General features: G+C 39.3%; 2 protein-coding genes across 2 annotated transcripts; one reads left to right on the plus strand and one right to left on the minus strand.

The window, feature by feature from the left end:
- Positions 1 to 261: 261 nt before the first annotated feature.
- LOC117491764 (protein arginine N-methyltransferase 8-B) lies at positions 262 to 25,705 on the plus strand. Its single transcript, XM_034141855.1, has 10 exons — positions 262 to 632; positions 6,105 to 6,350; positions 7,852 to 8,007; positions 12,133 to 12,196; positions 13,668 to 13,810; positions 14,754 to 14,841; positions 16,077 to 16,192; positions 20,431 to 20,581; positions 24,274 to 24,395; positions 25,290 to 25,705. Exons 1-10 carry the CDS (start codon positions 564 to 566, stop codon positions 25,371 to 25,373), a joined length of 1,239 nt encoding a protein of 412 aa, XP_033997746.1. The 5' UTR covers positions 262 to 563; the 3' UTR covers positions 25,374 to 25,705.
- Positions 25,706 to 30,108: 4,403 nt separating this feature from the next.
- Positions 30,109 to 49,745, minus strand: cracr2aa (calcium release activated channel regulator 2Aa). Its single transcript, XM_034142000.1, has 18 exons — positions 49,629 to 49,745; positions 46,637 to 47,023; positions 44,641 to 44,752; positions 44,354 to 44,543; positions 40,506 to 40,652; positions 40,272 to 40,362; positions 40,076 to 40,171; positions 37,567 to 37,754; positions 36,505 to 36,576; positions 36,080 to 36,125; positions 35,822 to 35,904; positions 35,294 to 35,642; positions 35,001 to 35,133; positions 34,455 to 34,536; positions 33,140 to 33,254; positions 32,692 to 32,793; positions 32,254 to 32,330; positions 30,109 to 30,835 (listed from the first exon to the last, which is right to left on the minus strand). Exons 2-18 carry the CDS (start codon positions 46,826 to 46,828, stop codon positions 30,745 to 30,747), a joined length of 2,166 nt encoding a protein of 721 aa, XP_033997891.1. The 5' UTR covers positions 46,829 to 47,023; positions 49,629 to 49,745; the 3' UTR covers positions 30,109 to 30,744.
- Between the last annotated feature and the right edge of the window lie 22,344 nt (positions 49,746 to 72,089).

A 72,089-nucleotide genomic window follows, 5' to 3' on the forward strand; every position in this document is an offset into this window, starting at 1 on the left:
GCTGACCATTAAGGGTGGCATGTGGTAGCTGATAAGAAATTTGTGGGCACGTGTTAAGAGTCGCCAGATTTCTGTGCATGCACTCAGAGGCAAGCCGCTCTGTGAGGCAGCAGCGGACGGTGTACTATTTATAGAATCAATGTTGCGGAGGATAAATTAATCAAACTGGGGCTAAAACACTGTTTTCAAGACAATCTGCCGTTTGGTGCTGCATTCTGGGACTCCTGACAGCGCTCGTCGGGTCATGGAGAAAGGACATTCATACCAATCATTTTCCAGCTGATGCCAAGGATGCCTTTTCTCATGCTCTCCAGGAAAGCGCCCCAGTGGACTCCAAACTTTAGTGCGATGGAATCAATTCTTAATCGCAACAGTGGCTGCAATGCTCTTGGGACCTCGTTTAGTTTTGTGTCTTTTCCGAGTCTTAGAATTTCTAAAGAACACTGCAGTGTGGGATGTGAATGATAGTTATTATAAATTAATACAGAAGAGATTTGTTGAGGCGAACTCTCTCTGCTCATCCTCTTTACTTTTATCTTGTGAACATTTCTGTGCCGGCTCCTATGGGAATTAAGCACTCGTCCCGCTGCATGCTCCTCAGGAGAAAAATGGCGGAGTCTGAGAGCATTGAGGTAAGTGTGAGATACACCTTTGATTTTCAGAGGAAACACGTGAGTGCTCGTTCAGAGCCCTACACGTGTCATGCATTATATTAAGCCATTTAGTAGAAGTTGCACCACGGACAAAATGCAGATACTGACAGGGAGATAGCAGTCTGAGGGATGCGATAGGTTACACCACTGCATTAATTTAATATTCATTTTGTGCAGTGAGTGTTTCCAACATCGAGCACATTTGGTTTCACTTTAAATTATACAGTACAGCGATCAAATTGTTCCAAGGAAAATCTTATTTTACAACATTCACACTTGCCCAGTCAGATAGTGTTCAGCGTCGTAAAACATCTATATATTGTGTGATCTATTTGCGTAAAAACACCCCGTTTTAATAAGGAATATGCTGTGAGCATGGTGATGTTTAACGGGACAGAATGTGCTGCTGCTGCTTCAGACAACTTGCGCTGTCCAAGGTACTGCAGCACCTTGCAGAGGAAGAGGAGAGCGCCGATGTGAGGAGCAGTTTGTGGAGAAAAGTACGGTGAGCTAAAGACGTATTGGTTCAGCAGCCTACGAGTCCACATTATTGGTTCCACGTAACACTCCTAAAGGGATCCAAACGGGGATAGTTCGGTACATTTAGATAGAAATCGACGGATTCTAACTGGACGAATCGATAACTCAAAAACAAAACCATCCTAAAAATCACAAACGATGTCTCTTAACGACCGTTTAAAGTAGTAACACAACTAAACAGTTGTTATCAAAATAAGTCAATTTGCACCGTCCTCCGAGCTGTGCAACTTAAACCCCAACCTGCAGCCACAGGAGAGACGAGTGCGCAGGGACCGTCTACAAAGTGTAGGCTAAGTCTATCTCTCTCGCCACGGCCACTGAGACACAGTTCCTTCCAATTTTAAAATTAAAATGTCCCTCAATTGTGATGAAAGGCGGCTCTATATAAAAAAATGGGACCCAATGTGAAAGACATGCGTACATTTGTTGGAACGTTAATGTTGTTGTTTCCACGGAATACAAGTTTACCAAGATGTAAGATTCAAAGCTCCCTGAATGGGTCCTTTGATAAAAAATGGATGTGGGCTTCCCCTTTGTGAAATAACTTTGAAGCACTACACTGAATAATAGTAGAGGAGTGATTCTATAATTTAGGGTGCATTTCACATCAACAAAACAGTACAAAGAAAGTGTTCTTTCTCAATAGAACAATCAGTGGTTCAAGTTAGTATATTCTTCAGTGTAACATATCCACTAGTTGCAAAGCTTAAACATTTTTTTATTTTATTTTATTTTAAGGGAAAGGATGTTTTCACTACTCAGTTTGTCAACTATGTTACGGACAAACTTGATGTCATTACAATCATTTGATTAAGTCCTGCACTTCAAGTAAAATCACATTTGAAAGGCTCTTGAGTCTATTCTACCATATATCCAAAGATTTTTTAAAGTTTAAAAAATAATTGTATTAAAGTTTTGTTTTTTCATGTGATATGTTCAGCACTGTCATTAAGTTTAGGGATATTTTGTATTATAAAACTACCATACAGGTCATTTTGATAGTTTTAAGAGATGTCATGTAAAACTCCAACCTGTGTAGATATACATTATACTATAAAGGATATCAGAAGCACTATTTTAGATATTTTAAATTTGAAAAAATGAGGTGCAACATAGTTGACAATGAAAGTCAAACATTTGACGCAAATAAAATAGTTGACTGGACACATTATTAACCATCAGCACTATGTTAATTTCAAGGCAGAAGTGCAAAATTCCATTGATAATGATGTGTAATGACGTCTACATGTCCTACAAATTGTCAACTAGGTTACCTGTCAACTAAGTTACTACAGTTATTACAGTACTGGGTAACTCAGTTGACAGGTAACCTAGTTGACAATTTCCCTATTTTGACCCATCATTTCAATGGTAGGCCTTGCTTGGATGACCACATGTCATTTTCTTGAACAGGTTAACATCACATTTGAACATATAATTGAATTAAAATCATTAAACAATTGTAAACCATAACAATGTACGTAACATTGTTGATTGTCAATGAGTATATTAATTGACCATGTGCTATTATACATAAAATATTGTAAAAAATTAGAGGACAATCACCACAGTGTGTTCAAAATGTTTGCCAAAGAGGAACATGGCATCATGTGATGCTGGTGACATGGTATTGGGACAAACCATTTTTGAGTTAAAGGGGGGAGTTCTCTTAGTAACATAGTTGACAGAACTTTTGCGGACATTCATATATTAAGATATTTAAATTATTTAAAGGAGGAAATCAATTAAAAATATGTTATTATTCTTTAGTATTTAGACTTTTGAAATAAATGAATACTTTTTTTTATTTACTTTAATGGTTTTTATTCATTATTTTGAAACCAAGACACCCTCAACTGAAAAACGGACAGAGCAAAAATTGACAATTTAAGAACATCATGACACATTTCAAGCTAAATAAAGCATAGGATACACATAATGTTTGTGTGATATTATAACATGCTTTCCAATAATAGGCAAAATATGATATTTTTGAAGAAAATACTTAGAATAATTATAATTATCATCAATGGACATCAATGGACATGGAATGTACCCTAAATTGTAGAATCACTCAGAGGTATTAAATATGTTAGACAAGGAAAAATAAGCACAACATTTTTAAAGGCGCATTTCTTCCAAACAAGTGTTTCAATATAACCATATGAGGCCATTAATGTGTGAAGTTATTTTGGTATATGTATGACAGGGAAATGTTTGAAAACATGTTCTAATTTGTATTATTGCACTTTGTAGACAGTCCCGCGCACTTCTCTTTCCTCCTGCTGCAGGTTGATACCAATGCTTAGCGTGTATTGGCTTGTTTTGACAACAATTAGGTTGTAGCCCATTGTCTACATTACTACAATTGTTAAGAGACGTGGTATGTGTTTTAACAACCATTTGTTTATGAGATATTGATTTGTCAATTTCGAATCCGACAATTTCTAACCTCACCAATCTAACAGGGATTCCTTTGATGCAGGGAATAGTTAAAGTCTATCAATTGCCCCACCTTCCAAATGTACGTTATACACCTTTGATTGAAATAATAATCTACTGTGTTTTTTGTATTTATTTATTTTTTAATTCAGAGCAGCACAACATGAGCCCAATATCTTATTGAGTGCAGTGCCACATCGGTATTCACAATGTAACTAAGCAGTGCTGATAAGTCATGCATTAAAGATTCACCCTGAGAAGCCTCATGTTGCAACATAGCTCATAAAAAGGAAAAGTTACTTCAAAGCAAGTTTATTCCTAGTAGAAGCAATCGCAAAACTCTTATTTTATCGATGAAGGTAGCAGGAACTGCATTCATTTTGCTTGTTGTTTTGGAAAGTTAGATTGTTCAGACGCACCTAAGTGCCATAATGGCAGAAGACCAAAGTGATTCTCTTTCCTCATGATACTGATTTCCCTCAACCTTATGGCAGGAAAAAGCTTTTCCTGTATCTGATACCTTTTTCCGGATATGAATTCCATTGAATTCCATTGAGTTTTACTGCATTATCCTCCTACTGAGATTTTAACAGAGGTGTAACACAAATGTACAGAAGTGCCTGTGTGTCCCCACAGAAGTGCCAAGTCAGTCCTTCTCTTACAACAATCCTATCCTCCATGAAGGCCCAAGGATCAAGTCTGAAATACAACCCTAAATGTGTTTATCTGTCTGGGGGCGTGGGGTCGGAGTCAAGGTCGTATGGCACTCTCTCCTTCCTCTGTCAGGGGGCATCTCAGTTACACTCACTGCAGCTGCTCCATTCTGACCGCACTGCACCCCCTGTCAACTTTAATCTCTGCGCTAAATGACGATTCTCCTGATTTGCAACTTTGAAAGGGATCCCACAATTCTGTATTAAACTTGGCAGCTTTAATCGCCACCTCTGTGGCCCGCCTTGTAATTATTGATTCGTTGAGTGAGGGCTTGGAGCCAGCTGTTCATCAAATCCTTATTTTTTGCTTTCGCTAGTGTAATTTATTTGTAGAAGATGCCAAGATTTCATTTGCAGTGGAAGGCGTGAAAGAACTGAGCTTCAAGGTGAATTACTAGATAAAGTATAATATACGGTTGCCGACAGGTGCCAACACGTTACAACGGCCCAAAACATTTCCATTAGGAGAAGAACGCTGAAGTTACAAAAACGATGCAATAAAAACAACTGTGCAAAAACACATGCAAATGAACAAACATCTTCACTACCTTGAAAGCACATGCGCAGCATTTGGAAAACATTCACCAACTTGAAGAACCATGCGCGGCGTTAACGAAAAGTGGTGCATAAACACAACTCTACAAGAAGCTAAAAAACACAATGAAACGGGGACACTAAAAAGTGAAGTTGCAGTTAAGACTCATTGATTATTTAAATTATAACCACGTCTCAAGAATATTAGCCTCAGAAATAGTAGGTTAATATGCTGCGCAGCACTGAAGTGCACCCTCTTCAGATCAACATCATGGCTTTAAGGATTAGGAGAAGTTGGTATTTTCCTTTTTAATAAGGGAAATGCAAGAAGTTTTTTTAAATGTAAAGACACCTTAATGGTAATATCATTTGTATAACTTCAATACCTTTAAAGCCAAAGAGAAGGCAGCAGTGAAATTGTCATTACTTTAGGGATGGAGAGGGGAGTAATGGAAAATACTTTGTTCCTACAGTATATAAAATGTAAGCGAAATAACTATTTCATATGCAACTTTTTTGCTTTCCGGAGATTAAACATTAAATATGGTGTTGTATAACTAAAGCATCCTCCCATACACCTATTTTCATCCACGGTGCAATAATTTATCATTTATTATTAGAAGGCTGAAAGTTGGAACAAGAACAAACAAAACAATCGGCTTATTGGCACATAACAGAGAAACTGGGAGTCTGTTTCTCCACCTCCCTCGCATTGTGTCTTACTCCCAAACTAACTAACACACACACACACACACACACACACACACACACACACACACACACACACACACACACACACACACACACACACACACACACACACACACACACACACACACACCCTGTGGTTAGACCTTTCCAGCTGGCCTGAGACTTGATAATCAGCGCATTATGGGTGGATCGTCTGTGCAGAGCAGAGCTTTCTTGCCATCCCTCCTGCCTTCTGTTCACAGACTTCATGTCAGTATCAAAGTATTCTCCAGACTCAATGAACTCTCTGGACTCTGTGAAACCACCAGACGGATTCTTGCATCAGTAGACTGACAGTTGAGCTAAGCGGGAAATAGCATATGAAATGGATAGAGATTAGGGCATGAATGCAAATCGCACCGTGATGTTACATCCTCGTCTTGTGTCTGACTTGTAAAGTGATTTGAATAACAAGACCCTAGAGTTCTTGGCCTCAATGAACAATTGTTCCTCTCTTTCTCTCTGTTTCTAGCAGCCACAGCCGCAGCCACGGCCGATCCGCATAATTCAGTCCCAGTCGGCGCAGCCCACCTCATTGCCCAAGCCGGTGCCTTCCATCCAGCATGCCTCACGGCCTCCTCTGCCGCCACACACACCGCATGTGGCCAGCCTGGCCGCCCCTCCTGGGCGGGGGAAGATTTCCAAGTTCCTTAGCCCAGAGGAGATGACCTCACGAGACTACTACTTTGACTCTTACGCCCACTTTGGTATACATGAGGTATGTCATATTGCAGTGAGAATCACTCTTCTGTCTTGTTCCTGTCTGTTTCTTGTCAGGGTTTATTTTATACTTTGTAACATTTCATCAAATAGTGTCAGCAACTAAAGTCCAGAATTAACTGCACTTAAAATAATTGCTATGTGCACATAACTCTTTGGGTTTCCACAATAAAAATCGATAAAAAGAAAAAGAAAGACTACTTAAGACTGCTAAAGATAGTTTGTACTGGACCCTATGGAATATGCATTTGTATTCATCAGATAATAGTTATACCAGCAGCTCCACATATACTTACAACTGCAAACTTAGGGAATAGTCTTTCATTCTCACAGTGACGTAATATATCTTAATTCTGTCATTTTGCAAATTGTTCAACTTGCAGAAGACATTGTTGTTGCAGTATAGTAAATGTCAAATGTAATTCAGAGAACATAGTGAAGTAATTGCTCCATTATTTTAAACCTGAGTGTAAACATATTTAAGTTCGAAGATGCATTGGATAAAAATAGAACTAAGAAATATCCCTGCAAGATCTATTTAAATGGTTATGTTTGCTTTTTCCCTTCTCTAATTTTTGGCTAAGATAATATCATTTTACCTCAGACTTCTTGTTTGATGTGTTGTGTTTTTTTCTATTCACCTATTGCCTTTAGATCTCAGTAATGAATACAATGTCAACCATTAGGAATTGAGCCTAAATTGCAAATGAAACTCGTAATTTGTTCTAGTGTGCATTATTAATTCGGTTTGAAAATAGAACAACATTAGGCAAAAAGCTCAAATCTGTACAGCAACTTTAAAAGGCCAGACTAAAGCCTTGATCTAACTCCAGGGTAGATGACAAAAACTAGATCATGCAGACCCTCATGGCTATGCAGGAACCATGAATCGGTCTTTGATTCCCGCTGACGTTGGTCTCTGTGTTTTTATTTTTCTTCACTCCTTTTTTCTCTTTTAGACCTAATTATTTCAGACTCCTCTAGTATTAGTTGGAAATGCACCATAATGATGATCTTGTGTGACACTTTTTGTGAACTCCCAGCCTCCTCATGCTCTAGACTACACAAACAACCTATAATAGCTTAAATCTCTATGTCGTAGACAGTTAGAACCATGGGTGGGGTTATGGTCAACCAATCCTATCAAAGGACATGAGATCTAATATAATAACATAGACGTTCCTATATGACCTGTGAGATTAGTCTTTTATATTTCTGGGTCAGGGGTCATTTTATTTTTGTAGTTTCCTCACACTCACACATGCATGCATTCAGACAAAGAATGAATGCTCATGGGGTTTATTGGAAAACCAACCCTGGATTTGAATATAGAACCAGATTATGTGTGTTATTTGCCACCGCTCCTCGGCAGATATCCCGGCAAATCCAGCCCCCTGTTGTCCAGCCAATGTTGTTAATTCACAAAACAAATTGTCCCTCTCCTCAGGGGTTAGCTGTGTCAACATCTTCCTGAAATGATTTCTCGTATGCTAAACCAGGAGATGCTGAAGGACGAAGTGAGGACGCTCACCTACAGGAATGCCATGTACCACAACAAGCACGCCTTCAAGGACAAAATCGTTCTGGATGTTGGAAGCGGGACTGGGATCCTGTCCATGTTCGCGGCCAAAGCAGGGGCAAAGCACGTGTATGGGGTAAGATGTGTTTCCTTTCAGCAGAGCGTTATCATGCTGGGCCTGACAAGCTGCTCACACGGTGTGAACCTACTGTATCTGTATGACAGGCTCTCAGCACATACATGTTACCGCATTTTCGCCAGGCTCCCTTTTATCTTCGTGAGAGATTTCGTGTGACAGGCAGATGATAAAACTGTGTGGTCTCTCCGGCAGGCTGACAGGATGAGCTTTAGCGTTTTAAGAGCTCTTTCTGTTTATCGATTAATGGAGCAGAATGAATTGCTAGTCAGGGCATATCTGAGGAGGATACATGCTGGATACCCTCCACCGGTTTGGGATAACAATGTAGAACTTCATTTCTTTCTTCAGGACAACACTGTATTTACTCTCAGGGGAGGAATGGTTTACTTGGAAATGCCAAGAGATATAATGTGTTATGTGTGCCTTGGCCTCGCGTCCCAAATTTGGATTCCTTGCTTATTTGGCTGTTTTGTTCAGTTCTTCAGTGGTGTTCAACCTTGGGGAGAAATGTGGAATAGTTTATTTTCCCTTCTTAATTCACTGTAGAGGCGAGTCCAATGTGTGTAAGAGAGATATTAGAGACTATTTTGATAATAGGTTTCACTTGGCCAATGGTTATCTCCTCAACTGTAGTTGACAACTACAGATTTCTGTTATTAATCATACCAAATTATTCTCAGATGTAGGTCCCTGGAGCAAAATCTTTTCAAATGGGGGTCTGTGACCTAATGTGTATCAAATTAAGGATCCGTGAAACAAAAGATTTTGAGAAGCAGCCTGTCTTTGTAGTTAAACCTGAAATACCACTTCAGTTTGTGCTTAATCTCACATTTGCGATGCTTCTGTCCATCTGGAAAGGATATTTCTATATAAATGGGGCTAAGATATCTGGGATTTATTTGACCTTCGGCTTAGATGCTCTTAGTTTGAGGTCTGCACCGATGCCCGATACCTTTATCAGACCTAAAGCTCATAAAGCTCCATGTGAAAGATGGGCTTGTGAGGTGGAAGTACTGGGCTATGGGCCAATAATAACATCACTCTGCCATATGGGCCTTGTTACAATAAAAATGAAAAGTGATAACCTCTCTGGCTCCATATACTGTAAGACATAAAAGACTCTTTCATGCTGAGGACCATATGTATCATAGAGCCATATAGTCATAATACACTGGTTCCACATTCATTCAAATGTATTGTAATACACATCAAATAAACAGCCGTTGTTTGTTAATTTATTTTTGCTTGAATTTTTATCTCCCCGACAACATTTTTGAAAATACAAAAAGATGGCTCTCTCTGGCTCCATCTGCATTTCTATTTTATTCCGATGAAATGTAGGTCTTCAGGTGTTTTTTTAAGATCAACAACCATTTCCAGCCTAAAAAAGATTAATTGATTTTGAAGCAAGCCTGAGGGCTTTGAATAGATGAAGGAGTGTGAAACCTTTTCCCCTACTTTTATGTTTACTAACAACACTTCATTACAATCCTTGGTTAGCAATACTTTCGTAGTATTTTAAAACTTTAAAAAAAACATTAACTAGTTGTATACAATGGTGGCTCAACTAAATTCTGACTTAATGTGACTCACAACTCAGACACGTGCATGACACCTGAGCAGAATAAGAAACTTGTACCTGTTGTGTCTTCAGACAGAAGGACTAGCAGAAGTCCACCGTGACGAGATGAGTGACATTGACTCTTCATGACACTGGTTTGAGGTGCAAGAGGCCCTGCTTGAGTGTGTGTTGAATCTAAATGCGACCTCGAGGCTGCCACTGGAGCGTGATGGACAGAGGGCTAATGGCTGTCTGTTCTCGCAGAGTTCACTGAGAGAGATGAGGAATCATGGCCAATTAGACGGCTGACGCTTGTACGTCTGTGAGGGCTCAGGCTTACATAAACCTAGTGCAACATTAGGCATTGTTGACACAGCCTGGTGTTAATGGGCAGGTGACAGACAGAAGGCTGTGTGCGCCCCAAGCAGCCTCCTCACCGCTGCTCCACTAACAGGCAGCAGAGAATAGGGCTGCTCCAGGGAGGCAGTGCTAATGTCAAGTCCCTGCACCCTGTATGCACGCTCAGCAGGGAAGCTGACAACCTCAGCCAGGATGCAGATGCCAGAATGTCATGTCAGTGTGTATGGCAAACTGCATATGGAACTGTCATTATTGGGATATTCTTTGATATTACACTACATTTAGCTGACACTTTTATTCAAAGCAGCTTACATTTAGTGCAAAAAACCAAGAAGATACAAATTCAAGAAACAACCAGAAACTGAGACATATTAGCCAGACAAGCAGAGATGTGTGTGTATCAAACATCTCCGGTATCAGATTGGTGAAAAGACAGCAGATAGAATCAGTTGTGTACAATATGCATTACTGTGGTAGTAGAAGCCATGAGGCCAAATTACAGAGTGGAGTGAATTGGTTTACAGAGAAAAGAGGAGGATACCCAGGACGGACCCCTGTGGAACCCCAGTGATGAGTTGACAAGGGTTTGACACAGACTTTAAAGATTATAGAGCCCGGTTTCATATATACACAATTATTAACTTTTTTTATATAGTACGCTTGTTATTCACTAAAATAATTGATAAAAATATGTATTTTCAAACAAATGTTAGGGTAAGTGAATCAAGTATGTTTTGTGTCCATTTTAAGAGTTAATAGTGTACTTTAGTGATGATAATATCGAAAAGGGCAATTTTTGGGAAAGGCTAATCCTGACATCCTTAATGTTCAGTGTCCCAAGCCTAGTACCCCCTTGACCAAAAAGTACCATGAGAGTCCGAGGCAAAGACTGAGTGCTTCCATTATTTAGCGTTTCTCCACAAGTGTCCCATCGGGCTTTGCCTTTTTTCGTTTTTCAATCCACAGCACCTAGAGTTCATTCAAGAGTCCCTTGTTTGATTACCACCAGATGGATCTCTGGCAGCATGAATAAGTCGGCACACCTCTGACAAACCGAGTCCCAGGGCAGGTAGAACAGAGTACACACTGAGGGGAAAATCAATACTCTCAGACTCCCTGATGCTGTAAGAGGTCCGTATTGACAAATGCCTCCTCCTGAATTATGCTCTCATTTAGTTTCGGAGCTGCCTGCTAGAAGTGTCCCCGAGTTTATTCTGATGAATGAGGGAGCTTTATTGTGTTATAACTATGTTAATGCTGGCGCCTCAATAAATCAGCCATCAGTCCCGCAGAGGTGGGCAGAATAGGAAGTTATATGTCAAGCTTAGGACTTGCTAAAAGGAGGAAAGAAAAGTAAAAAGATGGGAGCCTGCCTGTAGGAAAATGGGACAGGGAACTGGGTATTTGAATCAATGGGTGTAAGAAAAAAATAGTAGGGTGAGGATAATTTTAAATAATTAAAAATGAAAATGAATCTAGAAGTCAAAGGTCCCATCGGAGCAAAATGGCTGGTTGCAGTAATGCGGTGACTAATCTTCCCTTTAATTACTTGTACTAAGATTCTCTGGCAGTGTTTCAGGGCCTGGCACAGAGGCTGGTCACCCTGTAAACGCTTCGTATTTATCTTTCAATATTTTCGTCATATCCTTCACACGCAAACTAAGTCAAAAGGCCACCTTAGTTACCTTAATATCCACGTCTACCCTACTTTAATCATTTTCGAATCCTAAATCTATCGATCATAAATCTATCGATTAGATTTATGATTAGAAAATTATAAAAGTAGGGTAGACGTGTGGAGATTATCCGACTGAACAAAACGTGACCCGTCTCTTAAATGTGTGTCAACCACAGACCTTATTTCGAGGTATTTTCCAAAATCCTATGGAGAAATTGCATTGCTTTTTTGTCGAGGGAACCGGAAGAAGCTTACTTACGGTTTTTAGGACACGTCACTGTGGCACTCTATATACACAAATTAGGTTCAGTAGGTATCTTATCCTCCTGCACCCCCCTTCAAATTAGGTTTATATATGGACAAATTATGCTGATAGAGCTTTTATCCAAGGTCAACATCCGTACAGCGGTAACATTTAAAGGGCATGTTATTGCAAGTGATGCCAGTCCATTAAAGATATTCTTCCTAAAGCAGTCCTCCATCCATGGTTATTTAATTAGTTCATTTTCTTTTTCCCTGCCAGATTGAATGTTCCAGCATATCAGAGTACTCAGAGAGGATCATCAAGTCCAACCACCTCGACAGCGGTAAGATCTGTAGCTATTCACCCTCTCTATGATCTGATGAGACTGCACTTTGCATGCAGTGAAGGGAGCAACAAACTAGCTTTCAGTCGTGAAATACATAGTGAATGAGGAAGAGGAAGAAGAAGAAGAAGTAGAAGAAGTAGAAGAAGTATTGGGTATCCTAAAGATCAAGATTTTGAAGGATAGTGTCTCTGATCCTGTGTTGATCATTCCATACTGCATTGGACCATCTCATCTGTATTCATTTGCACATTGAAACTTCAAAGCATATGTTTAAATCATAACACCTTGGTAACTTTGAAAAACTGATTTACTCCCAAGCTTCTGACTGTGTATCAAATGATAGCTCCATAAACCACTCTGTCAGCCAAAGTCTATGAACCTATGAATATCAAGTATGCACTAGTAATTGGAAGGGGATTTAACACTATGTAGCAATCACTAGTTGAAGTATAAGGGTTATCTTGTCATTCTGACGGACACTTTGTATCACCGGATAAACTTATCTTCAAGGCTGAACAAACAAACTGTTGTGTCTCGTCAAATGTGTTAGTTATGTTTATGTATTATGTCTTGTGTTTTATTTTGTACTTTCCTCTTGTCTTTCATTTCAGGCCCTATTTCTTCCTCCCCTTGTGTGTTTTTCCCGCCATCATCAATGGCCGTTTCTCAATGTCGAGTAAAGCTGCTGCAGAGCCACTATTTCAAGTATACTACGTCATCGAGTGGCGCCGAATGCTGGGCATTTAAACAGTCCTTCGGCGCCACTCGATGACGTAGTATACTTGAAATAGTGGCTCTGCAGCAGCTTTACTCGACATTGAGAAACGGCCAGTGTCTGCCCCGCCCCTGATTGTTTCCACCTGTTCCCACTCACCTCATGTTTAAATAGTCCTGTCTTCCCCTGTCCTGTGTCAGTTCGTCTTGTTTGTTTCCCCGAATGGTCATACCAAGCCTCAACTCCGAAAGGATTGCTTTCTCTCATGTCAGGTTATGTTATTTTGTTGATTTATGTAGACTTAAGTTTTTTCTTAAGTTCTCCTTTTGTTATGATTAGTTTTTTCCTCCTTGTGAGCGCTTTTTGTTTATTCCAGTTCCTACTCTGTTAAGAGGGATTACCTGATCATTGGAATTAATAAATACATTGTTATTACATTCAAGACTTTGTCTCTGGGTCGTGCATTTGGGTTCATCAGTTTGTGTCGAGGTCCTGACACAAAGCTGATCTCAGGAAGGGAGATCCCACCTCCATATACGTAAAGCCCAACGGAGTTATTTCCATAAAAACACTATGGCTGCCATGAAAGCACATACTGTATGAAGTGATGTTTCTTACTTTGAGACTTAAATCTGCTTTCTATGTGTCCTGTGAACTTATTTATACTCTTTCAGGCATTATCATAACTTCATTCAATTTTTTATTTTGTACGCCAAAATAAGAGCATTCAAAACAATGTGTTGTGTGTTGCAGTGATCACCATCTTCAAAGGCAAGGTGGAGGAGGTGGAGCTTCCCGTTGAGAAAGTTGACATCATAATATCTGAGTGGATGGGCTACAGCCTCTTCTATGAGTCCATGCTCAACACCGTCATATTTGCCAGGGACAAGTGGCTGGTAGGATGGGTGGAGTGTGCGTGAGTGTGTGTATAGATATGCTAGTTTATCCTTAAAATAAAATATAAGGAAAAAGGGGATTTTTTTTTGGTATGATTGAGATTCCATTCCATTTATCTGGTAACCCCTTAACACAATCTTAATATAAGAAGTATTAGAATTGACTATGATAAAACAGCTCAAATCAAATATAAGTTAACTTTACTGTTAATACAATATGCTCTTTAATGCAATAACATTAACAGGAACAAATCATTGTAGGAAAGCATTAAAATAAGAATTCTATATTGTTAGCAGGCATGTTACATTATTAACCAGTTTGCATTGCTTTTCTCCCTCTGCCAAGGGTTTCATTATTTTTGGTTTGATCTTTTTGTATCTTTCTGCTCGGATTTTCATCAAACCTTGTAGAAGGGTGTAGCATGGGCCAATGAAAACCCATTACATTTTAGAGGGGATCCGAATAACAGGGCAGATACCAGCATTACTTTTTACTTGAGGAAACGACCTTGGCGGAGGTCTGCGCCCTTTCAAGTTCCCTTCTGTATGATCTTGTTATTGGAAAACAATTGTTAAAGTTTTATAATTGTACATCACGAACAGCTCTGCGCACAGTGAATAACATCTTAATCATTTAAAGTTGTACATTACATGCCATTTGTTAGATGCTTTTATCCAAAGCGACTTACATACATTCAGTACTGTGGACAATCCCCACAGGAGCAATTTGGGGGGAAGTGTCTTGCCCAGGGACACAATGACATGCTGACTGCAGTGGGACTTGAACCTGCTATCCCCTGATTTGAAGTCCAGCACACTATCCACTGAGCCACAGCCTTGTACTTGGATGAGGAATACAATATCACCTATGTTGTAATGTAGCCCTTTTATAATCTGTTCTGGACTAATTGCGAGTTATTTCCTTGTCTCGTTTGTCAAACAGAAACCCGGTGGATTAATGTTTCCTGACCGTGCCTCTCTGTACGTGGTGGCCATAGAGGACAGGCAGTACAAAGATTTCAAAATACATTGTAAGTTCATTATGTACAATATGTGGGGCTGATAATGTGTGTTATCTGAAGCAGTACTGTGGAATGACACATGCATCTACTATACTTCATATACTCTGCATAAATCGTTGGCGGCTGTAACCAGGATTATTTCTCTACATTGTCAGTGAACCATGGTTGTAGAACACTCCACACCTCTGCATTGTACTCACACAAGGCTGGCATGCTAATACAAACCCTTTGCATCGCTGCAAATGATTTTAAACTTTACCTCAGGCATAACACAAGCATTGGTAATTGACATTATAAGTCAACAAGCCTCTCCATCTCTATATCATCCTACTCTAAAGCTACCAGGAGGACCGTGGGCGATGTTCTGCTGCGTAGAGTCAGTGTTAAGCCAGTGCACAACCTAGCTGACAACAGGCATGCAAACAGAACAATAGCCAATAGGCCTCTTACTCACACTCCCCCATACTGTACATCTGGGAAATTATACAACCACACTGCACCATGGGGAAGATATATCAAGTTGGCTCACTGCATTGCAAAGATTTCCAATGATGTCTGGATACCATTATTCTCAGGCTGCGACGAGTGTTGACCACATATTGACATCAAACTTCTTTCTCTACGGGGCAACGTGACTTTTAGAAGTGTCCTTCTGAAGCTCTGCAGTATTCTAAGAGCATCCTGTGGTCATTAGTGCTACTCACTGCCTTAGTTAAGTGGGCAGCATGAAATCCAAATAAAAAACATTACATTACCTCAGGGCTTTGTGACCTGTTCATTATCACCAGCGTTCCAACACGCTCTAGTAGTTCTCTCCTTTTAGGTCAAGATAAAGATGTTTGCTCACACTCTATTTTAAGGAGCTTAATGAATAATGTATGAGATGATTTAGTCAAAGCTGCGAGGATATTCAAGGCAAGAGTGGAGGCTGCGTTCAAGGCTGAAAGGCTCATGTTAAAAAAATTATCCCCAAACACAATGTGACTTTCATATGTCACAGGAAAATGGTTCCACGCTGACTGGAGGCCTGACTCTGGGGTTACATCAGAGGACTCTGGTAGTAAGCCCCCCACTAGTATTGCTTTACAGCTACAGCCCAACAGTTTGAAATCCTGTGGCTTTTCCCCTCTAGAAAATTGAATAAAATATATCAAAACTTAAAAGGAACCTGTGTCTTATGTTTGCGATTTACAAAGATGACTTGAACAAATTATGGAAAAGTAACCCGATGCTGTATTTACCAGGGTGGGAGAACGTGTATGGCTTCGACATGACGTGTATCCGTAATGTAGCCATGAGGGAGCCACTGGTGGACGTAGTGGACCAAAAACAGGTGGTGACCAACGCCTGCCTCGTCAAGGTCAGTAACATTTTGACAATATTTTGGCTGAAAGCAGTTGATTCATTTAACACAAAGCCTCACTACCTGTAAATGTCAGCTAGACTCAATGCAGTGCAGCAGAGATGTTACATTAGTGTAGCCGGTATACTTTTTCTGGGGATGGCAGTGTCAAGACTGACATATCTCAATAGCCTTTGGATGGATTGGCATGTAATTTGGTACAGATGTCCATAATGCCCAGAGGATAAATCCTAATGACTTAAAGTGGACCTATCATGCTTTATTTGAATAATATATTGTAGGGCCATACCTATATAAAACATGTCTGCAAAGTTGTTTTTTCAAAATACCAAACAGATCATGCATTTTAGCCATGCCTCATTTCGCTCTATTTGCTCTTTTCCAGCCGTGTTTTTGCAAGGGCTGATTCTGTGACGTAGCTTTAATGCAAATGAGCTGCAGCTGACCACGCCCCCCTGCAGGAGAGGGGAGCGTGCTTTGAGATCAGCTGCTGGGCTCTCAGAAGAGGGGGAGAAAAAGAGAGGCTCCGTCCTCCGTGTTTTATTCTTATATGATTATATAGAGTCATTATTCATTTGTTTTAAAGCTCAATAAATAACAAAGAAGACCTTTGACCGGCACTTTTCTAATTTTGTCCGGAAGATTTAAACTTTAATGGACATGTTGACCGGCGAAAAAAAATCTAACTGAAACTGAAACTCTGCCGCACGGTCCCCTCGTTCCTTGGAAGGTGGGTGTTTGTCATCTGCTGGTGGACTAACCGGAGAGAATTACAGTGCTTGCCTCGACGGGGAGGGATTGCATTGAATTAAAGCAGCAGGAGCAAACGCTTGCCTCGGGGAGGGAGAAAAAGAGCCACAGCGGAGAATAAACAGAAGGGCAACCATGGCAACCATGCGCGGGAAGTCTTCTTCGCTGCTTTTGTGGCAGACTACAGCGCCACTTACAGGCCTGGCATATGTACTACAGCGTCTCCAGCGCTTTCGAGAGGCAATGGCCGGCCGTGGCCCAAACCCAAATTCCCCTGATAGGTGGAGAGTTGGCCATATAGGCGGAGCTCCTCGTTCCTGACGTCAGAGAATTTTCAAATCTGTATCAGTCTGTATCAGATCCGTTGCAGCCCCGTTTTTAGAGATTTGGGTACGGAGGAAAAGAGAGAGGGTTGTGTTTTTCTGACACTTGGTGAGTTCCCTGGAACACCGGGGACACATATTCATGAATAAAAGACGTACAAAAGTGCATTTTGCATGATAGGTCCCCTTTAAGTGATCCTCTTACTTTTCCTCTAGCTCCAGCAGCATTTGTGGTTTTCAGTGAAATCACAATTGTTAAGCCTCAGCTTTACTGTGTGTTTAGTGCTAATCAATAAAAGGGAACATGCAACTGTTATCTAGCTAACGATTACACCTGATTAATATTATAATATTAGCATTGTCATTGTGTGCATGTTAGCATGCTCAATTTAGCATTCAGCTTAAAGCCCTACTCTGCTTAAGGTCAATCGGTGATATTCAGATTTCCATTTTTCCTGAGGACTTTAGAGTGATATTTGGGATGTCTTGAAGTGGGGTCGTTTGAGGGACTTATTCATATTTATTGTCTTATCTACAATAGATTGTTCTCAGCATGCCACCAGTTAAGAGAAGCAGACAGGAGTCACACAAAATATCAATGCAATAAACTGCTGGGGACAGGCCAACATAAGAAAAACATCTTTACAAAATTTGATTAAAAATAACTAAGGCTTTTATTTAGGCTTATATATAGACTATGTTTTGAGTTTTTTCTCTACATATACATGACTGATTATAGGTATTCATGGTACAACAAACTGTTTACTAATGCTGGTTCAGTGTGCCAGAACTAAATGAGCATCCCATATAGTATGTAATAAGGAGTGATAGATCATTTAAATGAAAAGTAAAATGGCTTTAATAAAGTAAACTAGATTGCAGAAATGAAGGAGTATTACAGTGGTTCATATAGAAAAACAATAACTACAAACTATCGATTGATTGGTGAACATATTGTATAACATTCTGTTGCTGGTATGAGTATGACCTTGGTGTGCTGCTGTTGCCCTGTCTGTGCCTCTCACTGTGGCAATTAAACTGATCAGGCTGCTGCCATGCATGCCAATTGCAGCCTGTCTAGTCTTCCTGATTGTGCTCCATGTCATAGTGACCTTGTTATCTCTGGCATTGATTGGAAATCTGTGCCCTGTCTCGCCTCCATCCTGGTGAAAATGGCTGTGGGATCATACCTCCAGTGTTGCTTTCTCGATGTTGCTGATTGTGAAGCACATTGTTTTTATTTATCTTGATTTCATACAAACTTGAATTGAAATGCAATAAGATATAACATACAACCAGCAAAGAGATCAATCATGAGAGTTTAATAAAAACTGGCTTATCTAAAGCTAGTTGAGTAGCACTTGAAATGTTTTGGCTCTATGAAACCTGATGTACTTATATGATTCTGTTTTCTTCAAGTTTGTATCTTCTTGGTCGAATGCACTTATTGTAAGTCGCTTTGGATAAAAGCGTCAGCTCAATGCAATGTAATGTAATGTAATGTAGAAAAAAGAAGCCTCAGAATATTGATGCCCCGCTGACAAGCTTTATTGTCTTTAAATGGATTACTGACCGGCCTCATTAAAGTTGAATAGCTGAGGAGAAGTACACATAGGACCTAATGTTATTAAAGTGCTGCTTGAACCTTTGGTAGCAATACTCTGCAAGGATCATAACCGAGTATAATCCTGCAGAAAATAATCAATTTACATTTACAACCTGCATGATAGGGCTCTTAAAACTTTTATTTTTCCTTCAGAGTAATTGCATGGGTGTAGACATTGCAGAGCCTTATATTGTATTGTAGTCTTAAACTTTGAAATGTGACTTTCAGAAGTTTATACTGCATGACCAGAGTTAATGTCTTGTAATGTGTTTATTGGAGTGATTATTTCCTGAAGATGGCAGGGGGGGATTAGACATTAATATTTCATTGTTTTTATTGCCAGCAAACATAAGGCTCATTCCTCCACAGCTAATGTGACATCTGGTGCTAAAGCAACCAAGCTAGCAGTGAATATCTAATATTGGTGAGGGTACATGAAATACGATTATCACACCTGCCTACGTGTTTATCCTGCAGGGTACTTTGTTTTTTCAGGGGAACTGCTTTCTCCTGTTATTCAGTGATAAAGATGATATGCTGGCGCAGTGCTGTTCACTCGACAGTAAACCACGATCTGGAACAACATGTTCTTCTCTGAACAAGGTCTAGTGGGACAACGGGTTATCAGATACCCCGTTAAACTTACTGGAATCTGGGGACACATACAGATTTGGGGTTGCCCATGCACGAATAACACCTGGAGCCTCACCATAGAGCTCCCAGATGACCTCAGTCCCCGGTTCCCTGTCCTACATGCACCGACACAAGGGTTACATAACCCTGCTGATATTTACCAGGCACAGTACCACTGGTGTCTAATGACCGCCGTATATCATTCTGCTAGTAAAAGCTGTTCTTTCTTGATGTGTGTGTTATTTTCGTCTTTAATGCATGTCAACATTACATGTACAAATTCTGGATTTGTTTCTTTAGCATTTTTAGATGATGTCATATTGTAAGTCTGTGGTTTGAACAACATGGTTGAGGTTAGAACTTTACACCATGAAGAGAAAATAGAAATTGTTTGGCATTTTCGGAAACATGCTTAGCCTTAAGGCTGTTGCTCTTTTACCAAGAGTTTCATGAGAAATGTTGAGTGTATGTAATTCACTTTGGGTAAAACATCTGATAACTAATAATGTCAGTCACAAGTTAACAATAACAATACTACTCCAAGTCCCTATAAAAAAGCTAACGTCAGCAGCTGGTTTTGCTAAAATGAGTTGGCTACAAGCTAGCTTGGCTCATTGACCTACCGGCTTACCAAAAGCTCACTAATTCAATTGTTATATGTTTCTCTAAACCACAAAATATTGTTCAACACTTTATGTGTGTGTGTTTTTAAGCCAGTTAGCTGTTTCTGCATGTTGATTCTTTGTGTTGAGCTAACCAGACGCTAGTTGTAGCGTCACATATAACAGGCAGGAATTAGAGTGGTATCTTCTTAACTACCTTTCGGCTAGAAAGCAACTATACATACTTACCAAAAGGTCAAAATATTCCTTTGCTGATATGCTCCAGATATCTGAGAAGGGTCCTTCTCTTTACTCCCATAGGAGGTGGACATCTACACAGTGAAGACTGAGGACCTGTCGTTCACTTCAGCGTTCTGCCTACAGATCCAAAGGAATGACTACATCCATGCACTGGTCACCTACTTCCACATCGAGTTCACCAAGTGCCACAAGAAGACTGGTTTCTCCACCGGTAAGATGCCTTACATGTTGTCTCATTTGTGATACAGCAATCTATGTATATGTTTCAATGTATGTGCATCTTGGAAGTATTAGAGCTACAGTATTATATTATCATAATCAGGTCGTGGTAATGATAAACAAAACATTTCCTTTTTGATTGCCTGCCTTCACAACAATAAAACAGCATCACCCTGGCTCCAGGTTTAGTATTTCCCTTTAGGCTACTGACAGCAAACAGAGTGGATACTTTACTGAAGAGCTGCTTTTGGTTTCTCATTAATATATTTTCTTCCCTTGATGGCTTCAGTGAGCCCTGTAGTGTAGAGATGAAATTTGCAATGCAAAAGTAGACGGCCCTTCTGATTCACAGCAAGGAAACAAGGGAAAGGTTATGGCCTGTACTTCAAATCAACAGCCCTTACAACGAAAAACAAATAGATCTCCCCATGGAAGCACGGATCTCTGAACAAGTGAACATAAAAGGGCTCAATAGAATAGTTTATTGTAATGTGCTAATACGTTTTAGATCTGTTATCCTCAGACAGAGCCAGGTTAGTTGTTCCCCGTCCTTTTAAGTCTTTATGCTAAGCTATGTTAAATGTCATCAATATTCTATAGTTACCTATTGTATGCAGCAAATAAGTGTTTCTGACTACCACATTAGAAACAAGAAATTAAAGTTAAATATCCACACACTTTGATATTATCATACCAATACAAGAATCTCTGCCCAGATGTCCAAAGTTTGAACTAGTCTGTAGTGCCGCAGTTGAGTGATTGACATAGAGTAGTAATAACTTAATAGCTTAGTAACCTGTTCCATGTGGTTGCTAAGATGTTGGAAAGAGCCGCAAACGACCACACTGAAAATGTGTAGGCAAAAAACGCAAAGGAAACTGTTTCATTTGAGAAGATGCTGGGAAGATTTAACTATAAAAACGATATGGTTAAAGAACAAAAGGAAAACTTTGAGGACATCATTTCCAAAGTCTCTATTGTCATGTAGGCTACTAACGACTACCACATTATTGTAATCAAATACCAAACTGCCCTTTTTATATCAATGTCTGATTGGTTCCCTGTCTTTAATTTTTTATTATTTTGGTGTTGAATATTCAAAAAATGTAACTTTATAGTTATATAACTTGTATTGTTTGCTTGCTTGGGCTTGCAGAGCGTCTGACATTAGTTTATAGTGAATTGTTGGCTATGGTTTATGTTAGCAAGCACTTCCTACACTACTGTAAGGGAGGGAAACTTGAAGGGAGGATATTCCGGGGCTTGTTTTATACCATCTGGAAACGTATTTCACATCATTAGGCAGATAGAAAACATCCACAAGAAAAGATTTTATGTGAAACAGAATGCTCCCAGGAACCTGAAATCAAGGCCATCAGCTGGACAGCTTCACAAGGCACTTGCTTTATTAATGTAGCTGAAGTCAAACGGGAGTTTCTAATGCAGTCTTTGTTGGGACCAAGACATCTATCCCAATCGTAAATGTCACTGTCCCTTTACATTAGAACAACATACATCAGGCTGACTGATATGAGCCAAACAATGCTGGATTAAAGTGAGCACGGGATGTTGTGTCAGAATCTGTGTGGGACTGACCTCTATTGGTAGCCCTAAATATCGCACATTAAAATGATATGTAGAGCAGAATGTATCACTGTTGTAAGAACAAGCTTTCTCTGCCCTACCCACTTCCCCTAAATGTATTCACTGACAGTTTTCTGTTGTGCAAGTTTTCCTATTTCCAGAAAATTCTCATTTACCAAAATGTAAGGATACAGATCTAAACTTTAACGCAGACACAAACAGACTCTCAGCCAAAGGAGGAAACGGCAAGTAAGGGTCAAAGATTGCAATTCATGCTGTCGGTTGAAGAAATGCCATCTCATACCGAATTAGCATAAGAAACGCATCTAGCTTGTCAGTGTCTTTTTTAACTCTGCCCAACAAATGTAAGAGATGAGTCTGTGCTGCAGCCACGCTGATTGGCAAGTCCTTTTATGTATGGTATCACAAAGAGCTTGTGCTTAAAAGCAAAGCTACCAAGCTGGAAGGAATTCGATTTAAGAGCTACTGACCTTTTGAGTCTCAGCAAAGCGATCCGTCACAGCACTGGGTGATGCTCGCACTTATTTTAGGGCTGGGGTGTCAGATTTGACCTGTTTGTGTGTCTCACAAACTCATAGACACAGAGGAGTGCACATAAGGTGGCACAATATAAAAAGCAATTAAATAAGATGGTGTCGTGAAACAGTGAAGAGGTCAAGAATACAGTCATGCATTTCCTGCCTTGTCCTTCAGCGCTGTCATCTTGAATTGAAGTGGAGCTTCCTGCTCTTTCTGCAACATCGCTTCACTTCTAAAAAGACACAGACTAGGTTCCATGCTTCTGCTCTTATTCTGTACAGTTGGTTTGTTCCAGTGGCGAGCCGTCAGGGCCCTCTAGGCCCTCTGTGAGGGCCTAAGATATTCCAAAAAATAATATTTAAAAACATTAAAAAAATATATATTTTTTTAAAATATATATTTTTTTAATATTATTTTTGTTATATTTTTCATTAGTTTTACCGAAAAAAAACTTGATTTAATAAAATAACATTTCCAAAGAAATAAATCCTTCGAATCTGCCTGTTCAGTCTCTGTTTGAATGTCAGTTACTATAGCGGGCCTCTCTGCGATTCACAGAGGGCCCGCTATAGTAACTGAACGAGAGAGTAATGTCAAATGACAGTACAATTGACCAATCATATCTTCCCTCTAAATGGATGGGTTTTATTATCGCGGACTTTATGACGAGTTCCGCCCGCTGTGAAACTTTTCTTGTTTCCATAGCAACAACAACTTCCTGTCAACAGCGTGAACTCGCCTTCAAAATAAAAGCATGCCAAATTACACTTAAGACATGTCAGAGGGCCTAGGTATAAAGCTCACGGCTCGCCACTGGTTTGTTCTCATCCTGACATTCTCGTCAGGTAGAGAAGAGACTGTGTAGAGAAATAGTGCATTTTCTGCAAGGGGAAGACATATTTAGACATTCAGTTTGTGTACTGCCGAAACATCTTTGGTACATCTTTCTTATCAGGAATCTTTTTTAAAGGATTCGATTGTTGCTGAAGGATTTCTTAATGGGTCATAAATAACAAACTCATGCTTTACACTGATATCTGTTATAAGGGCAATATTTAGGTTGACAGATTGTTGAAAAACCCCACTCATTAATAGGGAGGAGTTTCTGACAATCTAACAAGGAAGGCTCTAAGAGAGGGCAGACCAGCGTCAAGTGAAAGATCATTTGAATATCCATCCTTCGGATTCAAAATGTAATAGGTTTCTCCTTAGCCCATGTAAACCTTTCCACAAGATTTCATGAAGCCAGTATCTTTTTACCGCAATCATGCTGACAATCAAACAAACATCCGAAAACATAGCCTGCTTGTCTGAACACTCAGGAATTGTATTTTATTATGAATATAAATAACTTTTTGCTTCTAAATATTGATCAATTGTTAGTCATTAAGATCTGGTCCAGATTCTTTGCAGTCCTTACCACAAAAGTTGTCTAACATTCTTTGTGGAAGGAACACCAGTCAAAGGGTTTCTTTTTAAGACCTGGCAACAAGTCAACACTTCCTATTGATGGCCTATGAGTGATCTAAGTCTGTGTTTCTGTTTGTGTGTGTGTTTCAGCACCAGATGCTCAATACACACACTGGAAGCAGACAGTGTTTTACCTGGAGGACTATTTGACGGTGCGGAGAGGAGAGGAGATTGTCGGCAGTATTGAAATGAAGCCCAATGAGAAAAACAATGTAAGTCTTTTACAGCTTGATGTTCTGGATTTTGAATTATGGCCTTTGGAGTAAAGGTAATAAGTCTTTATCCTTTTTTATACCTTTTCTGAAGTCATAAACACAGGAACGTCAAGTCAGGAAAAGGATAACCACATTATTTGTATATCTTATACATCCTTTAGTAAGAGTTGACAGATTGTTTGCTCCTCAGTGTTGGATAGCGGGCAGGAAGGCAGCAGCACTGCAGAGACTTCCAGACAAACAACAACAGATTCTATTGTTGACCTTTTCCGTGTCCTCTCCTCCCCCTTTAGTATGAAGCTGGCTTCCTCCTGTTGTCTCAAACAAACAGGCTGTGCTTACTTAACACCGTGTTCTGCTGTCAGGACAAAATGGAACAAATGCTACGTGTTTGCTTTACTTCCCCTTTCAAAAGCCCTGGGGGCCGAGGGGCAAACGTTGTAGTCATAAACAGTCTGATCTAAATGTTTCTCTCCTGTGTTAAAGACTTGGGACTAATGGAAATAAAGCTTTTGTCAATAATGCTAATAACAGACTTTAAGTAATCATTATTTTTCAAATGTTTGTTTTAAAAATAAAAGTTGGTTTTATTTTTTTTCTGTGAAAATTCGTAAATAGTTTGCAATTACTATGTCATAAATGAGACTTAAATAATGTATGCTTTCTTTCTGCTAATGTCTATTACTCCATGCCCCTCTTGTGGCGGATTTGAGTTGTACAACAACAAACATTTTTGAAAAATGATCCTAAAAAAACATATATAAAGATCATAAACACAATAAGACTTAGAAAATAATTCACCTTAATCTTTCTTTCTCACTTGCCTTTCAGGGCTTCCGTACCCCTCTCTTTGATAACCATGCTTCTTTTCTCTCCTCTCTTAACCTGCAGCGCGACTTGGACTGTACCTTTGAGCTGGATTTCAAAGGGCAGCTGTGTGAAGCGGAAATATCCCACGACTACAAGATGCGATAAGATGGACTGGGGGACAGTGGCGCCCCACTGAGTACAACCCCTGAGCACCAGAGGGAGACAGAGGCACTCCCATGACCACAGACAGGCACATTGGGTGAAGTTAGAGCAGCAGAGAATCAGAAATAAAGACCAGGCCAAAGACCAAGCAGAGGTGGCCCCAATTACGATTGGCTATTGTCACTCTAGTCACTAGAGTGACAATAGTTATATCATACTAGAGTCTAGTGTGTCATGAAGGCAGGAAGTTAGTCATGCTGACTGTTAAACACACCTGAATGTAAAGGCCCTGACACACCAGGCCGAAATCGGCCGTTTTCGTTAGTCGGACGACGAAGCGTGCCCTGTCGCCCAAACTCAATTTGGTGTGTCCCGCATCGTCGGTCGTGACACGCCTTATTTGGCCTTTCATGGCCGACGCACGGCCGATTCAACATGTTGAATCGGCCGTGCGTCGGCCACAGGCAGTCGGACAAAGAAATCACTCTGATTGGCTGTTCAGCTAGCGAATCAGTGCATGAGAAGCGAAACGGTTTCTTGAGAATGTCTTCCACAAGCAACAATCCAATGGCTGATAGCTCCAGTACCACACGAAACATGTTTTCGATGGACGAGAGTGAAAATGGAACGCACACGCTATTTGTTGTTTGTTTAGATCACGCAGTCTGTTCTTCTTCTCTGTCTTCCGGTTGTTGCCTCTTTTGAATGACGAATACACACTACTGCCGCCTGCTGGTAAGGAGAGTTATTGCCACTCACGCATGCGCAGTTCGTACGTGCTCGGCTGAAGTCTTTGCGGTGTGTTCCAGCGCGACACATGGCCAAGACGCAGGAGAACACGGCAACGCAACAGTCGGCGTCGGCGAGTTCTCTGGTGACTGCTTGGTGTGTCAGGGCCTTAACACAACAAAAAGAGGTCAGAAATAACTCCTAGTCTGAATGTTATTGATTATTGATGTGCGTATATGTGAGATGGAGTGATGTAATTGTGTGTTTTGCTCAGTATTTCTTTTATTTTCACAACAATCTGGACCTTATGGAGGGATAGTTTTAAAGTTACAGTAGAACTCATGTGTTCAACTGCAGTATTGTCCACATTCTGGTATAGATGTAAGGGTTGATTCTCATGTTTTATTATGTAATGTAGGGAATGATTGTTCGAGGCACATTTTTATTTTTAGTTGTGTCAGTTTAGCAATGCAGAAAGACAAACAGCAATTGAAAGCCACAGCCAAGGACATTGTAAGTGTAATGTGAATGGTAACACGTGTTTGCTTAATCGGTGTACTAGTAGCTTTCTGTCAGTGTGTATTAAGAGGTGTCACACAGCCCTGTGTTCTCAGTGTGAGCATAATGTTGACATGTTAATAACAGACCTCCCCCCATCCTAAATGCCTTGACTAAGTGCCGAAGGGTTTTCCTTTTTTTCCCCGTACTGCTGCATCTAGTTTTGTTAATAGTGTTATGTATGGGCGCGCTTTTGGGTTTATTAATATTAGATATAAACAAGCTATGATGCTGCTTTAGTCCTCATCTGGGCACAATCCATGTCAAGCAATACAACTTGAAATTCTTATTAAAGAAATACTTCACCCCCAAGATGATTATTTGTTTTTAAATAACTCACCGTGTTAACTTTTTGTGAATAAAACCATATTGCATGCCTTAATGGTGAACGGTAAAGAAAAGACAGAAACATTTATTTAAAAGGGGCCAAATGATGTGTTTTCCCTTTCCTGTAGTGTGCTATAAAGATTTGTGTGCATGTCAATGATCTGCAAAGGCTAAAATCCCAAAGTTTACGCCAGAAGGAGTTTCCTCCCTTGGAATCCTTTGTTTACTTCAGTAACATAGTGACATCACTATGTAACACTTACACTTCTATTGGCTAGCGCTCCGACACATTGTACGCGAAGGGGGCGGGACATAGTGCAGTTGACAAATCACAACATCTACGGTCAGCTACTAATAAGAGCATACTGGGGTCTGGTTTCAGACTGAAGGTGAAAAAGGGGGCTGCATGAAAAACAAATAAAGACCTTTTTGAACATTAAAGTATGTAAACATGTGACAGTAAAGGCACAAAATAAAGAAATTAACCTGAAATTGAGCATAATAGGGCCCCTTTAAAAGCTGAAGTAAACGGGTAGCGTACATCATGACAAATTAGGCTTCTGCAAATGTTTTGCAAGTTTGTTAACAGATGGTATGATTTAATTTTGTTGTTAAATGCAACCTTAACTTCTATTCATCAATAATCTTTTTGGTGATTCTTCATTCACCATAGATGCATGCGATAAAACAAATTCAAGTTAAAAACAATTTTGTGGGAGAAGTATTCCTTTAAGTCCTAGCCACTAGACTGGTTCTCAACTGGTGGGTCGCGGACCTGTTTCGAGTGGGTCGCAGATGTGTGAGTGAAGAAAAAAAAACTTGAAAAAAGTCAAACTTTTATTTTGAAGGCCCGATTTTCTAACGCTGTGCATGCAGTAGGCCTTGGACTGGAAGTACCGGAGACCATAAACGGTTTTGATAACTTATGTCACGTAGTGATCATCTTCTCAATAAAACATCTTTGCTGATGTTTTTTCGAGTCTTCTGGCCAATCAGAATCAAGATTGTTGCCGGAAGTCCCCACGGAGAATAACTTTGCGGTAGAACTATTCTTTATACATCCATGGGTACAACTTCAGATAAAAATGAACATGTAATGAAATACGACCCCCGGTTTGATGATTGACAGGTCACAGAACAATGGGGGCTATCTACCCTACCCACAATTCACACAGACAAGTTCAGCTGTCAGAACTAAGTGAAAAACAAACAATGGCATAAAATATTATTAATATGTCGGGTAGTAATACATTTATTTATTTTCTTCTCAGAGTGTACCAGAATGCGTAGTTTATATGTTAGTATTTCTAAAAATTTCCTGGGGGTGATTCCCCCCAGACCCCCTGCTGGGGTTGGGTTTTCAGCATGTGTGCCTTTTTATGTTATACAGTTCAGCTTTGATTCCATCATCTCATTAAACCTTTTTTAAAAGCATACTTTAGTTCTGTGAAGGGATATAAGGGATATATTCACTGTACTTCGCTTTAATTAATAATATATGCTGAAAAGCGTATATATTACAGCACGATTTTTTGTTGAATAGATTTGAGTGGTTCAAATTTTGGGTCGCAATTTATTGACAAAGGAAAAAGTGGGTCCCGAGGCCTGACCAGTTGAGAACCACTGCTTTAGAGGACCTGCAGTATCCCTGCACCAATATCTTGGTTTGTGTGTCATGAGATTAGGAATCATGTTTCTTGCAACATGCATACAAGTACACACTGAGGGGTTTCATTCACTCAAGATGTGGACCTGGGCAAAGATTACTCTTAATAATCCTATTAAAGCTTCAAACTACGACTATCAACTAGGGAAACATTTATTATCCCATTATCTTTCCCAGATCATAATTATGTGTATATGATATTATTGTGTCCAGAGACAGCCAGGAAGCAGTTTCTAAACCTATATCTAACTGCAGAGGCCCTATTCATCTTTCGACGGCTGAAATCAAACTGTAACGTTTAATAAATGGAGGAAATATTTATAACGCATGCATCGAATACTAGTTACAGAGAATAAAGTAATTAACTGAGTGCTGCTTCTTCATAGCAGACACTTTCTTTAATCCTGCATATCCTACCGGGCGCTGGCAGCTACAAATAAGCTATGTTTTGAGTCAATAATGCTAACAACGGACTATAAGTAATCATGTTTGTTTAGAATGAGCCCTGTTATTGAGAAGCACCTTTGAAATGTGTTTTCAAAGTTCACCGCTCAAATTACACCGGAAATACGTTTTCAATATAGTTTACAAGTCATACAAATGCTAATAAATTGTCATGCTAATTCCACTAAATATATGTATTTGATTTTCATATTGTCATGTCAACTTGAATAAACAGCAATGTCCAAACTCATCCACTGTGTGACGCTGTTTGACTTATTTTCATGTAATTTAAACAGGAAGAGAACTTTACACTTGATATTAACATTAACATTTCTTTATTTTTTATGTATTGACATGTTCATATTTACATTAAAGTGAAGTGCAAGACACTGGCAGTAGTGGAGCACTATAAGTGACCATAGTGCAATACCAAAGAGCAAAATCTGAACTTTTGACTAAAACCCTTCAGAGTTGATGTTACAGTCACACCATTTTCATAAAATACTTGGCACGGAGGCATATCAAAATGAAATGAAATACATATTTTCTGTAAATAACTGGGGGAGGCTACGGAGCCAATATCCCAACTAACACAAATATTCAGGATTGTGCAGCAAAACACTTAATAAATATCAATAGTAATGAAAAGGGGATACACAAAAGACGGTAAAAAGGGCAAATATTACAATATATTAATTATTTTGGTACCACTTTACAATAAGGCTACCCTTATAAAGGATTCATAAAGGGTTTATAATTAGGTTATGAATTAGGTTGTAAACACTTTATTAATCACTAAGAAGCATTTATAAACCAGTTCTAACATAGTTTTCATACATCAACACAGGCTCACTATTTGGCAAGATGACTAAGCCTTACATTGGCTACTTAGCGAGAATCAACTCAGTGAACAACAGATACCAAGGATGCTGGCTGATGAAGAAGACGAAGTAAGCTAGGTAGCCAATATAAGGCTTAGCAGTACAGATAAATGTGGGCTCACTATTTGGCAAGCAACCGGTCACAGTTGCCCTGTTTATCTCATGTCTTATAAAAGCTTATTAATGATTCATAAAGTGTTCACAACCTAATTAATAAATGAATTACAAACTATACGTAAACCCTACACATTATTTTTATTCATTACATTTAACTGTTGTTGACTTATGTCTGTGTACAAAAGCTGAACAGCTACAAAAAATACACATAACACTGAATTAAAACATTGATATTTAAGGGAACACGTCCAGAGGTGACATATAAAGTTTTCTCGGAAGCTAAATAAATATTTTGAGATCCGCAGTCCCAACATTAAAAAGTATTTGACTCAAAAGGGTCTTGGTTCAACTTACATTTGTTCAGTTGTTTATATAAATATATCTTTCTTTAGAATGTTCTTACATTCTTCTTACTTTTATTATTATTTTACTATATCTTCCTGAAACTTGAGGTTATTTTCACACTAACATGGACAGTTTACAATGTGCAATAACGTACAAACGCTATGAATTCTGGTGTTTACCCAGAGCGGCACAAGGTGGAAGACAGTGAGGAGTTGAGCTGACTTTCATAATAATGTGTCCTCAGTGGTTACTCCATCTGTTTCTTAGTAAAGGGTAGTGCTACTGTGTGTGTTAGCTGTGTTTCCTGTTAGCAGCAGGATCTCTTCTTCTCTGAGGGTCCGCCGTCGACCAGCTGCACCGTCTTCTCCTTCTCTCGGTCCTCCTGCTCCTTCAGGATTCTGAGAGTCACAAAGAGGTATAAACAAATGGAGCAGTGCAAAATTTGCAGCTGCGACTTCTACTGTATTCTAACCTGCAAATGCTTCAGTTCTCCTCTATCTTTATAAATTGTTTAAACCCTGCAGGGTCTTCATTTCTTACTGGGGATTATCTGCAACTATCCTTGCTTATGTATCATGCATGTGTATTGTGTTTTATGTCACAGCATTGAGTGACTGACAGTAGAAGTATCAAGTCAATTGAGAATAAAGGAAGCATGTTAAATGTCTTCATTTATTTGATTTATAGAAAAACACTGACAATCTCACACAAAGACAGAATATGAAGGGTTCCTACAGCTTTAAAAAAGTTGGATTTAAAGGTCCCCTATGATACTGTTTTCCATCAATATATTATAGCTCTCAGATATATACAAAACGTGTCTCTGAAGTGTTTGGCTCAAAATACCAAACAGATCATTGTAGCATCCCATAATCCCCTCTGTTTCAGCCCTGTTTCAAAAGTGCTGATTCTCTGTCTGTTACTTTAGATGAAAATAAGGAGCCACTCCCCACGCTCCTATGAGAGATATTTGGTTAAAAAGAACACAATGGTGGGGGGGGTGGACACAAGTCAAAAAATCGTCATGACATCATAAAGTGGCCAAAATCTGATCAGCTCATTTTCAGACAGGTTTTTATATAAATGGTTCAGGACAAAAAGAGAGAGAATCTTTTTAAACTTTCAGAATCTCTTTTCACATAGGGGACACATGTTTATGTATAAAAGACAGGAAAAAGGGGATTTTGCATAATAGGTGACCTTTAAGATTTTAAACACCTTTTAAAAAACACTGGCAAAGAAAAGACAGAGACTAACTTTACAATTACCAACATTTAAAAAACGAAACATCGATTGCGTGCAGAGTTTGAAACAATTACTGCGCAAAAAACGTTGTGACTCGTAAACATTGCTTCAGTCTTGCTGTGAAATTTGTGTTTTAAAGCCAACTTTTATTGAAAATGCAGATACCTATTTGCTCAAAGCATACAGCCCTAACAGAATATGAGTCGTTGTCTCAAATTATTTTAAATATATATATATATTTGGAGATTTTAAATTCCATTTCCAACAGTAAACACAATTAATGAATTCCTACTTCCTACCTCTTATTGTGCATTGTGCACCTCAGACTAACAAAACTAAGGAAACACTTTAATAGTGACTGCTTTCTCTTGTGACCCTGGAAGCAGCTGATAAGAAAAAGTCCTTTGTGCCAGAAAACAGAACAATCTAAATATGTGTCTCTCTACATTATTAAACTGCTTACTTCAATACAGTTTAATTCCAATTTAGGTTGTTTAAGCAGACACTTGCATACATATGTAGTCTCTTTTTTTTCTTTTAAACTCACACAAATGTCATACATTTTGCTCACCTGGCTAAATGAATCATGGACTCCGCCACATTGCGTCCCGTGAACGCACTGCACTCATAGAAGGCCATTTGGCCGTCCTAATAAAGAGGCAGAGATATTTCAACAGTGTGCACATTGATCAAAGTCATTTTTGTACTAATAGTGGCAAAAAAAAAACATCATTCCTCATGTCACAATATTAGTCTTACATGGTTCTTTACAGTCACCATAGAAACTAAATTAAACACCAGGAGGGATAATAATACAAAGAAAAAAAGATGATAACAAAACAGCCTCAGAATCATCTTGGAGTCATTTCCTTGTTTTTCTGTAATCACGTTTCTTTCTTTCTTTCATCATATCTTTAGAACACAGCACTTCTCTACTGTGGTTGGACGGGCTGGAAATGGATTTGTCGGTGAAGACCTTGAGCTTAGTGGATAAAATCAACAAACTGACCTTGGCTAATCTTTCGCCCACTCCTTTCTGAACTTGTCTCTCGATCTCCTTGTCCGTTTTGTTTGCCAAGAGCATGATGGGAATGTCTTCGCCTGCGCCCTCCTGTGAAAGAAGGTTATCAAACATTACAGACTCAAATAAACTGATCTTAAAATAGTCTTTTACAGCTTGAACACAAGGCCACCAGCTTCCCTGTTTCTATTGGCTCCCCAATGGGGAAACTACAAGCATTGCTGTAAACATTCAGGGACTGACCTTTATTTTTTTGTATTTTTTAGACGGTGAAATAGTTATTCAACATATACAGTACACACTATGTTTCTTTGGACTCTGCTCAAGGCAATCAGAATAAAGAAAGCAAAAGCACACAATTCAAGTAAAACCCAACCATTGGTTCAGCTTGTTTTATTTGAATGTGTGCAGCTCATTGTCACTGTTAACGTCTTACCTTTACATTTGTAAGCCACTGTCTGACAGCGGTGAAGCTCTGCACGGCTGTGATGTCATACATCACAACCACTCCGTCAGCCTTTCGAAAGAACTGTTTGGTGATGCTACGATACCTGCAGGAGGGGCGAAGGGAAAAAGACGGGAAGAGGAAGTGCTGTGTTTACTGTGCCATTTCAAATGTACGGATCGCAAAAATACATGAATTTTATCTCCACATATGAAATGAGTGAGGTGCGTTGTGACACGAATGCAAACTTAAACTCTGAAAAAGGAAAACATTCCATTCAATGGGAATTCAAAACATTTAAAGTGGACCTATCATGCTATATTTGAATTATATAGTGTAGGACCATACCTATATAAGGCATATTTATACTTTTTTTTTTTCAAAATACCAAACAGATCATGCATTTTAGCCATGCCTCATTTTGCTCAATTTGAAATTTTTTAGATCTGTTTTAGCAAGGGCAGATTCAGTGAGAACAGCACCATCTACAGGCCTGGCATATGTACTACAGCGTCTCCAGCGCTTTCGAACGGCAATGGCCGTGGCTGTCTCCTCCTGATTGGTGGAGTTGGCCCAATAGCCGTAGCGCCACTGTCCTGACGTCAGGACAGTGTTCAAATCTGGATCAGTTTTTATCAGATCCGTTGCAGCCCCTTTTTTAGAGATTTGGGTATGGAGGAAAATAGAGAGGGTTGTGTTTTCTGACACTTGGTGAGTTCCCTGGAACACCGGGGACACATATTCATGTATAAAAGACGTACAAAAGTGCATTTTGCATGATAGGTCCCGTTTAAATAAACTGTTTTAAAAGAAAGTAGTTGCACAGTGCCACAACTAAAGCAAAAGTAGAGGTCCATTGAGCCCACTGAATTCAGTCATTTGATTGGTCTATTGAAATAATCCTTCTATTTGGTCCATTGAAACTAATTGGCTCATTGAAAGAAGCAATTATATTGGACCATTCAATCAAGCTCTAGGATTGGTTCATTAAAACAAGCACAGACTATAGAAACTCTTGGATGATAATGCATGCATTTAGCTTAGCTCTTAGTTGCTTTTTGATTTTCCTGTAACAAAAACACTAATACTATGACTGTATTCTTTTTCTTACATACGCCTTTTTTGGGGGCATTTCTCCCCTGAGTTATAGCTGATATGGATGATTAAGAATATTTGTTGTATCTATATATTACATGTCTTAATTTTTCTTTTCACAGAAATGTAAGAAAAGATTAAAAAGAAAAGTATGATTATGTTGCTGCATGAGACCCAATGACCCAATGCTTTCCTTGTGTTGATGCCTCACCTCTCCTGTCCTGCTGTATCCCATAACTGCAGTGCCACCTGGCTGTTATCCACAATAATTGTCTTTACACTGTAATCTATACCTGAGGACACACACAAGAAAATGTTAGTCAGCATATTTGATTTTAATATATAACTGGGAACTATTCTTACAACACAGAACAAACTTCTACATTAGTACCAGTATACTAATATATATGTTGACAGCAATTCATATGATTGTTGCACAATTTAAAAGTCACACATTATAAGTGAAAGGGTTTTTGCTGAAAAAAAAAGTTGGAGGAAAGCAAAAAACTGAAACTGGACTTTTTTTTGAAAAAACCAGAGCATTATTGAACTTTAAAAAGATGTACTTAAAAGTGAATCTCAAAGGATTAGATAAAACATTTTGCAAGTAGTGTTGTAGAACCTATTTTTTATTGTTTTTTGAAATCAAAATGTAATCTTCCAACAGCTTTAAAGAAAGAAGTTTAAAGATGTATATTCTACACAGTGTTGCCATTGCTCCAGATACAAGTGTGTGTCTGCTGTATTCTGTACGTACCCACAGTGGCAGAAGTGCCGGGGTGGAAGCTATCATCACAAAATCGCTGGAGGAGGGACGTCTTTCCCACGCTGGAGTTCCCAACCAGGACGATCTTGAAGAGGCGGTCGGGCGGCGAAGGACCGCCTTCCACCTGGGAAAACAGGAAGCACGGTAACAGAGAATAAACAAAGCTCATGGGATAAAAACCCTATATTTGTAAAGAGGGCTTTAACAGCAGTAAACATAATGAGAGCTTTAACAGGTCTCCTCCCTGTATCCTGACTTGAATGAATCGATGTCCACATGCTTACAGTTATGCTGGTTTCCTTGCCAACAGGCTGACCCCTTGGAGATGTGGGGGTTTCCCTTTCCTCCACATGTTCTTCCGTCTTTTGCTGTTGGGCAGAAGACGCTCCCAGAATATCGCTCATCACCAAGTCTATATTCTCCTCATTGTCAGAGGCTTCCTCTTCTTCACTGCACTCCTGAAGAGGAGTTTGGGCTACAGAGTCATTCTGGAGTAAGCTGGGGAAGGGGTCCTCCTCGATGGAGATGATCCTCTGGAGGTGTCCTCTTGTGTTCGCTCTGACGTAGGACTGGCTCGACCCGTTGGCTAGGTTGTGCCTCGCCGAGCTGGTGGTCATCTCCTCCTCATCGTCACTGCAGATAGGGAGTAACTTTAAAGCTACGGTGCTAATCGAAAGGACACACATCCAATACACTTGGTGAAAAAACAGAGGATGCACTGTAAAATAAATGTGGTTTGCGTTCCATTCGACACAATTGAGAGACAAAGGCTTATCCAGTTAAATCTCATTTATAACTTAGTGATTGTTTACCTTTTGAAGATGTTTGTGTTTGTATGTTTCAGAACACTCATTGAAGGCCTCAAACTTGGTGTTTTCCTATAATTCTTTGGATTCTGTAGAAATGAAAAACATGATGTTTTTATTCATATTGCAGCATGAACTTCAGGGTTGAATCCTAAGTTTATCATTCTGGGCTCTGGTTATCAATGACATCTGTTTATTTATCCCATATTTAAAAGAAGACATAAGGAAGGTATATTTTTTACACAAACAATAAATGACTCATACCTGAAAGCATATGTCCTTCTCATCCCGTAAATGTTTGTTCATTTCCCTTGATAAATCAAAGAAGTAAACATTTTTAAAATGAGTGAGAAATCTTATCATTTAAATGCTGTAGCTAATTGACTGTTTAGCTGAAGATCTTCTGAACCAAAGCTTACACACTCAAGTATTATTGAAAAGTATTCATCATACATTTTGAAAGTTTTGAAATCTTGCATTGCACTGTCAACTTAAGAGACTTGAATTACTAACTGAGTTGTGACTGTAAATTATTTTTGACTGAGCGATACTGTTTTGTTATTTTCCGACAAAGTACACATAGCATCTGGACAGCTTTTTGAAAGCCTAATGATTTGAAACCACATGATTAATATAAATGTCTCTTTACTACATTTATTTATTTTTTGGGTGCCACTCTCCATCCTTACCTCAAAAGGTCCAGTTGTTTGAGGAGGCTTGTTCGCTCTCTCTGCAGTCCCTCAGTCAGTCTGTATATTTCACTGTATTAAACAAAAACCCATCCTGTATTACTAACACATATTTTCACAATGTGTTTTGCGGTTATACTTTGTTAAACAAAACCACCCAGAGCAAAGAAAGACACAATAAGATGATATACTTGTTTGAGTTCATATGACATGATGTATATTCTTGTTGAACTCTCTTAACGAGAATGATACACAAGATTAATTGTGGTTTATAGCAACTCGACTTGCCATGTTTTACCGCCTCTCTAACGAGTACAGCAAGAATGATTCAGCATTTTTACTTCTGGTTCACTTGTCTCAAAGTACATTTCTGAATGTATTTTGGGGTTAAATACGTTTCTGTGGTCTGTGCTTACAGTAACAGAAACGTAAGATATTTAAATCTTCTGTTTTTTGGCTTTACTCATATAAATGTCCTCGCTATAGGATGAATGAGGGATTTCTGATACTCATACATTTAACAAGCTACAACATATCTTTAAAATATTGTTGCTAACAAGTAACTAAATCAGACTACAGAGGTTGTACGGTCGCTATTCCACTTTTTTAAACTTTGGCAATTGTGTTTATTTTTCATTGTCCTAATTTCTGAGGATGATCTTGATCTATTTTAAACTTTTCATTGCCTCAGATAGGGCTGCTCAATTAATCGTATTTTAATCGCAATTACGATTTTGGCTTGCAACGATTATGAAAACAACATCATTGAAATAAAACGATTATTTTTTTTTTTTTTTTTTTTTTAATGTACATTTATTTTTTTATTGGTTTTTCAGTTGAATTATACTTAAAGTTCAGGGTAATCAACTGTTAAAAACATACTGTTCACATTTATTTTTTTCAATAATCGTGATATCAATTATTGACCCAAATAATCGAGATTATGATTTTTGCCATAATCGAGCAATTTGACCAATGAGCAAGAAAAAGCTAATTGAGAGGCAAAATAATAAGTCAGGAGTTATGAAGGAGCCTTAGTGAGTAAGAATAGCTACAACTCACATCTCCTTCTCCTCATGAAGCCGTGTGGACTGGTCCTGCAGCAGACTCAGCTGATCCTGGGCCAGCATCAGCTCCTGGCTGGTGTGCTCCAGCTCCCGGGACAACTCGTCATTCGTGTTCTTCAGCTTCACGTTCTCCACCTTGGTCTCATGTTGTTCAGAGTGAAGATCGTGGCACTGATGCTCCAACTGGAAAAGGTGGTCAAAAATGGAACAAGATCAGTAAAAATAGTTTGAATGTATTTGCTTAAAGGGGACCTATCATGCAAAATGCACTTTTGTACGTCTTTTATACATGAATATGTGTCCCCGGTGTTCCAGGGAACTCACCAAGTGTCAGAAAACACAACCCTCTCTATTTTCCTCCATACCCAAATCTCTAAAAAAGGGGCTGCAACGGATCTGATAAAAAACTGATCCAGATTTGAACACTGTCCTGACGTCAGGAAAGTGGCGCTACGGCTATTGGGCCAACTCTCCACCTATCAGGGGAATGTGGGGTTGGGCCACGGCCGGCCATTGCCGCTCGAAAGCGCTGGAGACGCTGTAGTACATATGCCAGGCCTGTAAGTGGCGCTGTAGTCTGCCACAAAAGCAGCGAAGAAGACTTCCCACTCATGGTTACCATGGTTACCCTTCTGTTTATTCTCCGCTGTGGCTTTTTTTCTCCCTCCCCGAGGCAAGCGTTTGCTCCTGCTGCTTTAATTCAATGCAATCCCTCCCCGTCGAGGCAAGCACTGTAATTCTCTCCGGTTAGTCCACCAGCAGATGACAAACACCCACCTCTCCGCCTCTTCCAAGGAACGAGGGGACCGTGCGGCAGAGTTTCAGTTTCAGTTTCTTTCGCCGGTCAAGATGTCCGTTAAAGTTTAAATCTTCCGGACAAAATTAGAAAAGTGCCGGTCAAAGGTCTTCTTTGTTATTTATTGAGCTTTAAAACAAATGAATAACGACTCTATATAATAATAGGCTATAATAAAACACGGAAGACGGAGATCTATTTTTCTCCCCCTCTTCCGACAGCCCAGCAGCTGTTCAGAGCGCGCTCCCCTCTCCTGCAGAGGGGCGTGGTCAGCTGCAGCTCACAGAATCAGCCCCCTGCAAAAACAGGGCTGGAGAACAGCAAATAGAGCGAAATGAGGCATGGCTTAAAATCATGATCCGTTTGGTATTTTGAAAACAGAAACGTATAAATATACCTTATATAGGTATGGCCCTACAATATATCATTTAAATATAGCATGATAGGTCCACTTTAAGATTAAATACTTGTTCTTATTTTATACTTAAAGAGCAAACCAGAACAAGTAGGTACTTTTAATGAGGCACTACTGACCTTTTATTAGATATTAGAAAAATCTGGTATATTTTTAACTAATTTAGCTAGTGTTATTCACATGTTATACAATAGAAGTCCCTCTGATCACAACACACTGTAAACACAACCTGTAAGACTTTATGTAGGGTATATCAGCCTTTAGTGCCTCCTAGTGGTACACATTCACATATTGTTAATGCTGTCAAAGTGTTAATTGATTTGACTAATTGTATGGATGTGACAGCATTATGTGAAGGAAAAATATCTTCAAACAGCCTACAAATATTTTCAAACAAACTGGTTTTGTAACATGAATTAAATGAACAGATCCATACTAAATGCTTTTAAAGCTGTGAGCCTGTTTGCTAAGGTATTGACTGCCCCACAACACTGGGGACACATCTGACTTATTAATTAGAGGTGATAAGGGGCAGTGAAAAACAAGAAACGTCCTTGTTTGCGTGACCAGAATGAATTCAGTTCACTAATTAGCCTTAAAAGCCTGAGAGCAAGTGTTTAAACAGAGGTGTGACAGAACCTATTAACATCCAGCAGCAGGCGATCAACACACACTGCTGCTGTTGAAGTGTAAGATCAACAGAGAAGCATCAATTAGACTGCATTCGATAATACTGACAAAATAACAACTCCTTTTAAAAGGAGGTTAATGCTTAAATGCAAATCGGCTCTTTCACAACAGTTGGGTTATGGTAATGACTTTGTTTAGTTTGTTTCCTTTCTGTTTCCACATATCAAGTAGAGGGGGCCCTACATATCAAGCAGAGTCAGTGTAAACATAATCATTTTGGGATGCTTTTTTTCTTTTTCAGAAACTTAGTTTTTAACATCAGAAACGTTTTTTTTTCCTTTTTTTCTTTCTTCATGACTAATTAATTAGTTTGCATATACATGTATGCGCGAAAATAGGCTTCCATATGAATGTTTCGTACAGGAGAAATTCACAAACGTTTATTGTTTGGTCTTTAAATGATTGAGAACATGTATTTGTAGTGCACTGGGCACCGAGATCTATCATTGTGTTATGATGACAAATAAAAAAATGTGTTGATGATATACATGTAGAGGTACTACTGTAAATCACTTCATTAGTTTATTTACAGCAATGTTATCTGTCCTCTTAATGTATTAACTTAGCACTTTTTGTGAAACCATGCATCCATCTCTCACTCACCCCTCTCTGCTTCTGAAAGAGCTGTTCAAGCTCCTTCTCCTTACTGGACAGCTGCAGCTCCAGGTCCTGACTGCGACTCAGGAAGCGCTCATAGTCCTTTATGTTTAGAAATAAAAAAGGACACAGTACAAGGGTGATGAGGAAGAAGCTGGCAGTGATTTATAACAACACAAGACAACTAGTTTGATATGAGTACCTGCAGGACAATCCTCTCTTTTTCACTTTTTATTTGCTGCTCCATTTCCTCATAAAGGCGCTGGATCTCATTATCGTGTGTTGCTGATTTCCTGTACGGGTAAAAGCAAGACACAACGATGTGCTGAGCATAGTTTGTAGAAGTTAAAAATGCCTTTAATTAAGTCACTTTAATTCATACTGTACAGTTTTGAATGACCCCGTTGATAAGCACAAAGATGTGACCCCCCCTGACCTTTTGAGAGCGTTCTCCATCTCCCTCTTCTCCTGGGTGGCCTCTATGATCTTGGACGTCACTCTGGACAGGAAGTCCTCAAAATTGGATAAAAGGTGAGGTTCGTCTCTGCGCAGCGTGGCCCACAGACTGCGCACCTCAGCAGGACTAAGGGACAGAATGAGCAGAGGTAACCAAGTGCATTATCAAACTCAATTTCTGATATCTGCAGGTTTTGTGAGAAATGTACTATTCTTTTCATATCATTTGTTTTATTCAAGGACATGGGTGGAAACTCTAGCACAGCAACACATACTAATATATAGATGCAGTCGCTCAAGTACAAGATGAGTTGATGTGTTTTTAAGGACATGATGTTCGTTGCCTTGAGAAATCGATTTATACATTGAGTAAACATTCTTAAACTTTTGTCATAGTAATAAAAATAGTACTAAAGCTTTATTGTATAGCACTTTTCAAACACTAGGTGCCGCTCAAAGTCCTTTAACAACATGGCACACATGACACATTTAAACAGAGAACAAGAACATTCAATGAAGTGCCTTTTTGTGCACATAAAGAGCATAAAAACATATTCTAATAATTGAAGGAACGCAAGGATGTAAAAAAGATATGATGATAAAAAGTTATAATGATCCTAAAGTTCACAACAGATGACCTTCTCACTAAAACAAAGGAAGACATAAGACCAAATGAATACAAAGAATATAAATATAAAAGGAAAAAAATATATATGTACAAACAGGGGATTTTAGGAATTTCTTAGAGCCTGCTGAAGACGATCTTAGGGCTCGTCCAAGGACATAAAAGGACAGAATCAGTGATATATGAGGGGGGCAAACCATTACGAACTTTATAAACCAGTAAAATGAATTTAATCAGAAATATGATTTTTAGTGCAGGTTTGAATGCTGTTGAATGCAATATTGAAAAACTGAGAATAACAATAATAAAACATATTGAAATAAGCATTTCAATCCAACTATCAAACCTGGGTGATGACAGAAATATAATACTATGTGTTGGGGAAATATTTTCCAAGGCCCATAACTTTGACCCAGTTTATCAGTTCATACCGTCCTGACTGAGCACACGCACCTGTAGCCTTGGCTGCTGTGCTCTCAGTGTTTTGTCTCCCTGTTCCTGCCTGTTGGCGTCAGCTGATAGAGGTGTTATGATTCTATCTTGTTATGCACAATGTTGATTATTCTCTCTGAACTAGCTAAATACATGGGTCTGGGGTAGAGTGCTTCAGAATTGACGTGGCAACTCTACCGTGAAGTCAGAACCTCTGACTCTTTGACTTGTTTTGTGAATTCTCCGGCCGAAGCTCCAAAATAAACCATCAGTGTTTGACATCAAAGCTCCAGCTCTCCCCGTGTCTCCTTCCTGAGTCGGTGACTCCTCCTGCATTGCTACACAGAAGTTTCCCCCACACTATGTAATTATCTTTCAACAGGAAACAATGTAATGTGCCTGTAAGCCAGTGGTTCTCAAACTTTTTCTGTCAGGCCCCCCCCAACACAAATAGTCATGTAATGGGCCAAGTTAACATTTATTAAAATACATCAATATGAACGTGTGCATTCCTTTCAATAAAATAAAAAAATCACTTTGCTAGAACAGTGATAATAAAACAATGCTCCATAAGTCTGTGTGCTCAAAAAAAAAAAATACATAATACAATTGTGCAATCCCTTTGCTAGAACAATAAATTATAATACTTTGCCACTTTTCAATCTGTGCAAAAAAATGAAAAGAAAGAAAATGCTGATATTTGGCAAAAAGGTGTGTCTTATCATTAGTGGCTGCAATGAGCCTGTTTTGCACTGCACATTTCTTCAAAACGGGGTTGCAGGCTCAGTGGCGGCGCCAGAGATTTATTTTGGGGGTGCTGTGGGGTAGCTTGACGTTTCATAGAGGGTGCTCAAACATTTAGGGTTTCCCATTAATGTACCGGGCGCTACAGTGGAATTTTCTACTGCAACACTCCCCACGCAAATACACAGTGTACCCGCGACTGTTACAATGAAGGCTCGATAATCAGCTCACGGCATATGGGTGTAAGCAGGGGTAAAGTGCTATTTTTATAAGTGGGGAGTGGACCTAACATAGGAGGGTCCGGGGGCATGCTCCCCCGGGAAGATTTTTTTTTAATTATTGAAGTTAAAAGCATCAATCTGGTGCACTTTGAGAGCAAAATGAAGAGATCTATGGATACCTCTCTCAACACCCATATGAAACAGAACTGTAAACAGATTTACTTTTTCTTTATGGATATTTTACAAATCATTCCCCTTTTAAACTTTTTTTTTTTTTTTACATATAGTATTTCATACCTGTTTTTAATTTATTCTCTTATTTTTTTATAACTATAATGATCATATAAACGTGTGCCTCGGAAATAATTGTTTACATTAATCGTGACCAAAACGTTTGAGACCCGGCCACTAGCTCGCTAGCACCAGAAGCTAACAACAACGATCTCCGATACCGGTGCGCTCTCTCTCTCTCGCGCGTGCGCACGCACACAAAATGGCTCGTTCCACACACACACAGAGCCGAGCTTGAATGAAACACAGAGACCCAGACGTACTTGTACTGTACTGTATCATATTATTTTCGAATCAATAATATATATATTTTCTTTTAAACATTTTTTCTCCTGGTCTCTCGCCCCCCCTGTCATGCCTCTGCGCCCCCTACCCAACATAAGGTAGGGAAAAACAAACACTTCCCTTGAAGCTTTTTCAACAGTTAGACATCCTTTAAATATGGCCAACATCAATATCAGTTAGTGCTGCACAAACTCATCTGATCTGAAATGTCAACTGGAGCTAACCAGGTAGGCGGAAGGCAAAAGGATGTTTAAATTTGGCATCCACCTCCACCACCGTTTGCTTTTATTGAGTTGTTTGTTAAAGGTGAGTCCATTCATGCTCTTCATAAGATCCTGTCTTTATCCAGAGTTATCTTTTTTAGGCAAACAGACTTCAACAAGAGCTTCAAATGCCTTTCAATATTGAATAAAATGCAGAGAATATTAAAATCATTCAGATACGTTTTGTGAAGTGGGGCTTAAGTGTGAAGCTTTTCACTAACCCTAATGTTTAATGCTGCATTTCTATGCTTCAAACACAAAACTATAAGTAACACACTTCAATATTTAAGCTGTCACACTACTTAAAGGGGCCGTATTATGCTCATTTTGAGGTTCATATTTGTATTTTGTTCATCTACTGTGACATGTCGACATGCTTCAAATGTTCCTCGTGCTGCAGCACCTCTTTTCACCCTCTGTCTGAAACCAGAGCCCTGTCTGCTCTGATTGGTCAGCTGGACGGCTCTGTAGTTATTGGTTAACGCCCCTTAGCCTATCATGTACAATGTGTTGGATTGCTAGCCAATAGAGGTGCAAGTGTTACATAGTGATGTAATTACGTTATGGAAGAAAACAAAGGAGTCCAATCGAGGCGTTTCAGGCAGGGGTCGGGGAGTGTGGGAGAGAAACTCCTTCCACAGGGATCTTTGGGATTTTAGACTTTGCAGACCATTTACATTCACAACAACCTTGATAACACACTACAGAAAATGGAAAACACCAAAAAGCATAATCGGGCCTCTTAAAATAAAAGAGGCAGAGCAGAGATTGCTCACAGGAACGGCTTTGCTTGAGAGTGGAAACTTCCAACTCTTGTTTAGTTTGATCAGCTGATAAAAGTCTCAGGCTATGTTGCTTAAAATGTAGTGTAGACTTAAAGCAGACATTAACAAAGTGTGCAAAGATATGACGTTGCTTATCACCACACGGTGTAAACACAAAGAACACACGCCCATACAGTACTCACTCTTCAAAGACGCTGTTCGCCCCGAGGCTCTCCATGAGCATGCCAAAGTGTTTCTCCTCTTCATCCTTGTCTGGTCTCGCCAGGCTCTCCTCCCACTGGGTCTGGTACAGGACCTCTGTCGGGCTTTTACAGGCGTTCTTCTCCCCCATGCCTTCCTCTACTGAAATCTTCTGACCTGATAAAAACGTACCTAGAAAAACAAACAGAATTTAAGTCCACAATCAGACTACTCTTTCTGTGATAGTAAGGTTCTTTTTTGTAGAAACAGAAACAGAAAGAAATCGTACTAAAGCCGGAGGAGAACTCGTCGAGGGTGAGGAATCCATTGCCGTCAGTATCGAGGGTATCAAATACGTTCTCCAACTCCTCCGCACTGAGAGGGAGCTCAGCGTTCAGCCTCTATTTAAAAAGACACAAAACACAGCTGCTACTGACGAGAACATTAACCCTACTGTAGCTATAACAACTGCTACTTGAGCCCTAAGAGCACAGACATTAGTGCAGTAGCTCATCAAGTGGAAAGGAAAACATGGTGGTTATTTTTAAACTAAAGTAGCCGAAAAGTTATTTGCCAAATAGCTTCTTTATTTTTCCAAGCAGCAAATGTTTAATTGTCATGCATTGTCTCAATCAACACATTGCTTCACACTCATCTAATTAAAGCAACTAACAGCTGGAATCTGTCCAGTGCAGCTACAGTTTTTAATGAGTGACCGCTGGGCAGCCCCGCAGGAACAGACAATGACTGTCCTTCAACACAATATCTTTAGCCCATTCTATCAAAAGGGACATGTTTGGCTTTTAATTATTTGATCATTCTGGCTATGTTGTATGCATATGGCATACATGTTTGCCAGGTTGTGTTTCTTGAATCCTCAAATTCTGAAGGTTCAACTTCAGCTCCTATAATATTATTATAAATAATAATCAAAATATACAAACAAATTCAAACTAATTCCCTATTAAAAGCCATGACCAATCAAGACAATGAGGCTATAGCACTCCAATATATCAGAGTTTAAATCTATAGCCCTGGCTACAAAATTCTAATTTATTTACTATTTTCACCATATTGATAAATTTTCTAATATTTATCCTATGGGGAAAACATGTGTTATCAATAATTATCTATACATCATTTTACGACTGTTTTTGTCACAGATACCAGAGAAACCTTTATTAAGAGATGCCCAAGGGTTAAGTTAAGATAATAATTGAGAGACAGCTCCTCCCAAACCAAAGATACATGACAGAATGAGAACCTCCCGAAAAACGATTTAACCATACACTGTTGGATTATTTAGACACAAAGCTAACACAGCCACACCTCTGTTAGCAGCTTGGGTTTTATGCTGTGTTTACACTGCTGCAAAATGTTGACCAAGGGACCGGGAAAGGGTAGGATCTGTGTAAGACCATCAGCTGTTCTTGTAAAGTGTGTTATCTGGGCAGAACATATCCCTAATGTCAGCAAACAGTAGCATTGTGAAGCTAGTGCATTGGTGGTAAGACTGTGAGTCTGTGGAACTATTGTGGTTGTCAAAAGTGCACATAAATGTTAGCAGTGCTTCTCACTGAGCTTCTACAAGCTCTAACAGATGTAAGGAAAGTGTCAAACAAATATAACTAAGAGTAACAAGCGCTGCTTTGAGTACTATTTACTCTTCAGTAACAAAAAGACGGTCACATAAATAGAAGTGAGAAGTTCCTGCTCGCCATCTAATTTCCAAGCTACTGTATTATCATAAACACCAGATCAAAAGCTTCCCCTCTGGGTATTTATGCTCCTCGGAGCGAGAGTCCTACAAGTGCTTCTTCAAAGGATTAGCCGCGGCAGGGATGAATATCCAAGCGGCGAGTGAATCTGCACTATAATGCGAGTGGAGTAGCTGCATGACAAAGCTTCCAGTGGCTCTCTGTGTCTCTTTCATGCTGCTTTGAATAAGGTGCACATGTCCTATCTTTGTCCTGTTCAGCAGCATTAATGAGGGTGCAGACTGTCCCTGTGTTTTATACTCATTCTGGATGAATAAGCAGGAAACCAATTATGAAACTGTGAAAGTGATCCCCTGTTTACTGTGGATGCTTAAATGTGGTCCAAACAGCGCTCATGCTTTGTTGTTAAGGAGTTTACACAATTGATTCAACAAAATGTTTCTTTTTTTTCTGTGGTAAATATGCCTCTAACTGTAATCCAACTTTCATTTAACTAACGGTGAGTTTTTACACTACTTTGTAACACTTGTGCAGTTATGGCAGTCGCCCTCGCATCAGTATCCTCACCTGCATATCCCGTCGGGAGATGAAGCCCTTGTTCTCGATGTCACACATCTTAAAGAACTCGTGGGTTTTCTCCAAAATAGTGTTTTGTCGCACCTCCCCATTCTTCGCCTCGTCGCCGCTCCCTTGCCTTTGCCATGAAGTTCGGGCCACCTTGGCGTTGGTCGTGGCACGAGGAGCAGTAAAGGTTGCCATGGTATTTGTGAGTCCGTTGATACGAGAGCGTTTATTTCCCTCGTCTGTCACATGAGCAGGGCACACACAGACAGAGCTTCGAAAGGAAAAGGATCCTGGAGAAGTGGAGCTTGAGGCTTCGCTACATCAGAGGCTCTCACCAATGTCACAGAGTGTCATCTCTTAGCAACCGCCTCTTTAATTAGTCGATGAAACCTAGGAGAGAGACGGGAGGAGAGTCTTCAGTTTGAATAAGTACAGCTCCTCGCACAATAAAACCGTTATAAATATAAAAATGAGTGTACTGCATCAGAAACCTGTTATTATACAAAATATAAGGTCTAGAAAAGGAAGCACTGTTAAACTAAATAAATCAGAAAGATTCTTAAAAAAAATATATATATATCATAAATGTGTACTCTAGCGTGCATTTAAAAGGAACATACTTTAGATTTGATGGGTTCTAAATATGCCAAAAAAACACTTTTTAAACAAATGATGTTGTTTATGACACAATTAGAGAAACAATATATTCATTATTGTTCTTTCTTGCTCTTTCCGCCATCTGTCACACACATTTTCAGTCTGATTTACACAATTTTGTGCAATGTCACTCACTGCGTGCTCTACATCTGAGTCAACTGCTGCTCTTTACTTCAGCCCTCGCTGAGACGAATGCCTTTTGACAAGTTGAACCAAAACTCAAAAGAAAGTTGAGGTATGACGAGGAGGGTCTTGTCTACCTGGAAATATTGACTGATATAACTCACGTGGTGGGTTTCATGGGGACTACAGTTCTACGGGGCACTGGTGTGGAAGACTGCCTTCAGGAGTCGATTCATGAACAGACAGTGTGCGAGTGTGTTTACCCAAGCAAATGTAGACTTGTGGGACTGGTATAAGTCAAACAGAAGAAAATAGACAAGCATGTAGGAAGTGGAAAGACAGAGGAGAATACAGGGTGAGAGACATAATACTACCCTAACTCTAGACAACTCTAGACAAATATAATCTATATTGTTTGCTCATGAAACTCAGTGAAGCTTTTTTAGTTGACACATTTGATATGAAATGTAATGTAAGTATATAGCACTTATATGGAAGTATACTGGAAATAATATATTTGTTTATTAAATAATTGTTCTTCAGAGGTCCCTGTACATGAGTGTTAACATTTTGTTTATCTCAACATTTCTTAATGTCATGCTTGAAAGTTTGAGCCAAAACATTGTGAAACATATTGCAGGCATGACACACATCCAGAGGAACGTCACCAACCCACAATGAGCAAGAGACACGTAAAGCATTAGCGAGGAAATAAGAAAGGGAACTAAGATGAAGTAGTGAAAGGTTGATGTTGTGTTTGTTTTCCCTCAAGCATACAATTGTAATAACAGACTCTTCTTTAAGTCAGAAGCCCTAAAAATGTTTATGGCTCCTTTGTTAAAGCATGGTGACAGACAGGTGGCCAGTGACTTAGGACTAGATTAGAAAGATATCAGACAATAAAAAACACTTTCAATTCCAAAGATATTTGTGATGCAATGTAAGGACATGATTTGATACCCCATTATGTCAGTCTAACTTCACTAAATTGCAATCGAGCATTCGTTAACATAATATAAACATGTTTGCATTATCATTTACCTTTAGATCCAACTTTCAAATGTGTTAGAGTACTGCTTTGCATGCAGTTACCTTATCTGTTTCAGGCTATGACCTGGAACAGCTGTTACAGCTACAGCACTCACTACTAGCTAAGCAAAACAAGTTCAAACTGAAACTAAAACTCTGTTTGAAGCAACATAACTACACTAACTAAAAGGATAGACATATATTAATTGATAAGGATTCAACATAAATAGTCACTTCAATATAATGTGTTGTTCAACAGACATTTTTCTTGTATTCTTAGAGTATTTAGTGTGCATTAGCTTATGACACTCATATTGTGGTCAGGCCTACAGAGAGACACATTTTGTTTGTGGTTTGTCGTCATGACCGCGAGATGTTCCTGCAAAAAACTCCTTTTCTTTTGCACGAAAACAATGGCAACTTGTGCATTCTGCAGTTAAATAAAAAGTTGGTTATTATTGATGCTGACAAGAATGACAAAGGTATTTATTTAAACCTAGCAGTAGATCCTCACTTAACCTTATTGCATGATTTAGTTCCAAAAATATAAATTGTGTTGCACAGGTGAAATTAAAGTAGTTGATAATGTTGGATGTTGCTAAGTAGTACCCATATTGGATTGGTTTTACATGCTGAAGGTATTTAAGGTATAACAAGTTCATTTAAGTTGTCAAATTTAAAGCTACGCCACATCCTGAAGAAAGGTCACGACCATTTCCAACTTTAACAACACTCAACAGCCATCTGTGGTCTTTGAGGAACTGCAATGTTAGACCTGTCAAGTAGCCTAATTGTTACATAAGAAATGTAATTAGAAAACTAAAAGCTTGCAATATGTAAACATAATGCAAGTGGAGAGGCTTGTGATAAGCTATAGTGAGCCAAGGGCAGACAACAGGTTCCAGTTTCACACGTGTAACAAGATAAAACGTTCACTTCCTTCCCTGTTACAACTTTATTCTATTGTGAAACTTCCTGTAAAGCCTGAGTGACAATTTAAGAATTGTTTAAATAAACCTAAAATAACATAACGTTAGCTATGCTATGAAGAACAAGTAGAAAGTAGTTGTAACATTAGGCTACAGCAACAGCAAGAGCACACAGTCATGTTTATAAGGCTAAAGTGCTCAGCTAAAGTGTTACTTAGTTAACGGCATGTTTGGGGACAAACGTTAACGTTACGTACCGGTGAATGAAAGGTGAAATTAAAGTTGGAGGAATTCATTGACGTGGTTGGTGTCAGCCGTATCATCTTACTGTAAGTGGACCTCAGTGTTTACAAGTGAACTGGCGTGAGTGCAGGAATTTGAGTGAGCAGTGACGGAGCAAAGCAAACCTGAGGGCGGGACTTCATCCAGTCATCGTTGGTAACCATAGTAATGCCTGCTATGGAAAGCCGTCAGTGCCAAAAAACTGCACTATTTAAATCCGTTTTTAAGTCAAACTGAAAGCTTTTTAGAATGCTTATTTTTACAACTTTAAATATTGGCAGACATTTATTTTTTTACGTTTTAAAAATAATTGTTATCCTGCTAGAAAACAAGATTCAAGATTTTTCAAGATTCAAAGGTTTTATTGTCATATGCAGTGGCGTTTTTATATGTACAAAAGTGGCCGACAAAGCTTCACACATTGTCTTCTTCAGTGATTATTTGCTGATTCTTAAGAATAATAATTTGGAGTCTTAATTTCTCCTTCTCCAGCTCAATTTTGTCGTGTTCCGCTCTCAATTTTGCGATCTCCATCTCCACACGAACGATCTCTTTCTCCACCAGTTCACGCTGTAGCTCTGACAAATCCCTCTTTCTTTTTCGGGGTGTGGCCATTTGGGATTCCTCTTGAGTCATCGCTGACGCTGTGGGTGTGGGACTTCCCTCTTCTCTGCGGTCCTCTGAGTCTGTAAAATTGCAAATTACTGTCAGTTACTGTCAGTTATTGTCAGTTACTATCAACTGCCGCGATTGCTAATTGTTATCTTGCTAGCCGTGATGTCTCACGGGGGTAATGTTTATATAGATAATGTAGGGTGATGTTACTCTATTAATGACTTACCACTTACAGTATAGTGACAGCTGACACGTCTGCGTCAACCTCTTCAAATGTTGAGGTTGACGGCTCTGAGCTGTCGATTCCATTCAACCCCGTGAAAGTGGGGGAATCCTCTCCAAAAATAGCTATAATTATTTCGCTATATGTTGAGGTTTTTGGTGCAGGGCCTCCGCCGGTCGGCGGGTTTTTGAGAAACTAAGCATCTTTCTTGGCTCTGGATAGTAGGTCCTTACACCTTTTCCTACACTCTTCCACCGTCCGTATCCCTCCATCACCCAAGTCATTTATCGCACCAGTGATTGACTTCCAGGCTGCGAGTTTGTGTTTGTTTGTCATAGTGTTATTATATTTGGCAAGTCGGACGTAGCTAAGCCCGACGTCAGAGTTAAGACCTACTTTCTTACGCCCAGCTGGTGCACTCCACTCCAGGTGCTTTTTTAAACACGTAAACAAATAGCTGGCTATCCATGGTTCCGATAGGATAAAGAACAGTGACGTGCAGTGAGATTCATGGCTGGTGAGGCACTGACTCTTTCAGAGTCAGATTTACAAATATTATATTTTGACCTTAATCTAAATATTCTGTTATGTTCAAAAGATTTTTTAGTCTGATGTTTCGATACATTTTAAACAGACCGTTCAACATAAGGATACCCAAAAAATGTAGTTTCATTTAAAGTGCACCTATCATGCTATTTTGAGGCATATATTATGGGTCTCAGATATATAAAAATATATAAAAACATGTCTATGATGTGTTTTGCTCAAAATACAAACAGATCATGCATGTTAGACATCCCTCATATCCCTCTGTTTCAGGCCTGTTTAGAGAAACGCGGATTTTGGGTCCTTAGCTTGAAAAAAAAAAAAGAGGAGGCAGAGCTAATGCCTGATCAGAATTCTACCGGAGAAAAAGTTACATTCTGCTGTGATAAAATGCCATCCTGTTCTAGACCACATCAAGGATTATTTCTGAAACAGTATGGAGCTTAAATTATTTTTCTCTTGCGGGTTTACCACAAGGTGAGTTCCTTTTTTTATTTCCTGCTTTTTAAACACATTTGCTCTCCATTACAGGTTAACTCTGAGTGTTAGCGATGCTTGCTAATGTAACAAAATACCATATTACGTCCAAAACACGTCAGGCATTGTTTCTGATAGCAACTCTCTGTGGGTCCACCATCCGAACTTATGTAATATCGGCAGCAAATCTGTATCCGCTCATTGTACCCCCGTTTTTAAAAGATGTGGGAACGGAGGAAAAGAGAAAGGGTTTTATTTTCTGACACTGCGTGAGTTCCCCGACACACCGGGGAGACATATTTATGTATAAAAGACATCAAAAAGTGCATTTTGCATGATAGGTCCCCTTTAAATATTGGATTGTTCTCTCTTAGTAAGATCCAATTTTCAATACAATTGTGGTCTTACCTTGACTCTGAAGATGAAGTCCATTTGCCTATCCTTCTCTATTACTTTTTTGTAAAAGTCCTCCTTATCTTCTTCTAGTTTCAAAAGTCTAGTTTGTTGTTTGCGTCTACCGTCTCTGCGTAGAATAACAGTAGCAACAAGAACCTGTGGGCTCCTGTGCGCCCCCTTCAGTGCGGCAGAGGTTATGGCTGCCTCCCCTGGTGCTTTTTCAATGCCGTTGTATGATGAGACCAGCGAGCCGAAATATCATATACGTGAAATATGTTATTTAGAGACTATGGATGGCGAGGATACATGTAATAAGGCGGGGATCTACAAACATTACATTTGTGACCTACTGTACAGTGAGATGGTAACAGGCATGCGCTTAGTGGGTTTCTGCCAGCCAGTTTATGTGGGTTAAAGTGAGGCAGAGATGAGATCTGCCTCACCTTAACCCACAGAAACTGGCTGGAGCGCAGGCACAAAATAAGTGCCCGCGCTAAATTAGTGCCCGCGCTCCAGCCAGTTTATGTGGGCTTACTTGAGGCAGAGCTCGTCCCTGCCTCACTTCTCATCGCTCCCATGTAGTTACAGCGGAGCTCGGCACATTTGCCGATTTTGACTATAAAAAGCGATTGGAATCATACAGAAATCACATTTACAACACAGATCAGTGGAGACATTTTATTATTATTATTTTTTGACTGCACGTCGCTGATAGAGAGAGGGGGGGGGGGGTGTCGCTCTATGCAAGTCAATGGGACTCCCTGATAGTTGAAAATCGACGCTAAAGGGCCCCCCACTGCGTTGATAGTGACGCCAAGGGATCCTGACATATAGAGAGGCGAAGTCCCGCCCTTCTACTTCCGACCCATGGGACCTTATTTCGGAAAAATTATGTATTGAAGTCAATGGGGAGAGAAAGATTGTCTTTCGATCCCGTTTGAATTGTGCCACAAATTACACATATGATTTGTCAGTTTGTCAATCTTAAAAAATAATTTCCATGTCAAAAAAGTCACAGTTTGTCGTAAAACTGTTGAAATATAAGACTATGAAAAATACGCAACTAGAAAGACTACAAATCCTAGAGTCGCGTAAGTGAGCACGTTAGTTAGCATTACAGCCTTAGCCTTGTCATTTTTATTAGCCTTAACATGAAGTAACATTAAGTAACCCAAAATGTTAAACAGTAAGAGTAGTAGTCATATTTCGTGAACCCTTTAAAGAGTAGGCTACTGTCACACCGGTGTGATCATTCTATAATACACCGTTTAAGCCCGGATGCCCCCGGGGGAGAAATGCTAACGCTAACGCTACATTAGCATCGGCGATCTTTTCTACTTCATGCTATCTGCACAAATGGTTAACATTGAACATTAAAAAGATCAGGCAGTTCAGGGAGAATCAAAGGAAGGCAGGCAGGCAGCTTTGCATGACATTCTTCTGGACGTGTTTCATTGTGGTGATAGTGAGGGTAGTCAATCCCTTGTTTGGCAAGACAGTAGTGACGGCCATCTTGGTGACGTGAGTTGTTGTGCGAGACCAGAGATGTAGTTCATTGAGCGGTTTCACACAAAAAAAGTCTTACTTCAAAGTTTTACGGCAAAACATTTATTTTTTTACTTGCAAAATTATCTTTTAAATTGACAAACATCATATGTGTAATTCGTGGCACAATTCAAACGGGATCGAAAGATAACTTTTCTCTCGCCATTGACTTCAATACATAATTTTTCCGAAATAAGGTCCCGTGGAGGTCCCCCGGAGAGGGAGGGACTTTGCCTCTCTATAGGACGAGTTGGGAGTGAGAATGTGTTGGACAGTGACGAGAATACTCATTTCCGGCAGCGAGAGCTGCGTCCCTAGCAACCACGTTACTATGAAAACGCCGACACGGGAAATACTCTTTTCACGCCGAGAGACAATAGGCTTGTTTGAGATGAGCGAGACCGACGCAGACCTGCGCAATTGCGATCGCCGTCTTGCTAGTGCGTTGCATGATGGTTAGTCATTTTGTCCGACTTGCTCTGGAGGCTCGCCTACATGAGACTTTGAAATCTCGCGGGACAAAGACGCCGGCAGCCTTGAGAGCGAGGCAGCGCAGTTTCTCTCCACGGGCTGCGGAAGCGAAATGCTTGATGGGAAACGACTCGCTGGTATATCGAGCTGAGCGCTCATTGGTGGTTTTTACCCCGTGCTGGTGATGAAACTCTCCATTGGCTCGGCAAAAGTTTTATGTTGTTTTGTGTCAGTTTTACGTCACCACTTCCATTCACATTTTTCATCATTGTTCCACAATGTTTATCATCATGAAATTAATATCTATATATTTTATACTATACTTGCACTGCTTACCGTTTTCATACTTTATATATCTTAGCATATTCATACACACTGTTACCCTTCTCTTGCGTTTCGGGTCAAAAGTGACCGAGTGACTTTGTTTTTTATCATAAATATTGTGTTTTTCATCCAATTGCCTCAAGACCATATGTTATCCTCCACACTAGGCCTCTGAACATATACAATTGATGATCACCACTTGCATTGATTTTTTTGTGATTTATTCAACAGTGAAACACCCATGATGTTTTGACCGCCATAGGAAATGAATGGGTTTGAGTGTATTATGTTCATCCTGCAGATGGAAAACATCTCCACACACACACACACACACACACACACACACACACACACACACACACACACACACACACACACACACACACACACACACACACACACACACACACACACACACACACACACACACACACACACACACACACACGTGCTCATGTCCCCCCACATCTTCCAGACAAAACAATGTACTCTAAGTTACGGGAACCTCTCACTTTCTCGCGCTGTATGATACAATGTATCATACCTTCTCACAGGTGCGAGCTTTGTGCCCCTCGAGAAAGAAAAATCTCTCACTTTCTCGCAGTAAATGCCCCTCCATTACTATCTCTCATGCATTGTGCCTTGCTCACATTTGACTCATTGACACAATGAGTAGGCGACCGATTAGAGGCTCTGGACAAATGTTTTGAACCAGATGAAGAGGAGATTGAACCAGAAATAGAGGACGATGTCTCAGAGATGGAAGACAACAGCGATCCAGACTATGAGCCTGAGCCAGGCACGTGCACACATAGACATCAAAGTGGGCTTGAGCCCCTGCCCTTTTTCTTCCTCCAGAGAAAGTGCCCTTTTTCCCCCTTTTTTTTATTTTTTATAAATGAATATATATCTACTGCTGTTTGCGCACAGTTTCCCTTTCCAAAAATATATTGATTGAATACAAAATTAAAATATCAGGTCGGAAGATTAGACTGTGAAGTTCCGTAGCTCTCCCATCCTTCCTCCCTCCACGTCTCTTGCACAGCGGTACGGACATCGGCAGTCCCTTCAGACAGACAGGTAGCAGCACCTCCCACTTTACTGTCCCATGTTATGCCGGCTTTTCTTGGCTTATTTTGAAGGTGAGTGGTGATGAACAAATTACTAAACTGCCAGTGCCTCGAGTTTACAGCTAATCAGCTAAAAGACGGAAACAAATATAGTTAACTAAGGTAGGCTACTAGCTAATGGATAAGTTAGCTCAAGGTTTAGCTAAGGCAATTTATCATGGGCATACAGGCTAATGTACTGTACTTAAAGTGGACCTATCATGCTATATTTGAATAATATATTGTAAGGCCATATAAGGTATATTTATACGTTTTCTTTTTCAAAATACCAAACAGATCATGCATTTTAGCCATGCCTCATTTCGCTCTATTTTGCTTTCCTCCACCCTGTCTTTGCATGCGCTGCAGCTGACCACGCCCCCCTGCAAAGGAGGGGGCCGAGTTACGAGTGTCGTGTTACCATGCTGTTACCATGCCACGGCAACCTCTCATTCCCCTGATAGGTCAGCTCCGCCGTCCTGACGTCAGAGGAATGTTCAAATCTGGATCAGTCTGTATCAGATCCGTTGCAGCCCCGTTTTTAGAGATTTGGGTATGGAGGAAAATAGAGAAGGTTGTGTTTTCTGACACTTGGTGAGTTTCCCTGGAACACCGGGGACACATATTCATGTATAAAAACGTACAAAAGTGCATTTTGCATGATAGGTCCCCTTTAAGGGGAGACACTTAAAGTGAATACAGTAAAATGTGTATCTAATAACGTCATCACAATCGCCACATTGATATGCAAATTAGGCGTTAACTAGGCCTAATTAAAATGCGCTAATTTGCATGCAGTTACCAAGGCATTGCAGGTGGAAAGGATGAAACAAAAAAACACATCACCTCACAACTTCCCCAGATAGTTACTTACGTCAATTCAGTATATTCCCCTGAAATATTATGTTTAAATATGCAGATTAGCTTTAAATCTATAGATGAATTCAGACAGGTAGTAAAACGAACACCATTTATATGTGTTTCTTGGAAGTTTTATTTCCATTAGAGTGAAAGAAAACATGGAAGCAAAATAGACCAAAATAACAAGTACTGTACATGAAAAAACGATATTTTTGCCTGTAATGTCCTGCCTTAAACAGTAACTTCATAATTTTGATTGTTGGCTGCTCATTTAATAACTATTAATTTGACTAGTTTGTTGTATGCTCTTGTGCATTGTGAATACTAAAGATGACCATTGTTTCTGTGTTAGCTGGAAATGAAAATAACCGACCTGAGATGCAGCCATGGACACTGGCCAATCTAAAACCTCTCTAGTAACATATGTAGTACATATACATTTGCTTGACAAGAACTGAAAACATCTTCGTATTCTCCACAAAAATGTGTGTTAGAGTGAACCAAAAGTCGTGATAGAGGCTTGCTTGTCAACATCCGGGGCTGCGTCTCAGGTCGGTTATTTTAATTTCCTCGCTCCTCGGTCTTTGGTATCACCGGAAGTTGATTTGTCTGCGCCATCTTGAGTAGCGTCCCATGGCTCTTATTTCTGCCGGAGGACCGAGGATCGAGGATCGAGGAGCGATAATGGAGGAGCGATAACCGAGGAACCACCAGACCATCCTCCGGTGAAATCCTCAGCCACTTGCTCCGCCCCCTTACTGTGTATCGCTCACTGATTGGACGATGCAGCGCATGCACTGATCTGATGCTTCTTGACATGAGAGCAGTTTCCCAGCGGAGTGAAGAAAACACATGAAACTCACGAGAGTCACTCAGTTTATACTGTGTTTTGTTTAAATTAATGTATAATTTAGTTACAAATATGTGATATATCTGAACAACAAAGTAGTCAAAAATTATGTTATTCATTTATTGGAAACATTTTCATGATCGCTTTTTTCGTTTATACATTTTAAGAATGGCGTTTATCTTTTTTGAGAATGAGTTCTTATTTTATTTTATTTATTTGGGTCTACAACAGATGATACAAATGTATATGTCAGTAAATGTGTACTAACAGAGGCGGGGGTGTTTGTGAAAACAACGGGGACAGAGCTGCTGTCAGACATCAGCTGTGCGGTGTCATCACAAACGGACGTCGCTTCACGTGACGCTCCGGAGGAAAGGACGTCCCATTGCTCTTAAAACTCATTTCCATGGTTGCATTCGAATAGTCCATTTAGCTTAGGAACCTTCCTAACGGAGTGAAATGACCCGGAAGTCCCTCAGTGGCAGCCATGATAAGTGCCGTTCGAATTCTCTAAATTAAAAGGAAAGGAGGTTTCAAACTTCCTTTATAACCTCCTTTAGCCTAGGAACCACTGGACCTCCCTAACCGAAAGGAGAGGAGAAAATGCTGCCCCACAATGCCTTGCGGCCGCAGCATTTGCCGTCACACAACAGTCGGCCGTTCACGGAAACAACCGATTATGAACGAGAAATGATATCGGTATAAAGTTACGGTGCTTATTAAGCAATTTAAAACGTATGTGGTAAGTTGCCAAAGTGCTTTGTTTTGAACGTTCATCAGTATTATAATCAAAAAGAGAAATATGAACGTTAGTTTTTACTGTAAATAATAATAAAGTCAACATTTCACAGTCTTTACTGAGCTGTGTGGGGTTTGTTCAACTTTTAAAAGATGTTTGAATGGTGATATACACAGTGATAGATGTTAAGGACTAACGTTTATAATAAATACATTTGTATTGATTTTAAGATCTTTTCATACAATCATACGTATTGGGATCATTTGTATTAATGTGGACCGGAGGGAGAGGGTGACGAGCATAAGTTTCACTTTCCTTTTTTATTTCAATTCCAACTTTGGTCATGAAGAATATGTTTCTCTGTTGTCCCTGTTCATAAAGCATAAAACAACAGCATCAGAGCACGGTGCAGAGTCTCTAGATGAGTTTACAGTAGTCCCTCGTTCTTATTAAACATCCATGTTGTAGTCCGCTGTATAGAAAACTGTAGTTTCCATAGTTTCCCCACAGCAGCAGGCGCACATTTATGACCTCCGCTGGCGCATCATAAATACGTCGGATAGTGAAAGTGCAGTCGGATTCTCTAAAGTGCCGCAGTCTCTTCTCCTAAATCCTTTTGAATTCTCCTATCCACTATCCCTTAACCCCATGACGTTTCACTCCGAGGTCAAGGAATAGACGATAGGGTTAGAACTTAGGAGCTGTTTTTTTGGAGTATTCGAACGCAACCCATGCTTCTCGTGGTTTCCTTGCTTCCCTGGTGGGAGGGACTAAACGCAGGGAAACGACGCAAGTGAGGGACGCAAGGATTCCATTTAACCTGCTCGTCTCCTCTTCACAACTACACTTTTCGCAGCACACGTACTTACAGCCAATCAGCTCTGAATTATGAGATGACGTTTTGGTCAGCACTTTGCCCCACTGGTGATAATTATTTTGCCGCACACATTGAATACAAAAAGACTCTTACCATGCGCAGTGTAGTTTTTACAGCACCCATTCATTTTGACAGCAGAGAGAGGGGCTAGATCGGGGCTTGCCCCACATCGCTCTCCACGGCTCACTAGGCACAGTGTGTAGCCACTAATTACAAGAACGCAGAACATGAACATGATCTTAAAATATGTTTTAAGATATATATATTTTTCATATTTTTGGAATTATTATTAGGGCCCGAGCACGTAGTGCTAGGACCCAACGGCGTCCTAGCACAAAGTGCGATGAACCTATTGTTATCCTAGGAATTTTTATTATTATTTTTCTGCGCTTTAGACCTGTTTTTGACAGCTTTAGGACGCTTCAAAAGTTGTGTAATTTTGCACGGACTCCAGAACCGGTGAAAATGTCGACATTCTGGAGTCAATGGGTTCAAATTGTCCAACCTGCTCACTAGCGCCACCTATGAAAATCCCATTTCGTAAACATTTACATAGTCGCACCGTAACTCTGAATGACCTGAAATTGTGCACACTTATCACTGCGCGCACTTCTGTGACCGCAGTTTTAATTTTAATTACTTTCTGCTGACACTAGGTGGGGCTGTGCCTGCCCCTAATGACGAGTCGCCACTGGTCATATGCACATAAGCTACAGTGTAAAAATAGCAATGAAAATCGTATGTCCCAAGCTCCTCCAACAATGCAACATAGTAGACAGAAACAATAAAACAAATAGAAAAATGAAATGGAAAAATAAAAATGCCTTTTATTTTTTTCTTATAATAATGACTCATGATAATCAAAGTTACCTAAGATATAATAATCTATTTCTCTCTCACGCATGCACACACACACGCACACACACACGCATGTATTCCTGTGCCTTTTTTTCAAATGTTTGCCAATGATTATACAACACTCAATTTCTAGAACAGGTTTCAAATTTGTGCTGCAAAAAAAGGTTTGCTGGCTAAATCACATTGTCACAATTTGATGTTGGTAGGCACTTTATGTGTACATACAAGTCTCAAAAAGTGAGCATTTCATGATGTCCCATTCTGCAGTTGTAATTCCAATAACCATCACATGATGGCAGTAAAAGAACGATTGTGAATCCATTTAAATAAATGTATTGCATTTTCTTCCACTATAAATTGAGAGACTCATGTTTAATCAGTTGCTTTTGGAAAAGGTTATTATTATTCTACTTATTGACCTTGCAACATACTGCAGCAGGATTTATACTGTCCATCTGGACAGACAACGTGTAGCAAATGGCACAGATGAGCCAGTCTAATAATAAGTGGGTCTACTCTACAGGGGGAACGGTCTTATAATGTTCCATAAAATGTGTCTGCTCCATTGCACAGCAGCCAAGCAGGTGTAAAAACTCTCCCAGGCCACGTCTCCTCCAGCCTCCCACACTTCATGGACTCAAACTACACGTATGTTCAACATGTGTAGCGCCGCGGTGATGAGGACCCTTGAGCTTTCACTGTCTCCTCGTCAAGTTGTTTTTAAGAGGCTGATTTGCAGCAAACAGATGCATGCAGGGACGATGCTCCACAGTTGAGATTTTGGATCCAGATGTATTTACACTTTGAGACACTTAGTAATGGTCTTTGGGGTAGCACTTCTTTCTCACATGACTGAAAGCAGACAAAAGTGAGAGAATTGGGGAGATCATTTTGTATATCATTTACTGGTTTCAAATTCTGCAGTCAGTGTTTTGGGTCTTTTTCAAGTATTTCTTACAATTGGCTTAAAATATGTTTTTCCATTGTCCTATACAATTTTCTGATTTTTTTCCAACCAATCCATACAGCTCACATGTGGAGAGGAAACTACAGCCACACTTCTAGGTTGAGAAAACCTCCTCTACTACAGGTCCTGTGGGAGCTATTTTACCAGTGAGAAGAACTAGAGCAGGGAGGTAAGGAGGCAAGGCGGGAGGACAGACATGATGTAGCGAGAGTATGTACCCAGTGTCACCACACTGCTCTGGTTTAAGGCCTTGGAAGGACTGACATCACACTTGGAGAGTTTAATTCTGCTCTGCATTTGAAAGTATGGGAGGGTGTGTGGTTAGGGGCCTGGAGTCATCTGTGGCACTGCTTTAGAGGTCTCTTGGTGCCTTTGGGATCACGCTATGCGGTTATGATCAGAGATATGCCAATGCCTCGGGATGTGGACAGTTCTTCCATTCAAAACCGTGGCCTTTGCTGTATCATTGTGTATCTTCGTGGCTTCGGGTGGATTTGGTTGTCTGTACGTGCTCTTTTGTGCTTTTGGTCTCGGAATTTGTGCCAGGGAAAATTGAAGAACTCATTCACATTTTTGTGCTGTTGCTGCAAAAAAAACCTGATATTTTTGTCATTGCAGTTCTGCAGTCTGGGTAAACAATTGAAATATTTCATTTAGGTCAGACCTACTTTGAAAGGGTTGTTGTCACCTGCAAGGTCTCAAAGTTCAGGCCATTTGTGGCAGCTATGATGCAGTGTGTTTGCTCTACTTTTAGCCTTACCTTTTCCCAACTGGCAATCAGGCTTCATTTACTTCAGTGCCCCTGGCAGTTTTCCTGTTGCAACCTTATGACGAATTTAGCCGAATTGTTTTCACGATTATTTATTTTCATATAACCCTCTTTGGCAAATGGATCAGATGATATTTAAATAGGAACTGAATCAAAATGAACCAAAATAAAAAACGTTTTTCAGATGTCTTTTTCATCTCTTAATTACTAGGCCTGGGGTTGGGGGTTTCCATCAGGGTTTCACCCACTCACTAGAGCCTCTAGGTGGCACTCTGATGTGGGTTAAGGTTGTGAGAGTCCAGCTCAAGACCTGTGCACTTCATTTGCAGCACCAGCGCTCCCACTAATTGGCTTTGGCTATGGAGATAGAGTGTGTCATGGTTCATTTATCGTTTAAATGATTTTATCTCAATGGAAAATCTAAGTTTGTCCGTGTTATTATCTGCAATAGAAGCAACAAATATTCCAATGCACTGTTCATTCATGCTTCCTTGTATGATAATTAATTATATTTTGACATTTATGCAAATTATACTGCATTGATTTGCTAGGAGAGTAGGGGAGAATATGAGGTGAAAAATGCTGATTTGTGTTTTAGCTGATTTTTTTTATGTGCTTTTACAGCAAAATACCACAAGTGCCAAATAAATGTCACAAACAACTTCGTCCTCAACGTTTTTCTTCTGTATGCTGCTGTTCTAATGTATTTTTACATTACAGAGATGACAGATCTGACCAATCCAACTTATTTTTGCAAGTAGACTATGTGGTGATAGTTGGAGCACACTCATGTGGCAACCTGGCTCCTCACTGACTGTTGGAAGCAATTCTGGCATGTAAAGCTAGCATACTGCTGCTATCGCTTGTTATCAAACAAAGCCTTATTGTGCAAGACAAGCTATTACGCGCTTCATTTCCAGGATGGTTGCTGATTCACTGAGGGATAGAATATTTAACCCGATGTAAAAAAAATAAAAATGGAAAGCTTCCAAAGTTGCATCACACATCCCTCATATATGTGTAGGATTACTTAATGATGAAGTACAATTGATTAGAGAAGCTGTTATGGACATTGTGTCCAAAATATACGTTCCACCTTAATGTACATTTCATCAGGGATCTATTTCCCCTTCGAAACTGGATTCATGCCATAATTGCATTTAAGTACCACTTGCCGTAGTCCCTTCCCAAAGGACTATGGGAACATGTGTTTCCCATTGTTCATGGTTTCTTCATGTGTTCACACTGACCACACTGACTTTCCCATTATCTCACCGTGCTTGTGTAACTCCACAGACTCTTTTATCGAATTTGCAGATTGTGCTTGGATTATATCAACTAAAGCAACTACACCAGTAAAGCAAAAGAGTAAATACGCATTACAGTAACTGTATGGCTGCAGTGGTATGGTTATTTAAAGGAAAGTTCATCCAAAAATCACTTGCATAGCTAACTGCTAGCATATTTGAGCTATAGCTAACGTTACAGTTTAGCTAATGTGGATTAATGTTTAATCTCACGCTGAAGCATTGGCCTCTTGTCCATGAGTAGATGTCCTACCTTCCTTCTGTGCGTTTATGCCCTCGGTCCATGTAGTTTTGTAGAAAGAAAATAGTTCCTACATGAAACTGCTTACAACAATGTCTGTACAGTATATCCTCTCTTGTAATCGGGTCATGGTTTCTGAAAATAGATATTGCTTTTGAGATCCCTGTTTAGTTTTACAAAATTATTTTTTCAGTGCTTTGAGCACAAGTGCATTGCCATAAAGATCAATTTTGTTCAAGAAAAGGCAAATATCTCTATGACCGATATCCCCAAAACTATGGGCTTTCGATTTTAGAAGTGAATTATCCTTTAAGCCCCTATAAAGATGTAAAGAAAAAGTTTGATATTTTTGGGGAATACACTAGAGTTATATGTGTGTATCATAAAGAAGGAAAAGTACTTGAACAGCCCCTTTGGTAACAGATAAAAAACAAAATACACAGCAGCATGTTAATTAGTCCCGTTAAGTAGTGTTTGCATAGGCCGATTTATTTAACATTAACTCATTGGTTTCCCTCGGTTTCTAAGCTTTATTCTAAGCTTTAAGCTAACCACCTGCTAGCACAAGCTTATAAATGCACACATATGAAAGTGTCTATCATATCTCTGTGCAAATATCCAAATATTCCTTATATTCCTATATTCAAACTATTTATTTTCATTTAACCCCAAATATTGAAATGTTCTACCCATTAGTTGATGGCAACCTCGACCAAATCTGATTCCAGTCTGATAAACTGAAATCTGAAGGAGCAAATTGACTTTTGTACCGAACCCAACTTTTTGTTTCGTAAAAGAACACTTGATCCTTGCGGAACTTTTTTTCCATCCAAAATATGGTGTATGAAAAATGTGTCCCAGCTGCTGTATTTTTAGCCACTTACACAACCTGTGTGAAAACATTATCTTTTTATCTTTTATTTGGCTCAGGCTTTTCACAAGTCCCTTTTTACAACCCACAGGAGTCAAATTCTGTACTCTGGAAGAAAAGGCCAATTTTCTGGCCTACACTGCTTCAAGATAAATGCTGCTTGCAGTAAGGAGTTGCGGGTGTTTTTTCAATCATGCCATTGCCCTGTTTTAGTATGATTTTTTTCTCATTTTGTGGTCAAACCACAAAAGAGACCAGAATAAAACTACCTCTCCATTCTTATTGTAGTGTAAAGTTGAAGTTCACACTCAACCGAGAAACAGGACCTTCCTGAGAAATGATGGATTGAGTGGATTTTCACTGTTTTTGGTAATGCGTTTTGCTGAGCATTTAATCCTTGTGAAATTATATCTATTTTTGAAAGATTCTCATTTTATGAAAATGGTCAGAATAAACCATGGTGAAAATGTAGGTAAGAAAATAAGGTGGTAGAGTTTTAAACCTTGGTTCGCCAAAACAATTATTCTGTTTTGCTGATTCATTTGCTAAAATTACTGATTTAAAAGTGTGTTTCCAATCATTTCCCCCTCATTTCTGGTTCACTTCCCAGTCATGTGTGGAAAGGTGATGTTTTTGGCCCAGGAAGTAAGATGACATCAGAGGTTTTTCTTTGTAAAACCGAAATCAGACTGGTCCACCCAGATTTGTCTATTAGTCCTGGTGACTGACAAAATAAAACAGGCAGTAGATGAATAAGTGAAAAAAAACATGTGCTGGCAATACTAGCTGGCAAGGCATTACATGTTATAACTTAATTGGAATACAACGTTGTTATAAAGCAATTAACCATCCTCTTTACGAGTATGACAACAGTTAACTTTACGTGTATCCTGTAATAAAACTGAATTACATGTCTTGCACAATTTTAACACCCACTTATATCTTATCAACCTTTAACCTCTTTGAAAAGCGGCCCTCCCAAGAGTCTCCTAAACTTTTTATATCGGCTTGTATCAGTGTTATATTCAGAAAAACGTAAGGTGGTATATATTATGTAAAAATAAATGTTCCTACTCCATCATTATATTATTTACAGGCCTGGCCATAAAAATATGATTGATTTATGAAGCTGGTAGCCAGCCAAGTTCATTTCTTTAGTCAGTCTATAATGCTTGAGTTTCCTTTCTTTGTTGTCAAGACAGACTTGGTTGTATCTCGATTTTAATATACAAGATCTTAGGGTCTTTCACAAACACATTTTCATAGGGTCTTGTTGATGACAGGATCAAAATCACATTTTTTAAAGATAATGTACAAGTCAGAAGGGAAAAACTTAAAGAGGCGAAAAGGATGAAGTCAAGTGAATGTTGATCTAGCATGCAGAGTATACCTCAGACTGAAACACATCTTGAAACGGTTGGGATTTCTCCAATAGTCAGCAGTGTGTAGGATATGTCTGTGTGAAGCATGGCATTTTTTTTCAAAAAAACAACCCAAAATGTGACAGCCCTCTCTTTAAAATAGGGTGTTTTTGAGTACAAAGTTAACAATCTGTCAAAATGAAAGTTGGGTGGAAGTCCAGTTGCTGATGGCCACTTTCAGCTAATATAAATAGTTTATCAGTTGCTTCAGCCTTAAAAGAACAAACTGAGTCAGCACGTATTATCTTAATGTTGCTGCATTAACACATTTGCAGATGTAAATTATGACAGATTAGAAAAATATTTGATGTGGTGATGGCTGTGGCTCAGGGGGTAGAGGAGTGGTCCACCAATCAAAGCGTAGTGGTTTCGTGCCTCGCCTCTGTGTTCAAAATGTGGAATTTTTTGGAAATGTGTGTTACATTACATTACATTGCATTTAGCTGACGCTTTTATCCAAAGCGACTTCCTGTGTTAATGGATGAATGCTCACTCAAAACGTTTTGAATGGTCACAAAGATTATAATAGCGCTATATACATTTAGTCCAAGAACCATGGTAATCATTTGTAATTTGTTGACTTGACTTTATTACCATTTTATGCAATTACATTAATAAGAATATCGCCAATTTAAAGAATTAAAGCAGCTTTAATCAATATGTTTGGATTAAAAGATGACAATATGTAAATGTGGCATTAACAACTTGTTTGTGCTGCCCCCAAGTGGCCAACCAAAAAGTATTTATCACAGGTTTAAATGAAGTGCAAATAATACCGTGCAAAACTTTGCATCCTATGGTTATAAGATTGTTGTGTCTCTCTGGTTTGTGTCAGGCATATAGTACATTTAGTGTTTAAATGATACATTCATCTAGTTTCTTTTTAGAATGGTAAATACTGTCTTGGGGGCGAATCAAGTTGTGGCTTACAAACTCTAGCAAACTATGGACCATTATGTGATATATATATATAGGATATAGAATGTAGGCCTTTTATCATCACATGAGAATAGAATGGGCCCTTACTTTTGAGAGGCCACATAACATAGTTCCTATCTTGTGCAGATTAGTAAAGAAATTCGATAACTCACTTACAAATATGTCATTTCATATTACACACTTCTAAAAGAGAATTTCCTTTCATCTAGTTGCTTAGAAACATCACATTTACTTTCCTTTGTGAGAAATGCCATAATGTAACTGGTTTCAAAGCTCTTTCAATAAGTTTAATATCACCCTGAATCTCCCCAGAACGGTATCCTCCTCAAGGGATCAGGGGGCTTCAGTTTAGATCTACAGCTTCTCTTCCACAGCCAGGCTCCTAGTGATACTTTCCACCCTGGCCCTCCATCAGCATTTCTGCCAAAACGCAATCTCTCACACATAGCTAGAGACTGTAAACTGGAGAGAACAGGACTAAGCAGCCTCAGAGACTTTGAGCTTTCCACAGGGGGGTAAATCAGACTTCTCTTTGGTGAGGGATAGGTTTTATGGTGAATTATTGAGTGCATTGGTCATTACATGTCATTTGTTAGACGCTTTTATCCAAAGCGACTTACATACATTCAGTACTGTGGACAATCCCCACAGGAGCAATTTGGGTGAAGTGTCTTGCCCAGGGACACAACGACATGCTGATTGCTGTGGGACTCGAACTTGCTACCCCCGGATTCGAAGTCCAGCACTCTAGCCACTGAGCCACAGCCGCCCACGTATCACGGTCATGTATTATGGTTACACCTTAGGACGCAATGCCACATGCATTTTTAACATTGAGTCATAAGGAATTATACCCTAAGACACTGTCGGATAAGACATGCAATGAATGAGACACGGGACCTCCCACTGGTAATCACTGTGAAGGATGGCTGTTGCCTCCTTACTGGGTGGCACGTACTGTAGACGTCTGCTCCAACCAGAAGGCAAATACCACAGAAGTACCCGCCACGTGTTTGACCAAGCCCTCTAAAGGCCATGGCATCAGACAGACTGAGGGGCAGGCCCGAGAAAAAAGGTTTACACAACCTGATGTACAGCAGGTTTTTATTTTAACCACCCTGTGGGAGGGTTACATACTTGGGTTTCAGATTGAAGGATGATTGGTCTGTCAGATGTGAATTAACACAAAAATCACACTAATTTCGTAAATGTTGATGAAATGGTCTCTTCCAAATTGAAATAAATGTATATGATTTTAACTATAGTAGAAACAGACAAGGTTATCCATTATGTCCAATTTCTGCACACGATTTGAAAGATTTCCCAACTCATATATCTATCATTCATTGCAGAAAGGTATTCTATGAAGTCAGTCTATTTTCCAGAGAGCTCCTTTTTTACGCAAGAAATATTTGGCTATTTGTGCAATTCATGATTTAGGATAGTGTCCTTTGGCCCAACATAGAACCTTAAGGATAATATAAAACAATTGGATATATTAACTTTTGGCTTAGGGTGATAACTGCAAATGTCAACTGGTGAGCCATAACTTTCTGGATGAGTTTAGCAGTAGTGGTATGTACAGTATTTTATAGATGAGAGAGATATGCTATTAATCCTGGTTTATGTCAACCTTTTTGGTGTGATCGAAAAGCCCTGATGTTGTGTTTTTCTTGTCCTGTTGAATTTTTAGTGTGTCACCCTTCTGCCAACACCACTGAATATTACGAAGGGGCATTTAGGGGTGGCAGATTGTGCCACACTTTTACTCAGAAGGTGGGACTTTGATTTCCTATGATTAGGATCAGAGTATGGATATTCTGTATTTCAAATATGTTTCAAATATAAGTTCTCAGGATCTGACTTTTTAACTTCATATTTCCAATGACACTCCTATGGGTAAAGTATGTAGTAAATTAGTCAGATTAGTAACTGAAAAAGTAGAAACTACAGGCAAAAAATAATAAGTTAACCAAGCATAATACCTGACATGTTTACGCTCTATTCCTTCTCAACAAACCTTTGTGTAGGTTGATTCCTGGCAATTAAAGTCATGGAAAGCAGAACCATCAAACTTGACACAAGTGAAATCAAGACATTGTTTTAGACATTGGCTTAAGAACGTTTTTACTGTGTGGAGATATGAAATGACTATGAACAGCTTACTTGCCATGAGCTCTTGTAGCATTTATCAGAGAACTCCACAGCGTGTATCGCAACACTCTCTCCACTGAACGCAGAAAGTCTTAACTGATATCCACCATCAGACAAACTACCAGTTGGATGGCTAACAAGCTGTTCTCCAATGATGCAAATAATAAGGCTACCTTACATAACTTAAAAGTGAAAAAAGTAACCACTTAACCCTTATCTGTTGCTAAGTTAGAGCTCAATGTGATAAGGGAAGTCATGACCACAATAAGTTGTGAGAACACTCACGCTAGACATTGGAACAAGGAAGCCAAAACATCTCCATGATCAAAGATAAAACCAATAGAAAAGTTGTAACGTGGCTTTTACAGTTTGTGGCCATTACTCTTAGCTATTATTATTATTAATAATAATAATAGTATTAATGTTGGTGTCTAGAAGCCACAGAGTCTAACTATTTTACAAGCTAGCAAGCAGGTAATACAAAGAGATGACAGAGAAAAAGACGAGGTATTTTGCAATATTAATTTTAGGCTCAGTTGTATGGAATAAGGTAGAAAAACTCTACTAAAGTAACACTTTGCAAACTGACCATCAAATACCAAAAGAAGGGGGCATTCATATGGACTCTTTATAATCCCATGTGAAAGCAGTGTTATCGAGCAACACATAGTTAGAAGCAGTGTAAATATCTTTTAAATTCTTGACAGCAGGCTGTTTAGCTAGTTGACTTAAGTTCAGCGATCCTTGTTGGAGGTGCTGAAAAGTTGCTGTTGGCTTCGATGGCCGGTGGTTGGCAGGAAAAATGCTCTGGGAATAAAAATGTCTACATTCATGCCATGAAAGGCTTATCCAAGTACTGCTGCAGTGAGGGATTTAAGTGATCCATGAGTGGCTTGTTTACTTCAGTTAGAGCAATTTTCAAAACATAAAACTTATATAGCTTGAACTTTTAGCCTTATGTGGCATGGACCGTCTAAGAGTATTATATTCAAAGCCATAAGGAATAAATGGTGAACGATATGGAGCTTGGTCAACATTACAAATTAAATTCAGAGTCCAACTAAAGCTGGATGTTTGATGTGTTTCACGCCTGTCAAAGTGTGAATAAAATGGGAGATGTCACATCTCTTTATATCAAGCCCAGGCCACTTAGTTGCCATTCCAGTATGCCCTGTAATACATCTAGTGCCTTCCTCTATCCCACATCCTGGAGCTGTTGCAGATGTTCCTATGAATAGACCACGTGTGAAGTGTCCGGGTACTTGTTATGGATTATTTGAATAGATTACCATGTCGCCGTCCCCACGGATTACACACGCTTACTTCTTACAGTTTTCTTATGGGAAAGTCCATTTAAAACAGTCTTGTGAGAGTCATGGTTGTTAAGGCAAGGCAAGGCAAGGCAAGTTTATTTATATAGCACATTTCAACACAAGGCAATTCAAAGTGCTTTACAAAAATGAAAGACATTAATAGCATTAAGAAACATATTATAAATAAAATGACATTTAAAAACACTCATTTAAAAGCAAAGATACATGAATAAAAGTTACAGTGCAGTGTGAGATACACACATCTGAAATGTTTAGGTCTGACTCTCAATCATTGCTAACTTTTTAGCAGAAATAGTCACCTCCCTTTCTTTCCTCTTTCTTGTTTAACTTGTCCTTTAGTTATTTCAAGTGTTTCATGCCAAACGAACCTCCCTTTGGAAAATTATAATCTGACCCCATGGTACTTTTTAGTTTTCACCGAAACTATTCCTCTTTTTAATTTTTAAATGCACATAGTTAAGTTTACCTTGTCTTTCTAGGACCTTTTTGGTATCCTCCGTGAACCAGGGTCTTGAAACCAAAACTAATTCCTATACCCCATGGTACCTTTTTAGTTTTCGCCAAAACTATTCCTTTTTTCTTTAAATGCACATTAGTTAAGTTTAAGTTGTCTTTTCTAGGACTTTTTGGTGTCCTCCGCGAACCAGGGTCTTGAAACCAAAACGGCACACGTAGGGGACTTTAACCATCTACGAGGGGACTTTAACCCCAATAATGACTTTAACTACCTTTGGGCAATTCAAAGTGCTTTACAAAGATGAAAGACATTAAGAAAATGGCATTAAAAAGCAAAGATAATAAATGTTACAGTGCAGTTTAAGATATGAATATATCAATTAAAAGCAGCGGCAAAAAGAAAAGTCTTCAGCCTGGATTTAAAAGTAGTAAGAGTTGCAGCGGACCTGCAGGTTTCTGGGAGTTTGTTCCAGATATTTGGAGCATAATAACTGAATGCTGCTTCTCCATGTTTAGTTCTGACTCTGGGGACAGAAAGCTGACCAGTCCCTGAAGACCTGAGAGATCTGGATGGTTCATAATTTAGCAGGAGATCAGAAATGTATTTTGGGCCTAAACCATTCAAAGCTTTATAAACCAGCAGCAGTATTTTGAAATCAATTATTTGACACACAGGAAGCCAGTGTAAGGACTTCAGAACAGGAGTGATGTGATCCACTTTCTTAGTGTTAGTGAGGACTCGAGCAGCGGCGTTCTGAATTAGCTGCAGCTTTCTAATAGTTTTTTTAGTGAGGCCTGTAAAGACACCATTACAGTAGTCGAGTCTACTGAAGATAAAAGCATGGACAAGTTTTTCCAAATCCTGCTGTGACACAAGTCTTTTAATCCTAGATATATTCTTTAGGTGATAGTAGGCTGATTTAATGTGACTGTTGAAACTCAGGTCAGAGTCCATGACTACACCTAGATTTCTGGCTTTCTCTGTTGTTTTGAACATTGCAGACTGAAGCTCAGCGCTAACTTTTATACGTTCTGCCTTGGCTCCAAAAACCATTACCTCAGTTTTATCTTTGTTTAATTGGAGAAGGTTCTGACACATCCACTCATTGATTTGTTCAATGCACTTACTCAGTGTTTGAATTGGAGCATAGTCTCCTGGTGAAATGGTTATGTAAATGTGGGTGTCATCTGCATATTAACTATGGTAACTTATTTTGTTGTTTTTCATTATCTGAGCCAGTGGTAGCATGTAGATGTTAAAGAGAAGAGGCCCCAAGATGGAGCCCCACATGTCATATTTGTCAACTCAGATGTGTATTTACCTACAGTATAGAAACAAAGTTGTTTCTGTCCTTTAAGTAGGATTCAAACCAATTTAGAACTGTTGCCGAAAGTCCCACCCAGTTTTCTAGTCGGTCTATGTTGTGGCAACTCATTTGTTCTACAGGGAAATAGGTAGCTAGACAAATAGGTGTTCTGTAAACAATAACTGAGCCAAACAATACCAAAGAACCTATGACCATGATTTAAAAGGAAAATGCACCCACTTTTTAAATAATTGGCCTTTCAGACTTTCTCAATACAAGAGTTAGGGGTCGTTTTCTTCCATTGTATTAGAAACAATAATAGATACAATAATTATAAATGTTTTTTCAATACAAATCTGTATAAGGTTAAATTCTCAATAAGGTTGTAGTATTGAACAATATACAAATAATGGGTGTTTTGTTGTGTATGGTGGCACCCAACCAACAAATAGTATTTTTCAAAATAATGGATGTGCAGCAATAGTCAAAACCGTTGAATGCGTGGGTTGGTAAAATTGAAAAAACCAGCAGAAATGTCTATATTAAATGAAGAATTTAGTTTAGTTAGTTACAGAAATCACCAGTTGCATATTGGTTATTCGTGATTTTCCATGTTTAAGTTTCACCCTCTGAAATGTACTACATTCTTTGCTGATCCTTTCATACTAGTCCGAAATTATCAAATTACATATTCTGAACATACTCCTCCACCATCGGATGTAAATACAACAATTGAAGTGAATGAAATAAATGTATGTGGATAAGTATGTCAAGCTATC

The sequence above is a fragment of the Trematomus bernacchii genome, unplaced genomic scaffold (assembly GCF_902827165.1).
Source record: "Trematomus bernacchii unplaced genomic scaffold, fTreBer1.1, whole genome shotgun sequence".
Classification (NCBI taxonomy): domain Eukaryota; kingdom Metazoa; phylum Chordata; class Actinopteri; order Perciformes; family Nototheniidae; genus Trematomus; species Trematomus bernacchii.

Coding starts and splice junctions, on each gene's coding strand:
- LOC117491764 (XM_034141855.1), top strand. CDS start 564: ATGGGAATTAAGCACTCGTCCCGCTGCATGCTCCTCAGGAGAAAAATG. Junction 6,351..7,851: donor CCCACTTTGGTATACATGAG/GTATGTCATATT, acceptor ATGCTAAACCAG/GAGATGCTGAAGGACGAAGT. Junction 12,197..13,667: donor GTCCAACCACCTCGACAGCG/GTAAGATCTGTA, acceptor TGTGTGTTGCAG/TGATCACCATCTTCAAAGGC.
- cracr2aa (XM_034142000.1), bottom strand. CDS start 46,828: ATGGCAACCTTTACTGCTCCTCGTGCCACGACCAACGCCAAGGTGGCC. Junction 35,905..36,079: donor AGAAGGACATATGCTTTCAG/GTATGAGTCATT, acceptor TCATTTCTACAG/AATCCAAAGAATTATAGGAA. Junction 34,537..35,000: donor CGGCACTTCTGCCACTGTGG/GTACGTACAGAA, acceptor GTGTGTCCTCAG/GTATAGATTACAGTGTAAAG.